The following is a 72,089-nucleotide window of genomic DNA, read 5'->3' as shown; positions in this document are numbered from 1 at the left end:
TCTTTTCTCAGATTGTAAGCTGTTAGCATTAGGCTGAAGCTTTGGTCTTCTTACTGGATGGTTTAGTTGTGCTTGAAGTTGCAGTAACCTTTGAAGGTGATAGAATCTGATCCAACCAAAAAAGCCTGTTTCCTCTTCAAAAATATTATTCTTTAAATTCTGTTCACTTTGGTTTTAAAAAAAATTAGAAAAGACTTATTCAGAATTTATTTGGTGTAAAGTGAGCTTTGTAATAACTCTGAATTTTTACAGGGTGTCTGAATAAATTCTATGACAACCGATTTCTGGTCTGAAAGTCTGTCCTTACCTCAGCTGTGTAGCAGGTAAACTGAGAACTTAGTCTTTAGTAGCTTCTGGATACGATGGATATGGGGACCTGTTAGTGTGGTGCTTTTAAATCTATACTTCTAGACCCAAGGATCTCCAGCTCTGTAGTCAGGCCATGGGGACAGCTGAGCACTGAACATATTAATGTGACTGATGGTCACCGCACCAGTGGCATCAGCTCTGATGAATGTCAGGGAGTTACTTTCCTGCCAAGTCTTAACTGAGGACTCAGTTTTCATTTGTGAGTGCAGGGCTCTGGGGCTTCTCAAGGATGTTATGTGCTTTCATTTTCATTTGTCCAGGATGGGAAATCAGCACTGCTTGGAAATGGATGGCATATTTAACATCCCACCCACAATTACACTGGTGCCAATATGTGGGAGTCAGCTTAAATATATCCTCCTACTAACTACTGATAGACTGGTGCTAAATGTTTATTTTGGCTTAAAGGGACACTGTTGAGATGTAATCACAGTGTGATTTTGTTTCAAATTTTCCATTCAGTGCATAGTTTTCCAGCTGACTGGCTTGGCTGTGTGTTTCAACAGATATATGTATATACGTGGTTATCCAGTGGTCTATATAAAAAATAACAACATTGCCTTTACACATTATCAATATGCATTTATAAATGAATGACTGGCTTAAATGGTTCCTTGCAGATGTTATCAAAGTGATCTGAGTTAGAAAAAATCAGAAGATAAGTAAAAATGGCATGTGCTGCTACTTATTCATGGGTTTTGCTTGCTTTTTAGGCTACTTGCTGGCTTCAGTGCACTCTGCTTTTGGCTTTTATACAGTTGTGGAGTGGTGCTGTACTCTAACATCTAAGAGATGTGAATATAGTGGAGTGGCTTCTCTTTTAATGATTACAAAACCATAATGTATTTTTCTAATAAAGGAAAAAATATGTTTCAATTGGATGTGTTGCTTTTTGATGTTCTGTAATGGGCCTCTACATTACAACTCCACCTTCTGGCCTTGTAATCGGATGTTAGGCCTGGTTGTACCCTTCTTGCCTTTTGGAAGAAGAAATGTCTTATGAACACTAGCAGTAAGGGCAGAAGAGAAGTTAACTTCTCTAATATTGGGAAGTTGTATTTCTTGTGAGTTTGTGTGTTCATCTTTGATTTGAGTATGGCAGTGACCTGAACTGACCTGTCAATACATTATTTGCAATTTTGCATCACGGTGTGCAGATTGGAATTTGTAAATCACTTAGAACTAAAGGCTTTGACTTTAAAACTTCATTTAGAATCTCAGTTTCTTAGCACCCATCTCTTCAATATTGAGAACTGAAAAAAAATCTTGAGACATCAAGGTTTTTGACCAGAGCACAAGCAAATTGATGGAGTTATATTTGAAGACAACAAAATCTCTTATTACTGGTATACAAGGGGGATAGTCACTATAAACAGTTCAAGATTATGTTCATTGTGATATTTAGCACAGTGGGACCCTGGCTTAGTCAAGACTCAAAGCAGCATTAGAATGAATTTTGCCCCAGAAAAGGTAAACCCGCATAAGTAAACTACACCTTTAAATTTGGAATATGGAGCTAAGACAACAACAGTACCTTGGGACTGGGAAGATGGTGCTTAAGTAACATCTGAGTTCAAAACCCCAGTTTTACTTTTAAGTATTGGTTATAACTTTGGTCATCTTGCAGTATTTCTATCTGGTTTTTGGTAGGAAAAAAACCTGAGCATATGGGAGGAAAAGATGAATTGAAAAGCAGAAGACTGTCTTGTCTTTTCTTTCACAAAGAATGTATCTGTTCTCACTTTTAAGTCAACCAGCAATAGTGATGCTTTCCCAATTATACTCTTAATACAAGTGGTGCTATGGCTACAACATGGCTGTTCTATAATTGTGAGGTGATGATTGTGTGATGCCAACTGGGATGCAGAAAGAAGGTTAAGCAATGCTGGATTGGAGGGGAGTGGTGCACTGATGCAATCTTCTTATTACCTTGTAGCTGATGAAGTGAGTTATCCTCCTTTCAGAGACCTTCATGGAAAAAAGGCTACTGTTGATTTTCCAGGTCATAAAGATACCAAGAGTTGGGTTTGAGATGGGTTGTTAGCTTGCTTTTTAGTATACCCCTATTTCTAGTACTAAGGAAGAGAAACAACTGTGCTTCAGGATTAGTTTTAGTTTTTAGATGTATTAGATGTATTTCCAGCTTCTGTAGAATCTTGTATGTGGCCAAAAATACTTTTATGACACATTTTCAGTAAAATTTGCTACTTTGGTTTCCTGCAAAATATTCCTTGTTTCTGTAATAAGCACCATCTGAAAGGACTACAGGCACAGCTATATCAGAATATTGGAAATTACCTGCATGTTTAGCAAACCTGATAGGAAAGGAGGGGATTTACTGAATAGCTTTTTGGGATTTAGCACTTAACTTTTTTCTTCAAAAGTCCTTGGAGAGGAGAGATACGGACAGTCCTCTACAAGAGACCACAAGAGAATTCTGAGGTGCTTATCTTTGAAGGATGTGCTGATTTAAAAACTTGTATTCATTAATGTCCCAGTCGTCTTGGTATTCAATCCTAAAAGAGCTCATGTGTTCAATACTTTCCTGCCACTTTAAAAGATGGTACAGATCAGCTGAGCCATCCTGGGTTTGAAGTAGACTTGTGTAAACTTATGAAACTTGATGGCTCTAAACCAACCTTATAGTCAGATTAGAATTTAGAAACAATTAAGAATTGATAGAATACATGGACTTTCAAGATCTATAAACTCGAGCATCTCTGACTTTATGGGCTCAAGCCAGGCACAGATGCAATTACTGAAATGGGTCCAACAGTTCATTACTTGGGTATGAAATATGGGCACAAAGTATAGGGGATCACGGATTATAAAATTTACATTTGACACTACTGTACGTCCAAGTCTAAATTTTGGAATTTGGCTCAAAAAATACCCCAACTCTTGCAATAGTACATAAATACTTGGAGAAGTGAGCTGGTGATAGAGCTGTAGTACTATAAGCTAAAATCCTGAGAATGGGATTGCTGCCATTGCCTTCAGTGGAGCCAGAAAGCATTTCCTCATCCTTTGATAATTAGGGTTGGCCATGAAGTCAGTCCTCCATCTGTATTAAACCTTGGGGCCTATATGAAAGCCAACCTTGTATATGTGGCTTTTCGTACTCCAGAGTGGCTCTAAGTTGTATCCCAGGTGTATAGTGAGGGGCTCAGCTGCTGGAAGAATTGGTCAGGGTTCTTTCAACCCTTGTATATATTAGCAGGCAGGAAGGAAAGAGGAAGGAAGGGAGTAATAACCAAACGCATTTAGGGATGGTTAAACTGTAAGTGGGCCACAGCAGAGACTGACCTATCTGGAAGTATTTCAGACCTTCAAGGACTGGACTGGATTGTTACAGAAAGTTGTGTTTTGGAGTCTCATGAGTATGATGACACCTTTGATGTTAGCCCTTAAAATCAGCAAAGTGTGCTGATAGTGCCTGAGTGGTCTACGTTCCTGCAAGAAGCTGGTGGTGTTGCAAGAACTGCTTAAACTTAGGTTGTCTGTGATTTTAAGTTAGTATTGTAAACCCCAGACCTCGCTTCCTCCAACTTTCTTTTAGGCTGTGTCCGTGTCAGTGACTCCTGCAGCTGGCTGAAAGCAGGATTTGCACAGGGCTGAGCTCCACTGTAATGCTTGTTGTCACTTTCTGAAAACCCCAGAATTGTGAGTTTTTCCAACAAAGTAACTAGAGACATAAAAATCGACGAAGGAAATGGTTAATAGACTTCAGGGCAGTTGGAGGGCTTTGGCTTGTGCTGCCAAATATTAACAGCTGTAATTTGACCTCTTAGCCAATTAATTTTGGCCAGTGTAAAATTCCATACACTAAATCTGTTTACGATACGTCACTATTCTAGGCATCTGATACTGTGCCAAGACCTTAATATGTCTCCAAACAGAGGTCAAGTCATGGCCTTAAAATGAAGACTTGAAATATAAGCTGTGTGTGGGTGGGTAGCCTGATGTCCCAAAGGAGCTTATGAGTTCCTTTTCTATTGCTGTATGATCTGAAACTCTGGTTGCTGCTCTCTGTATTACCTTCTTGTATTTCTTAATCAAAATAATCCATTTTGCAGCTCAGAAATGACCTCTCTTTTTCACAGTTTGGCTATAGTTTTGTGCTAGCAGTAATCTGTTGTCTTTGTTGTACATCTGTTGAAAAACTCATCCTGTTAGATTTCTTCTACAAGTCTAAGTTATATCAGTCTTGTACTTTGGGCTGAAACAGTTGTACCCTGGTCATTCTATCTGTGTTATCCAGTCATTTAGCACTTCATTTTCCTACCTTTGCCTTTTGGGCCAAATTTCTCTTTGTTAAAGCCTGTGAATGCCAATGAAGTAGAAAGGTTTTGATTTTAAAAAACCTCAACCAAATAACAACAAAACCAAACCAAAAAACCCCAACAGCAAACAAAACTGTTCTTGCAGTTTGCAGAGTGAATAGTACTGATTGCTGCATGGCATCATATTAAGAATACCAGGTTGCATTGGGTTCAAATGATCCTGGTTACTTCTGCAGGTGTATTGACTGGATTAAAGCCTGATTTAGTTTCTTTAGTTGATACAAAGCTGTATGTGACTGGTGTTTGATTATGAATCAGATGAACTGGTATGTATGAGTCCATGCTGTGTGCAGCATAGCTCAGCAGCATATAACCAGTGCCACATAAGTGTTGATCCTATGCTAAGAGGTTCAGGGCAGGCAGAGTCTGAATTGCATTAATTCCTGATAGAAGTTGTCAGACCTGTGAGTAGAGGGCTGGACCACTGCTTTGCTCTCAGGAACTGGTTGGCATGCGTTTTATGTCATAATGAAAGACCAGTTTTCTGGGACACATCATACTTCTCATGTACTTGTTTTATTAAAATCTACTGTTGGCAAGTTCTGAGCAGTTTTTGTGCAGGATTGAAATGTTGTGCATGGTAAGCTAAAGGTGCCTCAAAGTAATTAGAACATGAAGTCAGTATCTTCTGTTCCACAGGCATTGGATGTACTAACAATCATGTGCTCCAGACTTTCAGAAGCTTCTGTAGAAACAAACAGACTCTAACACAATGGTAGGAGCTGGTTATCCAAAATTTTTGAATCTTTAGATAGCTAGATAAAAATGTTTTCATTTTTACTGCTATTTAGATTGTCTTCTCAAGCACTTCAGTATTTTGAAATGCTGAAAAAAATTACAATCTAGTTGGAGTCCCTCACTGTAGAATGCAGATTAGGATTAGCTCAAGTGTAGGAATGGCAGATGACTGATAATTACCTGCCAAGGATTAGTGTGCCCCAGTTAAATGGCAAAGTACTACATCCATCGGGAACTGACCTATATCTGCCTGCACAGCACCTGGTACAGCTGTAGCTTTAACAGCAACTGCTACCATTACTTGTCTATTACACTTTTCCTTTATCTGTTGGCCATTAGAGAGGATAACACTGTTTGAAAGATGAACTTTGAAGCCTTATAATGAAGAATGTCAGTAATAAAGTATCTTAACTTAGTACGAGCAAGTTCAAGAAATTTTGAGGCCAAATCCTTGATTTGCTTAAACTTGGTTTATATTGAATTCAGTGCAGATAAGGTGGTTTACCAGCAATGTCGTCCTTGACTGAAATGATTTTCTGAGGGGGAGGTTAAGGGATGGTGGTGAGGGGTGTGAGGGGTAAAGAGACTAAAATTAAAAAAGCACAAGAACAAATTGCCTAGTCATTTCTATTCTATATTTACTTAGCCATTAAAACAAATGAGATTGTCTTTGTCTGTGATATATAGTTCCCAGCTGATGCAAAGGGTATGAAAATAGTTAATGGCTTAAAGAAGAGAAACAATAGGGTTTTATTTTATCTAAGGAGATTGTCTTTGTAAGGCTGTTCCCTGGGTACCGACAGGTGGTGTTGAATTCTGCATGCCTTGTATACTTGAAAGAATACGATTTTTAGAAGGAAATAAATTACAAAACCCTGTGCAGCAAAGGTTGCTTCTTGAAATGGAAAAAGTAAAATTTCCTAGCCCCCTAATGGAGCTACATAATGTGAGTGGGGCAGCAGAACTGAAGCTGGACAAACTGGATCATATATCCTGTGGGAAGTTACACTTGCATTAAATCTTGTTGTTTCAGGGGTTATTTTCTAGCCTTCCCTGGTGGAGAGCATCAGTGAAGTTCAGACTGGAGCGTGCAGCCTGCAATCTGGTACATCTGGGCAGGTTTGTAAGGTGTGTTCCATATCAGCCCATTTGTTGAAGAGAAAACTCTGCCTTGCCAAAGCCTTACTTTGCTCATGATGGCAGGGGACACAAAAACTTGTCTCATCAGGCAAGGTTCTCCCACCTTCATAACTTGCTCCATTGTGGAGTGACTGCAACACACAAGCAAAAACTTAATTGAAATTTTACAAGTTTTGGGCTATCCCACTATTTCAGATATTATCTAACCAAATCTTTTCTATGATGGTTGTGGGGAAGGAGGGGGGAGACACAACATAGAGGATGCTTGCTTCTCCAGTTGGAGCACTTGAGGTTTCTTCAGTCCTAGGAAAAGAAACTGAGTTTTTGTAAGGCACCAGGCTGGAAAGAGCACTATATTAGTTTTCCATTTTTTAATGTAACAGTTCTTTCAAACAGACCACCAGATGGTAGTGTTTCCTTTGTAATTAGAACTGTAAGTTCACAGAAGCAGCTAGTTTTGTTTGGCATAGGTCACTCAAGGACTGCTCAATATGTAGCAGAGTTAGAGTGTTGTAAATAAGGAACAATAGTAGTTAACTAAGTAAAAAGGAAGAGGGAAGCTCATCCGTAACTTCAGCTAAGTAAGACACTAAAGGACTTGGTGGAGCAGAGGCCCATGTCCTGTGTATTACAGATAAGCTGCTTGCCTGGACTCACAGAAATATCTGGTGATTGAAGCAATAAGCCACGAAACAACCTGAGAATGTTCCATGTTTTGCAATAGCAAAAGTTACTGTTCAACTGCAGTGCTTTTCAGAAATAGTCAGAAATGGCATGGGTTTGTTGTTTGAATGGGATGTGCAGTATCTCTTATTGCACAGTTTTGTTGGCAAGAGGATAGGGCACAGAGATGATGTATTTAGGAGGTCAAAATTAGCCTGTGGTGTCTGGTCTTGGCATGTTTTCTTCACTAGATTGTGCCAGGGTTGTGCCCTGTGTTGAGGTGGGGACAAGATTACTGATAGCCATTATCAGGTTCTTAGAGTGGACTAAAATATTATTCAAGAATACTGTGTTTTATTTCAGCCGCACATGGCTTTCATTGACTGTTACAAGTAATATATTTGGGTCAGTTTGTCTGCATGCTTTGAACGAGCTCATTTTATTCAGTCTCAGAACTGGAAAAAGAAATTGTACCATACAAGGTGACATTTCACAGAAGTGTGAGAAAGTGATTTTAAAGGCAGTCCTAACATAGCTACATACCAGGAGCCAGGAGTTTTTGATTCATTTATGGACAGTAAGCAATAGAGAAACACTGCAGAAGGTCACAACAGATACTTCTTTGTTTTTTAAAAGAATTCCCTCAAATCTGTATGTGGTTCCTTTGTCCTTGCTTTGTTGGAATAATATCACATACAGTTCCGGTTTTGGGAAGCTCATGAATGCCAGGGATTTTTAAGAGGCAATATCTGACAATTAGTAGCTGATACTTCTAATTGCTGTTTCTAAAGAGTTACAGTGGAAGTCTGAGTCTGATGATCATCCACTCAGAACAAGGAAGTGGCTGTCACGCCAACCTGTCTGAACATCTGGATATAAAAAAATTCAGAATTATCTTAAAATGAACTGCTCAACCAGTGAGATTCTAATTAAAAAGAGTGTTTGCAGAATTACATTTAGTGGGCAAGGGGAAGGACTTGATATGCAGGAAAAAGAAAATAAAATAATGGTTTCAGATGATTTACACCAAATGAAAGAAACTAATGATTTTAGTGGAAATTTCTAAAATATCATTACATTTATAGAGCAATATCACTCTATGCAGCATAGGTTGTCAGAGAACCTTGGCTTTACTTCCCCAAGGGAAAGCACACAGTATATCCCTGTTTCTGTTGGGCTCCAAGATCCTCCCTTGCCCCTCCAAACAGCTCTTCCTCTGGCCAGAATTCCCTCACACCCCTTTAAACCAGCTAAATTGTGTCATCTTCTGTCTTGATTCCTAAAAACCCTTCCTTTTGCCTGAGGGGCAGATGCATTTCCGCTGAAAATGTTTTCTGCACCAGCAAGGATATAGACTATATAATTTCAAGCTCAGGAGCTTCAATGTGCAGGTTTTCTTCTGTGCAGCACTATGTAGGTGAATACAGAATAAAATCTGTATTACAACATCAAAATAATTAGTTTTAAATGTAATGTACACTTGTGAAACAGTATCCCACAGCCTTTGCAGTGTACTGGTAATTACAGAACACAAAACTTGCTGCTCAGTTTGCTTTAAAATCTATATGTCAGATGTTTAATATCACTTTAAACTGATGTCTGTTACATGTATGAGGATTGAAAAGGGTATGTTTGGATACTTTACATGATCAACAGCAGCGTGTGCTCACAAGATTACATGGCAGTCTAAGAGGTGTATAACTAGACTTGGGACTTGTGTGTGGGTCTTGGGACTGAATCCTTACAACATTTCCAAACTGTGGGAAGATTCAAAAGGAAAACAGTAGCAGCAGTGCAGCAAAGTGAGGCTGAGAGGTGAGCATGTATACGCAGCAGTGAAAATGTGTAGGGTAGCTGGAACTTGCTGCAGTTCTTGTAGGTCCTTATCACATTTCATCTATTCTGGGTATGATTGCAACACTTTATGCATCATTTTTAAACCCCTGAAATCAAGCTGATTTGCATGGGTAGAAAAGACTTGCAGAACAGAGCTGATCCTACTACCAAAGGAGAAAAGATTATCGTAAGCATATCTGCTTTTAATAATGCTTTTAGAAATGCATTTTAGTTGTATTTAAGGAGTCTGTTTTCAAGCTGTAAATGGCTTCTGTTGAATTTTGCTGAGATAACTTAAGGCCTTTTTTTTTTGTTGCAACATGCCTCATCTTGAAGTAATCCTTTTGATTTTCTTACATTGTGCATTTGTCATTCCTCACAGGTTTAAGATTTTGTCAGTATCTATCGTGTAGTGTTTAATCAATCATATGTTGGTTGCATGAAATAGAATATTTAAACTGAGTATTCAAATGCCGCATTACTGCCACAGTGCTGCTTCTGACACTTTGGTGTTACTCATTTTTTAACTCAAATATCAATAGCTAGGAAAATAGGAGGCATCCTATCATCTCCAATTTTGTAACTTTAACATAATGGCCTTGATTTCGTTATTCTCTTTTTAATACTATGCACATCTTTGACCTGTTATCCTGTCTCCCCCTTGAGTGGTGGCCATGCACACTGACCAACACCCCAACAAACTTTTTTCATGTGAATTCTGAGGAAGGAGTATTGTGATGCTGTCTTCCTTCTGTCTGACTTTCCTAAAGGCGATACTTAGGTATCAAGTTTACACTTGAAGGCACACAACTCCTCAGGTGAACACAAGAATAATAATTTATGTTAATATTTGGCTTATATTGCTCAAAACAATGACCTTAAAATCAGGACGCAATGAGCAGTGTCATTGGCCAGGTTACAATGACTCTTGTAGATAATTTTAAATTGGAATTCCTTAGCAGTGATAAAATTTCCTATTAAGTGCTGTAAGATGGTTTAATAATAATCGGTGGAGAAGGAAGGATAGTATGCTCTAGTAGTAGTAATAGCAGTCAAATATACATAGCTCTGGCAAGGGCAGACCTGCATCCCCATTGGAATAGGAAGGCCCATTGCAGTTGCTCTACCTCCATCTCTGCTTTGTGCTGTCTTCTCGCAGGGAGGTAGCAAATGAGTTGCTCTCTCTTATCCCAGGACTTTATGCATAGTGAAAAACTCAGTTACTGTGCAACCTGATTAATCAGGGCTGCATTTGTGCATGTGGAGAGTCAGGCAGGTATGTGAACATACTGTTTTTCTGCCACGCACTTCTATTTATTTTTTTCTATAATCGCACTTGCAATTCTAACACAATGGCAAGCAATTGCTTAGGTTTGCAGAGGAAGCGCAGAAAATGGAGGTTTAGCTGTCAGTATTGACAGAAAAAGTTTTAGTTTAATTTCTCACATAGACTGAGCTCAAATGAGCAAATCATGGCCATTATCCTTCATGACCCAAATGACACAAATCCTCTGCAGGAGTGAGCTGCAAGGACCCCAGGAGGAGCTGTGGTCAGCTCAGCTGGCAGAATTCATTTATGCCCATCTCTGTCACAAAAAAAGTAAATGGCATTTGAATTTCATTCTGTCGTAACCTCTTGAGATTGATCAGTCAGAATTAAAACAAAATGGGAGCTGGTTTCCAGTCTTTCTCACTGCCTCCCAACCTGCTGCTTGTCAAGATGATTCTCCTTTTTCTAATTTCTTTCCTTCAGTACAAGATGTCCATCACAGGCCTAACCCTCAGCAGCAGTGATTTTGATCAGCTAACCCTCCTTCTTTTTCAAATAATTTCCAGTCACTGTACACATTTGATTGGCGCTTTCCCCCTGCAACCTAAGGCTCATTTTGGAGTAATGGGAACACAAACCATTAATAAAAGATTAAAGAAAAAAGCAAAACACCAGGATTTAAAATTCCAAACATATCTCTGTAGACTGTCTTTATAAAAGGCAGTTTCTTTGGCAGGCGTTGAAATGCAATTCTTCCTACACATTAAATAATAAAATCAGACATGTGAACTTTCAGATTGCTGTGCTGAGCAAAATGGATGTAGTTCTTTTAAGTCCATAAAAGTAAGAAAAATCAGATTTTAAGAACCAAGATCACACTTGAACACAGTTGGGAAACTACAGCATGTTACCAAAACCTCATTAAGCTGTCATAGGCTCTTTTGTGCATTTCCTTTCCCAGACTTTGAGATTGCCAAGATATTTGTGTGTAAATACTCTTTAGCCCTACTCCCCCTTTTCCCTCTGTGGTACTGTTTGTGACAACATGGCAGTTGCTATGGGGACTGTGATGTGTGATGTCATATCCAGTAGTGTGACCTTGGCGAGTCTGGTGAAGTACAGAGATCAACAGAATAACCAAGGCAGCAAGAACAGAAAAATATGTAGGAAAAATCAGAATTTTAATAAGATGAGAATAAAACACTGGTGCATGGGGTTGGATTTGTTCTTTAAGGTTTACCAGAATGCACATCATGGCCATCTAAAGCTTTTCTTTTATGGCCTGGACCTCACTGGTTCTGGTTTTGGAATATATGCTGTGTGATATGTAGCTAAGGAGAGACCTTTCCTCTACCAAGACAAGCAGTATGAGGTAAGCTTAGAATGAAAAGTGTAACTCTACCCCAGCTTCCAGAAAAGGGAGCATTAAATCAGACACTATAACTGCTTAGCACTTCTCTAATGCTTAACATATGGAAATGTTATTGAATCTTCACAACACCCCAATACAAAAAATTAGCAAGTGCTGGTATCCTCAGTTAAAAATCGATGAATGTGTGATAATCCAAACACTGAGTGAACTTAATAAAGTGATCCATCAAATCAAGGGCAGAAATAGGATAAATATCTGAAATTTCCCATCTTTAGAGTCCCACATTTTTTTCATTGGATCAGATTTGCTTTTAATTTAAAACACAATTTTCAAACTTTACTCGTTCAGTGAAAAGGCAGTCTCCCTCATACCAATGTTATACTTTCCTAGAGACAGGTAAGCCTAGAGTTAGCACAGCATATTTGTTAAATATGTGGAAGATTATCCATAGAACTTGTGCAAATGCTTTTGTAGTGAAAGTCTGAGCTAATGGGGCCAAAATGGGCTCACCTTTGTATCTGTGGATGTCTGCACATTGAGCATCATGTGTGCAAAGCATCCTCTTTTCCTTTTTTTCCCCAGAACCTTAAGTCTTTCCCCCTTCTCCTGCATGCCATGTGTGCACTAACTCCTAATTTATATCACTTCAAGTCAAAGGCCCTGATCCTCCTCTCACTTGTCTCACTCAAAACATGCTTTTATGGTCAGGGTTATAATGGGAATACTGAGAAACTCAGATATTTAACTATAGCAGCATAGTGTGTGACACAGTAATAAAGATATGCTTTATTGCCAAACTGTCTTGTGTGGACATTAGAGGAATGATGCTTTTTAGTTTCCCTGTTGTAAATATACATACTTTGGCAAGGAAAAGGTGTTTGCCAGGTCAAAGTCATTGCTCTGGAAAAGAATGCAATAATGAAATAATATAAATAGTGAAGGGCCCAGCACCTCCAGTAAGAGTTACCAACTTTGAAGACCAAACTGCTGAATTATTATTTATGTTCATGTATCAAACATAGTATATCTGCACGCCATTAATTCAGTGTCAACGGTATTGATTCTCTGTGCATGCAGCTCCCTTTGAGATCATTAGAAGGTCTGTTTGTGAAAGGACTACAGGCACTCATGTCACTAAAATGTATGAAGTTCATATTTGTAGGGAGTTCTTGTCAAGCTCCACATGTGAAATAAAGACTCTTAAGTGTTCAAAAAAGTATCTCCAGTCTTAGTGTAAAAAAGCTGCAATTTGTTTCAGTCTGGATCAGAAGAATGAGGCTTTCATTTAGTAATGGGTTTGAATTTAGGGGAAATAAGTCTGATTTTACTCTAAACATCTTTTGTACATAGGACTCTTCTCTATTAGAGCTGAATTGCTATTTCTGAGTGTGTTTGTTTCTCTTCCACAGTGCTAAGATAATGGTTTCTCTGTTTTGAAGATCTTTTAAAAAATGTATTGTTTTGTTAAATTTATGCCCCCACTCTCCTGACCTAGACTGGGTAAACTGAAAGTTGAGCTTAATGATGGGAAGAATTTCTTTATTTTTCATCTATTATTTCTTGCCAAAAGGTCCTTTGCTATCTACTTTCTCACTTCTGTTCCTCCCAGGCGCAAAACAGAGGCTTATTTGCTATAGTGACACTTCTGAAAATCTGCATGGCAGCATCACTGTTGCCTATGGAATAGTCATCATGTTCAATTTTGTTGATCCTGTATTTGTTTGCTGGAAAGCAAATCCATCTATTTATCTTCAAAGTCTGTTTTCCCAGGTTTCTGTTGCTTAAAGAGCTATATCCAGCTAGAGCAGAGACCTTGACTGCAAGAGCTTATGATATTAATGTTTTGCTCTGCAGTTCTAATGATCAGTGTGATGTTTTGAAAGTGTTCTGTCGTGTCAGCCCTGTTGTTTTTGCAGTCTGTGTTGATTTGGATGTCAGCTATGTTTCCAATAAACTTCTGAACCCTGAGTACTTTCTAGTGGGGAAGAAGAGATGCTTTGTTTACCATGTTATGAAAATTAAAGACCAAGGACTTTCAAAAATAGGAGCCTACAGTTAAAATCCTCAGTCTATGTTTAGGTTTCTAAGGCAGTGGCCTAACTTTTGAAAAGGACTGAGCATCCCTGTTTGGGATCAGTGCTTTCTGGGCATGTTTTTAGATATTCCACATGAGGGGCTTTAGTGTTTAATATAAAATTTACTTGTAGGTATTTGGTGCTTTATGGGATTTTGATTGAGTGGAGTGATACAGAAATAGTCCAAAATGGCAACACACACACAGTATAGTGATGGCACCCTACAGCTCAATCACAATACAAATGTAACTCCCTTGGCTGGTCTCCACATGCTCACCGTCATTATGCTTGGTGTTCCTGGTCTCTGGGAAGGAATATGTGGGTTGGAGTCAGCTCAAGCCTGTTGGATTTTTCAGAGGTCACTTTGGTTGTTCAATTTTATACCCTGAACCGAGCCACATAATACACTTCCCTTTGCTGGCCTGGCTGGTTCCAGAAGATAATATTCTCTATCAGTTATTTTAAGGAAGTTCATGTACCAGTTTACCCACCAAACTGATAGTCTTTGTTTAAAACAGACTTCATCCTCAATTCTCTTTGTGTTGAAAGTTCAACTCCACCATAGCTGTGATGACTTTCTATCTCCTCTTCTGAGCATCACAAACACATCATCCTTCCATAGTAGGGCTTCATTGATTGGTCACAGTACCCCGGTGGGACATCTCCAGTGTGGACTGTGGTAGCTGCTGCTGGTTCTTAGTGTGCAGTCGGTATTTCAAAAACTGTAAATGCTGGTTGCAAACTCATTTTGATTGTATTTCTGTACGTGCTCATGATCTTTGGAGAGCCTAGAAGATCAGGAACAAAACTTCCTGGGCTAAAACTGGGGTTTTATTCTGAAGAGAACTCTTGCATATTTTTTTGCAATGCAGTTTCTCTGCTGTACTTTCAGGCAAGAACAAAAGAAATAAAAAAACCCACCCCAATGTTGAAATTAATTCCCTGCATGGTACTGAGCTTCATATGTGGAGACAATTTTGGCATATGAAATTTTAAGTAAAATGTCTCCTTGTTTTCAAGCAGAAACAAAGCTAAGTCTTTAAAAATAAGCTGTTGTAACAAATGATTTTGCTTTCAAGCCAACAATGCAAGGGTAGAAGGAAAGAAGCTTATGATGCTTCTGACTGAAGATTGTATTTTGTTTTATATATGGAAAATAAGGCACTGGCTAATTCAACTTCTAAGACAGAGAGGAGCCCAAATATATTATATTCAAGGCCTTCAAATCCTTGAAGGAGAACCAGACATGAGTGAAAGCTCAAGTATGTGTTAATTTCCAGACTGCAGAAGAACGAGATTTGTCAAGGGCTGCTTGGCTATCTCCAGCTTCTGAGAAGGTAGCTATGTACAGAGGAAAGCACTCCTTCATTCTCCTTTGAATGTCTTCTGGAGCTATTGACTAAGCCCTAGTCCCCAAGCTTTTAGCTAACTGCCTCACTACAGTTCACCATCCGAGAAGATGTATAGCAGAGAAACCCTTGTTCTGGAAATACAGTCCCTTAGACCTTCTGTTGTTCCTGCACTACTCTGGGGCTGCTTCTGAGGAGCACCAGAGGTTGCAGTGCAGCATGGGCAAATCTGCAGAGCATTCCCTGGGATCTAGATCCCATGATGCACTGGTACAGAAATATCTGAGAAGAAAAGTGTAAAATAAAGTTATGTAGGACATCGTGAGCATCTTCTGGATGTTTCTGTGTCCTTTGTCTTTCTGCTAGCAGCTGCAACCCAGCTTGTACTTTGCTATTTTTAGTGTAGAGGTCAGTCTTAGAAATGTGTCCTCAAGTGCTCTTTGGCAAGCCCACGCAGTTAGATTTGCCAACAGTTAAGCTGGATTTCCTAGAAGTTAGGGAGAGTCTAAACAAGTCACCCCAAAGTCAGTACCTGAGATGGGAAAGCAACTGTGGAGCCTGGATTGTTCCATCTCTTGCCATAACCAGTAGGCGATGCTCCTATTACTAATATAAGCAAGAGGTTCAAGAATAAGCAGCAAATATTCTCATATTCTCAAGAAATTCTTAAAAATATACCAATTTAATGCTTTTTTTTTTCTTTTAACTATTGGATATGCATCTACCATGTTGAGCATTAATCTTGAGCTCAGGATATGCCTTTTGGGTATTCCTGTTAATGAAATACCTTGCTGTAGAGATGCCATAATAGCCTAGCAATCTACATTCTCTCTGGCCCAAGTACTTAAAGTTATAACTTCTTCTTGACTATGTTGGTTGGAAACATGCCGGTTTTAGAAGCTAGACATTTTTGATTGGATTTGATGGGAAATATAAATTGGGTTTGGAAAAGGGCTAACTCTTCAAGCCCTCGATTCTCCCTATTAAGATTTTCCTTGCAACTTGGCCTCTTTTAAGCTCCCATCTCGTGCATACTCTTTTCTAATCTGATACCTCAGTGTACATATCTAAACATGATCAGTGACAGTTTTAGCTGCGGGGTGAGACTTTCTGTGACAAGGGCAGTGAGCTCTGATTTGAGACCATTCATTGCAAGTGACTTCAGCTGTCTCTTCAAGTGACATCCAGCTACTTGAGGAATGGGGGATGACGAAAGTTCTTTGGACAGAAAACTTTCACTGACAAGAAGGTGACAGGTCCTTGCACAGCTGGTCTCTGATATGCCTTGGAAGAGGCCTACATAGTTACTAATTTAAGTTTAGCGGTGGCTGCAAGCATGGAGCAGACAAGTTCTTGTAGATTTGTAACTCATCTGCAGGAGTGACAGGAGTTGGAGCTACACTTACGGTGCCTGCGTTGTATAACATTTCCAATAGCCCATGTTTATTTAAAGAGCTAAGTAAACTGAACTGCGAACTATTCTCATTAGTGCTTCTTAACATGTAGCTGAACATGGTCTATTCTGTTAATTTGTTCATATATTTAAGGTGGATACCTGCTTTTTTTTAATGGTCTGTCAAGTTACAGTAATGGGATCCTCATTCTTAGGGCTGTCTATGCCTTCCTTTTTTTTCCCGTCCTAATTTTCCCCAGTGTCTCCTATCAGCTTTTCAGCTGTAGTGGAGCTATCAAGAATGAAAACTCTGGTGTGTGGGAAGTGGGTGGTTGTTTTTTAAAGAGACCTCTTGCCTAGCTGAAAACAAATGCATGCAACTCCTAAACCACCATGCTGTGTACCCACCATTGCTCCTGTTGCCAGTTACACTGAAGGGAAATCGGAAGGTCCTTCCAAACAAGGAGGAGAGTGTGACAGCTTGAACACACACACATGAACCCTTTCCAGAGCATGATGGGTAAGTGATGGTCACTACGCAGACAGCTGTGGTGCTTTCCAATGTGTTTGTTGTCATCTTGTTAAGAACATGGTTGTTCTGATGCCAGCTCTGCCACCATCCACATTTCGGCCATTGTCAAATTGTTATACTATGGCAAGCAGAAATATCTGGTTACTTACATATCCATGTGTATGGAGTAAAGTTTTAAATGTTGACAGTGTCCAACGTAGCCCATTCTGACCTGAGAAGGAATTGTTCACCCTTTAAATATCAGGTAGCTCTTGGAATAATCTGTGATGAAAACCTACAAAATTTGAGGCCCAGCTATAACCCAAAGGAATAAGGTAAGTTACTGATGATGTTTGAATAATTCTGCGATGGCAGATCTTGTTTCAGAGGCTCATCCTTTCCCACTATCACCCATACCTCCTGTTCCCACTGCCTGCTCTGCCTTTCCTGCTCAGCTTTTTGTGTGGTTGGGTTCTACACCTCCAACAGTCATTTTATTTTATTATTGAAAAGTATAACTTTGCATACTTGATTTGGAGCATGGCCATAGAAATGGTCAAATTAGCATGACTGAGGGGATGGACACTTCCAGAGTGTGGTGGTGAAGGGGGAATGGCAGTGAAGGAGAGAGTGCTGAAGGCATCAGATGTGCTGCTGACAGAAGAGTGGTGCTGAAGCACTTCTGAATGGACTATTGAAAGGAAGATAGGAGAAGTAACACTAATTGTTATGAAGGAAGTAACTGAGACCACAGCAACACAAACACTGGGTGGTCCTGAGCTGAGCTCCAGAAAAGTGTGGCCATTTACACTGCTCCAGAACTTGTCCTCTTCTGTTTATGGAGTGTTTGTCACCTTATCACTACAGCTTCAGCTCTCCTGTAAGGTCTTTACTCTTTGTACCTGAAACATGACCTGGTTTACGCTTCAGATCACAGAAATACTATCTGTTTCTCAGTGGTTGTGCTCCAGTCCACATCTGGTGTAAGTCAGCAGAGCTCAACTGCTGCACGGGAGTTGCACCATTAGCAGCCTCTGCGGCTTCAGCCCTCAGTAAATAAACACCAGTGTATTACTGCACAGATTTGACCTCATTTGTTTTGTTTTTTTCCATCTCCTTGACACGTAATTGAGCAAATTGTCACTGAAGCAGGGGAGTAGGAGAGGAGATAATTAAATATTACATGAGGATGATAAGGTGTGAGTAAAATTATTTCGATGGTTTGCCGTGTCTGTCTGTCTTAGTATTTTCATTGCTAGTTGGGAAATATGAGCTTGGTGTAATGCCAAATAAACAGTTTGCTGTAGATATTTAAAAGGACCAAGTGCACCTCTTACAGATACTTTGTTGACAGTTAAAAAATGATGTATCTATTATTCATGGTGAGCAGCCTGACAGGAGGAATGTTGCCTTAACTTTCGCATGGTAAACGAGGAATGTGGAAAGCAGTGTAGCTTGTAAAGGCAACTGGGTTTGTTTAAAGGAATCCTGTCTCTTCAGTTAGCCTGATTTGTAATAGGATGGAGTTTAAACTTGGTAGACGGAGTATTACAATGGCAAAACTTTGGATTTCACCAGGACTACAACTGGCTTTGTGTGTCCATATTTATGACTAAAGTCATAAACGAGGTACAGAAACCTGATGCAGACAAGGGTTTTATTATTTTTTCCCAGAAGTTACTATCTGTAAAGGAATGAATGATGCTTGACTTTCTGACAACAAACTTCTGATTTTTAATGGCTCATCTGCATGAACTGATAAGGCACTTGATGTTGTGAAGCCCTTTCCTGAAGGGCTGGCTTAACAGAATGTTGTGAGATGTGTAGGAACAAAAAACCAGTGTTTGCAGGTGTCTGGAGCTCCTCTCTTACTGAAGCTGTTTTCTCATATTTCATTCAATTTATATGCATGCATAAAATAACAGTATACTGTGGGATGTCTGCTTTATACAATGATTACATATTGCTTACTGTTGAAATATGATACATGTTTTGTGCACCAGAGGAAACTTGTTTCCTTTTACTGAAGGTTATCTGTAATGTGAAAGATGTAGCAGAGAGCACATTATAACTTACCTAGAAAGCTGACCAAAATGAAGGGCTTAGTCCTTCAGTCATTAAGATCAGTATAATTTTGGTTTTCCAGATGCTCTTTTGCTTTTAAGTGAACAAAGTGGCTTTTTTCTGCTTTTGTATTGCCCTGCCTTTCTAGGACTTTGGTGTAATGTGTGTGATGTAGAAGTGCATGTCAGTGAAAACTGTTCAGCCTTGTGGTGTGGAGGAGTAAGATGTGGGAGACAACCCAGAAAGTATTGTTAACTTGGAAGAGGTGCTGCATCCACTGTCAGGGAATTAGGTACTGCAGGTAGGTTTGATCTGAGCAAAGCTTGAGGTGCACTCAGTCCCAGGACTCTTGGGACTCTTGTGCAGGGAGCCAGATAGCAATTCTGCTTAGAGTGGGTGCTCATCACAGAGATGCTGAGCCTCAGGGTTCAGTCTGTCCTTTGACTTAATGCTGAATAAGCATATCTAAAAAATAAACCAAAAGCAATTAGTCCAACTAATGATTCTGTTTTGCTGACTTCTCTCAGTGCTTGCTCTCAAGCACAGTTTTAAATCTTTGTGTAGTGTGTTGCAGAGGGGCACTGGGATGTGCTGGTGATGGTGTGCTGTGTTCCTCCTCCAAAATAAGCAGCTGAGCTGTCAATAATATGTGAGCACCAGCATACCCTGTACTGCACTTTGTGTCCCTCACATACCCAGGTGTGTTCTATACTCACAGCATTCCTGAGTGGGGGATAAAGGCAGGTACAGAGCAAAAGGGAAATATTCCTATAAAATGCTCATCTTATTTGTTATGACTTTGCACAGGATGGACTCTCAGAGGCCACAGGCAGGTTGGGTGCTGCAGTTATGTTACCATGGATCTGAATCCCTTAGGGTCCAAGGACACACTGAAGGGGTGAGATCATCAGCAAATGAGCTATTTGATTAGTTTAGGCCTTCTGATGATTTGATGATTCACCTGTGAAGACTGTCCCAAGACCTCTCTGTGGTTGTCTTGTGTGAGCAGAGATTGCTTCATGACTGCGTGTACCAAGAAGGGAATGAGGAGAACAGGGCTGTAATATTGACCAGATCTGCATCACTCCGCAGAGTTCTGTGGCTCTGAAAGGTAGAGCAAATTGCACAGGGCAAGGGACATAATGTAGGCTGTAGATTGAGCCCATCTAGCAGGAGTCTTGGGAAAGAATTGTGTTGTCTTGCTGACCTGGGTATTGCATCTGACAATGGCTGAAAGTCACAAGTTGAGCCAACAGTATTTCATCACTGCGTGATTTTTGTGGTGTGGAGGCAGAAGTGCCTAAGGCTTCAGATTTATCTGTGGATGGTGTCTCAAAACGTAAGCGTAGATTTATCTGTATAGGGAAATTAATTTTGTTCAAGGGAGAATTTGAAAGAGAATGCAGAAATTATTCTGGAATAAGGCAGGTAAAGTTGTTAGTTAAATCAGCTCCATCCCCTGTGATAAATAGATCAAGAAGCTGGACAATTTATTGAATAAGTTGTCCAGAGATGTCTAAATTATTTGCAGTGCCGTTTTCACCTGAGTCTGAGGAATGTGAGGCCAAATTTCAGCTGACTATATTGCATTCCTTTCTAGAGCCAGAAATAGAATCTCAGCTGTTATAAATTGATTAATGATGGTATTGTTATTTAGACCAGACCCTTAGGCTTGTATGCTTAAGTTTTAGCATAAATGACCAAATTGAGCCATTCTTTAGAAGGCAGAGCTTTCAAAGCCATTTGTCTAGTTCAAAAGCAGAAAATATAATGACTTTCATTGTTTTGGTGCTTCTTATTGTCTCTGTTGCCATCCAAAATGGCTTACTATTTTTTTTTCCCTCCTGAACCTGTGCGGCATTATATTAGCATGGCACATGAAGATCCTGAGGTGAAAATAAATCCACAAAGATAAATATCAAACTTTGAGATGCTGTTCCATGTAACTGAATGTTTATCTGAACTTCACACACAGCATCCAGTTAGATAATTTGCCCACAAGGCAAGTTAGTTTCATTTTTCACAATGTTCTGCTACTTGAGATTGTTTATTCACTGCAGCAGAGCTATGGACTACCCTGATTCGTTAAGCAAGCACTGTGAGGACAGATACTGCAGTACTATCTTCCATGGAAAACTTTGGAGTGAGGAGCAATGAACTACTGCCTAGTGCATCATGTTCCAGGATGGGCTAGAAAAGCTGGTAGGGATGCAGCTGCAGAGGTAAGAGGAGAGTCCTCCCTCATGGAAATGTCTTTTCCCTCTGATCCCTTCTGCTTGTCCTGTAATAACTTTATTCTAGTGTTCTGGAACCCTTGATATATGTCTTTTAAAAATTAAGAAAAAAAGATCCAAAACCTTGTGAATGTATCTGTAGTTAGCTTCCTGGATATATGTTTAATTAGCAAAATAGAGTTATGAAGTATTTATCCCACCAACAAGCACAAAAATCCTTATTCCAGGCTTCTTTACTGAAATTTTATAATTAGTGTATTAGACATTTCTTTACCCTTAAGAATCATTCTTGCATGGCTATGTTTGACAAGGGCAGCAGATCTGTGCTGCATTAATTGTGATACATCTTGAAAGGCATTGTCATGGGGGTGCTGTTCCTTTCCATCTTGTGTATATGAAGTTAAACTGCCTACTGAAAATTTAGCAAACTTAAACTGCAGCCAACGAAAACATCTGCTTTGGACATGACTTACTTTATTTTCTAGCAGGAGGGCTCCATATATCAGTGCCTTGCCTTGTCTAATTTCATTAATGTGATCTTGTGTCCATCCTGTGGCAGTTTAATAGCCATTATTTGTGGCCTCCATCAAATAAAGTGTTGACCATAAATCCAGCTTCACGTAAATGAAGATATAAATGTCAATCTGCATTACTGTATAATATTTATTATTTTAATTAAATGAAACTGATTGTGACATTAGATCACAAGTTCCTTGTTAATGGCAATGAATAGCAAAAAATTTGCTTATTTTAGAATAGAAAAAAGCTGCTTATTTTATTATAAATGTTATAAATTTTCCTAATGTTACTGTCTTAAACTATCAAAGCTAGGAATCTGTGCATGGAACACAATGTTTGTGCTTCTTTTTGAGGCATAAACTAGGTAGTGATGCCAAACATGACATGTACTGCAGAAATATCAAGAATCAAATGTATTCAGAAGGTGCTTTTGTTAGTCACTTAGTAATACAAGTGTTTACATCTGAGCCAATTTCTTCTACTTTAGATAGAAGGAATTATCCAATCTGAAGTCAGATATACAAGGTTCATGCTGGCAGTACTTAAAATTCCTTCAATATGAGGATTGTACAGTCTGTGGCTTAAATGATTTAATTTTTAAAGTATTGTAAAAAACTATAGTAAATCTATAATTTTAAAATGCTGAAGTACAGTCCTGAGTAATTTGGTCCAAAAGATAGAAATCCATTACAAACTAGAGACTGCTCTTATTTAGTCTCCTTTGATTGCTGTGGTTATTTTGCTTTTAATTTACAAAAAGAATAGTGCAAGTTATTTGCAGTGGCTATAGGAAAAGATAATGGATAAAATTCCATGGTCTTGGTGCTGGAAAAAATTACTTAATCTGGCAAAGCTCTCATGTCAGTGAGAAATGTAAGAATGAATGTTTGATATCTGGTATGCTTCTTCACTTGTCAGAGAGTCAGATTTTATCAAAACTGAATTTACAGCATCTTATTTAGAGCAAGAACAGTCTTTGTACATCAGAGAGGTCATCAGCTTCTTACCTAATTGTCTGTATTCAGAAAAGCATCTGGATGATGGAGATGTTAAATTGTTTTTAGGAAGCAAAAGAATTGAGTTATAGTTTATCATTTTATATCAGAGAATATTGATCCTCGTCCCCTTGCTGTGGCAAAGCACCAATTAACTCAGTTTGAAGTGTGGAAACTTAAGGAAGTGAGGATTAAGAGGAGATTTCATCTTTCTGCATATAGACTTGAGTTGTATCTGTTTTTCACAATGATTTATTGAGAATGAACGGAAATATTCACACTGGCTTAAAAGGAAGTTGATTCAAATCTTCAGGAGTCTGTTTTCAAAGAAGTTTCAAATGTTTTTTGCAGATCTCTCATATCTTTCACAATGAGTCTAAAATGTTTCTAAGCAGGAGAACACTAAATACATTTCAGGTCACTTTTAACTAAAAAAATGCTTATAGTTTATTTATAACAAAGGTGGTCAACGAGGCTCCTGCCTGTATCAAATCCTATTGCTCAGCTCTAATCTAATTCCACTTAAAGAGGAGAAAATACTTCTGTGGAGTTTATTCTTTTGGTACTACCATACGTATTCATAATATTCTGAGTAATTACTAGATACTATCTTTTCAAGCTAAATGCCTAGTATTGTATGGCATGACATAGAAGAAGGAGATGTAGCAAAAGCAAATAAAAGCAAAAGCAAGCAAAAACAAGTATTTGCAAAAGCAAATACTGATTTTTCTGTGATTCTGTGTAACTGTGTAGACACATAACTGTAACACTTATGTATTCCTCCTGAGTTCACTGTAATGTATTTTTTCCCAGTTTCATATTTGTATATAAAACAATCTATGCTGGTATAGATTTGCAGTATTCCCTTTAAACCTTTCTGCTGGCTAAACCAGGTCTTGGACTTGTGTTCACTTTTTGCTACAAAACACTTCTTCTCTGTTGCGCTGAGGCAGTGGAAACCTTTCTTTTCACTCGTGGAATGAAATGAGAATGAGCAATGTCATGATAACCACTGACAGAGTGCTCCACTTGCTGCTTCCTTCAAACCTTGTCTTACACTCCCTCTAGCTCAGAAGCCTGTTAGAGATTTGTACCTACACATGCTGTGAGAGAAACAGTCATCTCCAAATGCTGGTCCTGACAACAGACTTTCATGTTCAGCATCTGCTGTGATGCCTCATCTGAATATTGCAGCACTGTACCAGAGTCCTTTGCTCCAAAAGACTTGGCTGGCTGTCAGATGAAGGTCACTTTTAATGTGCTAGGATATCAGCACTTTGTAACATGGCTCGTTGGCACTGTTCAAACCCTGTAACAGAAAGTGAATTCAGTTCTAGTCATCTTTTTGATATTCAGTCATACTTGTAAGACAAGATCTTTTGGCATTTTGTACAAAACTGGATTCTCAACTGTTCTCAGAAGCTGTCTTTGATTACATTTGTGTTCTTTCCTTATTATGTCAAGACCACTGGGATATCCTGAAACCATCCTAGCCATCCTGAGTTTCAAGTCTGTTTCAGTGTCAGATTAGGTTGTATAATTCTGCAATACCAAAATGGTTTTGGAGGATTCTGTAAATGCTTAGCTTTCTGCTCTACAATGTCAAAAGAGTTTATTCAATCAGTAGAATAACTGGAGACTGTTCCTTACTGGTCTTCAGTTATTCTGATTTCTTGATTCTTTGTTCTAACATGATTTTAATTTCCTTCTGTGCTTGTTCTTCCCTTGGGAAATTAATCTGAGTTCTGACATGTGTTCTCTATCTTTGAATCTGTGAGGGAAAGAATTGATGTTGATCTTAGTAGTGGCTATACCTCCTGCCAATAAACTATACTTGTTGCTGCTTTAAGGCATTGTCTCTTCTATTGGTTCTTGCTTGTGTACCTGAAAATAAACTAACACATTCTCCAAACAAGTGACTTTTTGTTTGTTTTTCTTGTTATTTCTTCAGTCTTCTGAGTGTTCTGCTTTTCTGCTGTGGCCTGACCCATCCAGCTCCTTCCAAATGCTGATTGACCCTCTCATTCCATGTGCATCTTTCCTTTCCTGTGCAAAGGAGTCTGGTCTTGTAGGCTCATTTTCTGAAGTGTCCCTGATTTGTTCTGTTACTTTGGGCAAGTCACTTAATCTCACTGTGGTGCAGTTTATCCACTATAAAATAAGTCTAATAATCCTTACCCGCTTTGCTGAGCCCTGAATCTTGTTTGCCTTCTTTACATGTGCAGTCCTAAGGGTATTATAAAGCTTCAATTATTAATGTTTGGAAAGTGCTTTGAGATCTTGGGATGGAAATCCCTGTATAATCATATTTAGCACTTAGCATTTCACAGCACAGTGCAGACGCTACGTAATCCTCAGAATACTCCTGTGAGACAGAATTACCTGTCAATACAATTATTATCCTCACTTTACTGGGTAGTGAGGCAGAAGGATTAGGACCTAATCCTGCTTCTCTTCAAATAAATGGGAGCTCTTCTCTTGACTTCAGCAGGAGCTGGAAGTAGTCTTCTGTGACACATCAAGTTTTGAGCTCAGCCTGAGATGCCAGCCTACACTCAACCTCATGGACCTTCCTTCCTTGCTTTTGTAGAGTTTGGTGTTTCGTGGTCATATTATATATAGACTATCTTGCATGATCCATTTTTAGTTTTCTTCTTTATTATTCTATTTTGGTTACCTTTTATGTATATTTTTTGATATCTTTTCAAGTCCCAGCATATTTACTTCCTGATGCTGCACGTAACCCTGGGAGATATCATCCATGAATTTTTCCACATCACTTGTGCAATCCTCTTTCTTCACTGATTTATCCACTCCAATTCTTTTGCCTCATTTTAATGACTTTATTTTTCTGCTGGATATGTTATTGCAGAGTTAACTGCTGTCTAGTGGAACACTGCTTCTATATAATTGACCTTATCAAATTCCTACTTAAGAGGCATTTTAGACCAGTTTTCTTGTTTTGAATATTGTACATAGTACTCTATCATGGTTACAATAATTTCATGGCTGTGATTATGCTAACCTGCCCTTTATATCTTCCAGTTATTTTAGTCTGTTCCAATATTAGACAAAGACAGACCTGCCTCACAACTTGGATTCACAGTCTTCCCTTTGAAATGCTAACCAAAGCAGTGCTATAAAAAGACTGCAAGAATGAGTGTTTAAGATCTGAATAAAAATTAATTGAAGAAATCTCTTATGTGAAGGAGAGTTTGGATGGGAGAACATGGTAAGTTAATTCTTCACAGAAATAAGCTGAATTCGAAAACTTGTCACAGCAGAAAAATCAGTCTTGCCAAGTTGTTGCATGATGCAAATATGTAAATGAAGAAATTCCTCCTTAATATCAGATACTGACCATACTGTCACCAAAATGAGCAGATTCTGTTTTAAAGTAAGGAAACAAAATAATTTCTCTTCTCGTACATTGGTGGTGCTACAAGTTAGTCTGCTTTGTTCAGGGGACCATTTTGGAGCACCCTGCTGTTGAATGTACCTAAAGATGCTGCAATCCATACTGATCTGCTTCCTCTGAAGAATCCACAATTTTGAGTAAAGTGACTCCCAATGAACCTGATACCGGTGTCTGTGGAACAGGATTCAAGAACGGGGCTTGGCCACAGCTGCTGTTGGTCATTTGTCTTTGTTGAGCTGAGATGCTTCGGAAGACCTTCCATACCACCTCTAGAAGGCTGGGAAAGGCATTCGGACATAAGGCAGGTTATATATACTTCCTTGGGTGCTCAGGAGCCAGTCCTACTTCTGAAAAAAGCAGTATTAAGCTAATTAAAAGCTAGGATTAGTAGCATCATATTTCTAGCCACTTATTTATTTTTTTTTCCTTAAAGCAGCTATTATTGAGCATTAAAGGTAAATCAGTTCTACAAAGGTAAATAGTTTTGTAGTAATGCGGCCATGACCTATAAAGTGGCAATCTGACATTAATTTTTCGGGATCATATATTCACATATGCTGTCACTGTAGAGCAAGTAACATGACTGGAAGTAGGCCTATACATTTTGAGAATGCATTTACAGTTTAACATGCTGTTGCAAATATAAGGAGGCTCCCTCTCCCTCCCTCTAATTTTTTTTTCACCAGCTTGACAGTTTTTCAAACATATTCACTGTCAGCCCTAACAACCTGTCAACAACTGCCATTATGTGAAAATTGCAAAGACTTGCTTGAGCACTGTGAAAACTGACAGACATGCCACAAGGATAAGTTCCTCAGAAACAGAGGGCTAAAACTTTTGAAAGGTGCTTCAGCCCTTCCAAGGCAAAATGAACAGTCAGATATCAGGGGGAAAAACCATACACTTGTCACATCTAATATCTATTTCTTTTCCTCTCAAATTGAGGTGTATGTGAAAGAATAAAACGTAGATTAGGACAAACTGAGCAAGTTACTAGAGTTAATACAATTTGCCTCACTGTCAAGTACATATGTAAGAAAGGCAGAATTTATCCGCTGTGTAAATCCAGTGTCTGTGTGGCTGGTACAAATCCTGGGGAACGTGGCTAAAATTCACCCTTGTAGAAAATCTATAAATGAATATTCCTTTTTTCTGTGTGTCTTTCTGTAATTGGGATTATTTTCTTTATAATGTTCACTAGAATATCATGCTATGAAGTGATCCTGCTGTGTGCTGAGCACCTTGTATGGCTCTTCTCTTACTCTGTATGCATGTGTTAAACAGATGCAGCTCTGCTGAAACCCATGAATTTACTAGCTTCTGAAACTTGTGTAATACAGAGTATCTGTGTTTCCCACTGAAATAAAATGGTCCTATCAGCTTTGTTGGGGAAGAAAAAATGAGGATGATCCTTAGTTGATTAGGACAGCATTGAAGTATGTCCATTCTGTACACCGCATTGTGTATGACAACACATAGCCAGTGAAATCTTCAGGAGTTCTGCTCTCAGGTGGCATATGAACTCTTTAGTAAAGCTGGTTAATGGCATTGGCAGTTGTTCAGGATAGCCAAACAACGGGGAAATTCCTCAAACTATCAATTATTGATTTATTTTCGATTTTGCTCATAAGTCGTGAGCAGTGAACAACCATGGAAAGAGCTGATTCTCAGTGTAAGCACTCCTCCTCTGATGGGTGTAACTGATGGGCACTCAAATCTTATCACTGTTACCTCTCCTCATTTGAAGCCCCTTAGACTTTAGTAGAAGGGCTGTAAACTGAACTTAATTAGCAAATTGATGGACAGTTAGCTTTGAAATGTGCCCCATGGTGCTGAACTGCTGGAAGAGCTCTAAATCCTAAACAATCTTCATTTTGTTATTTGTCATCAGTCCCATGGGAACATATTTGTACTGTGATTTATACACTGATTCTAATGGGATTTCTGAACATGAACCTTGGTGCACTAAGAAAAGATTTGAATATGTCTACTGTTCTTTGAATTTAAAGAAAAAACACACAACAAAAAAATCCCAACCAAGTAACGGTGAAGATTCTTTTGTTGAATGTATATGAAATAGGGTGTGTATGACTGAAGGAAATCAGAAGGCATCAGTCTTTTATATTGCATACGACATTGCAGCTAATTACAGTCTTATGGAAAAGTAAGTAGGAATACTTTTTTGCTTTACCACATAAAAATGCTGTAAAATAATGAATTATAGAAATGTTTACCATCTAGTTTACTAGCTATGGGTGTCATGCATTTGAAGTCTAGCTCCAAAGTGATCACTCTCAGCCAAAAAAGTTGTTCAGCACTTTGCTGATTTGTGCAACAGCAACTATCAGTGACAGTGAGACAAGTTCTTGTGGTTTGGTGTTGAATTTTCAGCTCCTTTGTAGACATCATCAGTGACCAAGGGCAATTAATTCAACTCTTTGGTCTGTATTTCACAGCTGTGGGATAGCACTGTATTGTTCCTTTGCTATTTGGGAAATGTGAGAATAAAGTTGGAGTTGAAGGTGCTGAGATCATCCACTGATGAAGCAATAGAAATGCCTAGGTAACTAGATAAGATGGTGGCTTTGGTTGCCTATCAGAATGGGGGGACTATGACAAAAAAAAAACCCAAACAAACAACAAACCCCAAGCAAATACAACAGCAAGAACTTTTGTTAGGAACTGCTTCATAATTCCCTAGTAAGTAATGGCCAAGGTGTGCTTTGGGGTTTGGGCATGGCTTCTGTGTTTATATGTCTTGTCTTTCAGCTCATGGTGGTGCATTTACAAGGCCCCTCTCTTTGGTGGAAATGATTAACTCAGGAGGCTGTGCACGGGGTGGGTGTAGAGCTGAGTGTGAACTCATGTTGGTGTGGATTATGTTCCTTAGAAGGCTGATAGCATTCCCTTGGAAATGTCTCATTTTCTTTAAATATTCTGTGACTCAAAGAAAACTTTAAAATATGCTTACTAATAGTTATCCAATAGTAGTGCATTTTGCCTAATGTCAAACTGAGTAAGAAGAGCAATCTCTCCTGTATTTTTTAAAGAGCTCTTCACTACAGGATACTTAATTCTCCATTAACCTTAAGCTCAGAGTTCTGTCATATGGTGTATTGAAGTCCTCTAAAACAATGATGCCCACAGGGGAAGACACTATAAATGGCCTAAAATAACACAAGTCTGAAAGACAAAGAAGCTTTATAGTTCTGTTTTAACATCTTCTTTTATTTCTTTGTTCTTTTTCATTTAGATTTGTAAAACTAAGAGTAATATTTGTAGCATACCCTTTTCAGATAGGTTTTCTTTGGGTTAAAAAATATTTCAGCACTTTACAGTAAGTGGTATTTAAGGTAATGCTTTTTCTCCTTTTGTAACCCAGCAATTTCATTTTCTATTTAAACACTTTCCCACTGTTTCTTGCAATTGTTTTTCCTTGTTGGTTGTTATTTGGTTTTATACTTCTGAGCTACACCGGGAAAGTGTATATACTTTGATTTAATGATTATCTGCTGGTCTAATCTTGGGTCACAGATGAGCTTAAAGCTTCAGTGACATTTGTCTAGTTGAGTGTAAGTTGTGGCAGCTTGTTGCAAGATTGTGGTGAGATCTGAAAAAACACTTGAGATGGTCATCTAATCCTCTGGTTGCATGTCTTACCTTTGTGTCTTCCCTCTGTTTCATTGTTGTTCTTAAGATGGAGATTGCTCAGGTAATACAGTTAGCTGAAATAGGATCTGGTTTTTATTAAACGGGAGACTGCTTGTGTATTTTGAGTGTCTTTCAGTACGTGTGGGAATATGTAAGGTTATAAATCACAGAAAGAAAACACCGTAGCACTTCAATAAAACATCCTGCTCTAGAGTGTCTGGGACAGAGAACATGAATGTTTCACTGCTTTCATGGAACATAATAAGTCACTCAGAAGACAAAGTGCTTGTAATTTCTTGTTCTAATGCCCAGCATTCTTGGGCAGGATTCCCATCCAGGCCTACTATCTAAAGCCAAAGGACCTGACATTTCAGGTTAATCTCCCTTCTCTGCAAAGTACTCAGATTGAAATTCAGGTATCGTTATTTATCAGGAAAATTCTTGGTCTTGCTGTTCAGCTTCACACTGTAAATATGTAAATATTATTGTAAATATGTAAAGGAGCTTCCTTGACCATAATCAACTCAAAGTACTTTCTTTCTAACCTACACTTCTTTCTGACCAATTTTGGTGGCCTTGTATCCATGTTGACTTGTTCAATCCACAAAAAAATGATCCCATAAAACTCTTTAAAATTCTGGTAAATTAACTTCAGGGTACCTAGACCTGCATAGGACCAGAGAAGGGCAAATATGCATTTCCTACAAGAACTTTAGTTTGCTGAGAACAGGTTTCAGTTGTCCATCTCCACACATCTGTGAGGAAATATTGGATTCCAAGGATTCCAGAGACATTTGATGATTGCAAGAAGGAAAGCTCATGTTTTTTTCATCCACCACCATTCCGGCTCATCTTTGTTAAACCCTGCAGTGACTGGAGTTCAGGCACCGAGTGTTACTTGTCTGCCTCAGCCAGTCACTTTTGACATCAAGTGTACTTGATCTGGGGCTGGTAGTTTACTTCAAACATTGTTCGTGTGAATGGGTCTGGCAGCTGGGAGACTGCAAAAAAAAAAAAGTGCATGAACAGTGATTCTTGTTTTCTGTCTTCAAAACAGATCTATTGTACTGTTTCTGCTGGCTGTTTTGAAGAGCCTTGACTTTGAAGCTGGAGAGAAATCATTATCTAAGTCGCATTCATTTAAAGTTGAGGCCAGTGGTCTCATAAGTGATCACTCACATTAGCCTTATGAACCTTCTCCATGGATGGGTGAGAAGAATATTGCTTTGTTGTAAGGTGATTTAAATAAAAAATAATAAAAAAATCTCTGCACTGTGAATGCACACAGTATATTACATATATTATATACATTATGCATCCCAACTGCTATAATTTGATTATAGATCACAGTTGTTTCTTTTCTCTCTTGACCCTCCTCTAGTTTGTGACATGCTGTGCTATCATTCCCTCATTCTCCTGATATTTTCACAATTGAAAATACTATAGTTTTATTTTTCTCATTGTCAGGTATTTGGTCTTTTTTTTCATTTTTTTTTTCTTCTTAGTGTTTAAGCTCAGAAATTGAACTGTCTTGATGGGGTTTTATTTATTTTTTTTTAAGAAATGACAACTCATGTTTATTTGATTTTTAAACTTATGTGTCAGGTTTTTCTCTAACATTCAGATCTCACCGAAAGCTTTTTCTTAAGGGTCTAAAAATGCCTTTCAGAAAAGGTAAATGTGGTTGTCTCTCTTTAACCCAGGGAGAACTGTGACACTGAGATGAGTATTTTGCTTAGGGAGAGGAAGCAGATCAGAGGAAGCACGAGCACAGCAGGGGCAAGTGTAATATCATTCAGTCTTATATGGGGACCATTACTGGAGAAGTTTCTGTGCTAAAATTACATTGAGACTCGGCCTTTTATTACAGCTTGAAAACTCTTCCCTTCTGGGGTTTAATTGGAGCAAGTCAGTACTAGAGGTCAAAGGGATGCTAGATTTGGGTGGATAGTCATGGAAGAGGGTAAGATCAGTGCAGCAGTAGAAAGGCGTGATGTGGAAAGGATGTGCTCGTGTTAATTCAGTGCAGTTTCACACAAGCAGCACAAATAGACTCGTAAGAGTCTTTAGAAGGGAGAAGTGGGTATGATAAGTGGTGTAAGGCAATGACGATTTGTGATACTACAACTTTGTGTTATACTCTATCAGTAATTTCTTCATGCTATATTTGGATGATTTTCCAGTCAGAGCAAAAGGGGTTGAATGGTAACTGACCCTCTTTTCTGGATTGCTAATTTGGAAAAGTAACAAAAGAATTGGGCTGCGGTGTGTGAATGATCCCAGGTAAAGGTCAGAAATTACTGCCCCATTCTCTCTTCCTTTTAGCTAGAGACACTTGAGCTTTTTAGAAACAGTTAGCTAGTAACTCTCCTAGTGTGTAAATAAACTGATAAATTTTAGAAATCAAAAAAAGGCAGATGAAACAATCTAGCAAATCAAAAGGAGTGTGACCAGCAGGTCAAAGGAGGTGATCCTACCCCTCTACTCTGCTCTTGTGAGACCTCACTTGGAGCATTGTGTGCAGTTCTGGTGTCCTCAACAAAAAAAGGACATGGAACTGTTAGAACAAGTCCAGAGGAGGCCACGAGGATGATCAGGGGACTGGAGCACCTCCTGTATGAAGACAGGTTGAGAGAGTTGTGTCTGTTCAGCCTGGAGAAGAGAAGGCTGTGTGGAGACCTCATAGCAGCCTTCCAGTATCTGAAGGGGGCCTATAAGGATGCTGGAGAGGGACTCTTCATTAGGGACTGTATTGATAAGACAAGGGGTAATGGGTTCAAACTGAAATATGAGAAGTTTAGATTGGATCTAAGGAAGAAATTCTTTCCTGTGAGGGTGGTGAGGCACTGGAATGGGCTGCCCAGGAAAATAGTGGATGCTCCATCCCTGTCAGTGTTCAAGGCCAGGTTGGACAAAGCCTTGGGTGACATGGTTTAGTGTGAGGTGTCCCTGCCCATGGCAGGGAGGTTGGAACTGGATGATCTTAAGGTCCTTTCCAACCCTAACTATTCTATAATTCTATGATTCTGAGAAATCAAATGGGTTATTGGAAGATATAGTAGTTTTGGTAACACTGCTGGCCCAGCAGCATCCTGCAGTGCCTGTAGCCGTCTTCTTTTGGATGCCATGTGCAGCATGATGCAGGCAAACCACTGCAAGAAGGAACAAAACAGAAACCAGTCACTGCAGGTCAGAACATATAAGGATTATGGTCCCAGCACCTCTTCCCATGGCCATGCCTTCCTTCCATGGTGATGGCTTACGGCCTGTCTTGTCTGTATCAAGCAGAGCCTCTGATGCTTTGCAGCAGCTGTCATTCAGATCTAAGGGGTAGGATTCAGCCTGCCTTGCCTGAAGACTGCATGTGGAGTAGTGTGCATGCATATGTCTTGAAGTGCTGTACTGCTCTGCCAGTCTGTTCAATGTAAGCAGTTTTCAGGTAAAATCAGTGGGGATAGTGGTTCAGGTGAGAGAATAAGGACTATCCTTGCTCAGTTTTGTTGATTGCCTATCATACCTCTCATCTGGGAGGAAAAATCTGCATGGGATTCTGGTTTTGGTTTGTTTCTTTTGATGGGTTATTATACTGTGTGGAAGCTTAGTTCTCTCTTAAACAAGCAAAAATAGCATCATAAAGCTACACTGTCCCCTGAAGGATTTTGTATTCTCTGTCAGTCAGATACAAACCATTGGAATCAAAAGCCAGAAGTTTTGGAGATGCTGAGATAGTGAAGACTTTCTGAAGGAAAAGTAGAAGATTTTGGTGAAAGAAGAGGATGAGATTTTGGTTCAGAAAAAAATTACAGGATATTGATGGAACATCTCAGAAGTTGAGCAAAGGTGGTGTGCAACACAGTTATTGCTGCTGTATGCAAAGACGATTGCTGATCTTGTGGAGCAATTGCCCTGGTTTCAGTAGCTCCCAGTGATGAGTCTCCAAAGAAATAGTCTGGGGTTTATGCTGTTGTACTAACAGTTTTTGACTCACTACATGAAGTCCATTAAATTATGCATGAGATGTGCATTTTGCCCAGTTTGAACTGTCCACGCTAATGGAAGTGCTAATGTTAGATGAATGGTTATCTTCTAACTAACATGATTCTTAGCTGGCAAGCAATACCTTAGCAGTGTGAAAATGCAGGAAACTTAATACATAGCCATGTAATGGAAGAGGCTGGGACTGTGTACACAGAAGGGGAATTTGCAGTGTGCAAATAACTACAGGCCACTCTTAGACAAGTAAACGAATAATATGAACAGCCACACCCTGACTTGGTTAATTAATGGATGCAGAACTATGAGTGTAATGCAGGTAGAGGTAAGCTTTGTCTGGCTCAGAGTGTGATATGGTGCCAAAAAATGAAATCTCAGAATCTCCTGTCTTGAGCTCAAGTAGAAGACAGGGTCTAACCATGCCTAGGAGACCTAAGTACTCAAAGACACTTACCTATATGCCATATAAAAGAGGACTTTTTCATGCTTTGAGGGATTCTGCAGGCTCAGCCCATATGGCGAATGGCAGCCTTTCCTTTATGAACAGCAACAACAAAGTTCTGCTGCTCAGAAGCATATTGAGCAGTAAGGCCATAGGAGGAAGCCCCATATGCTGTTAAACAGCTGCCTGGACCCCTGTTACAGGAGAGTGATGAGATTAGGAGAAGTTTTGTGTGTTTCTCTGTGCCATTTCAGAGCTTCCACAGACAGCATGAAATCTGCTGTGTGGATTGACAGGCTCCCTGTTTCTCTCTGCACAGTTATGGATGCTTTGGGTCTGTGTTTATCTTGGCTTTTTTTCCCTGCACACATGACCTGTGAGGTCTGTGCATAGGACCAGCTGAGGTTCTTCTGCAGGGCCAATAGAAAACTGAAAAAGCACATCTGGGAACTCTCAAATTCTTGCAAAAGCTTGTGTGCCCCCCTCCCCTTCTGTTGCTGCACGGATTTCATGTGGAAGAAAGAGAATAAGAAGAGCAAGTGTGTGGCTTAAAACTGTTTTCTGACCCCTCTGTGCTGTCCTCTTCCCAGCAGCTCTGGGTGAATATGACAGGGCAGAGACAAGGATCCTTGTAGGCATCTGCTGTGTCCTGGAGGCTGCACTCACCCTTAGTGTGAATAAACTGATGGATTGAGAAACTGGGGTTTCCCCTTAGTTTTATGGCTGTTCCCAAAGACAGGTCTTGATTCCACATAAGCCCGGGGACATTAGCTCCAGCTGAAGTGACTGGGAGTGTTGTTATTTGCACTGATAGAGACAGGATTGTTGTTCTAGTCACTCCATGTATGACTAGGGCTGGTTGTGTAAAACACAATTGCTAATACCATACTGTAAAAGCTATAGTTTATTCACCAATGACATTATAAACTTAGATTTTTAAAAATTGTTCTGTCATTGTGTGGAGAATTCTGGTATATCTTTCTATGTATGAAATTTCATCTTGGACCACTCAAGTTTACCAGTAAAGGGAAGCTGAAATTCTCAGATGTAGCAGGACTCCAGATGATAAATCTTTAAGAATCATCCTGGACAACATACTCACCCCCCAACAGGTATGGGAATTACTATGGGAGTCCTTTGTGTATGTGTTTGCTTGATAAGTAACACCAATATTGACTTCTGTGTTTTGTTCTTAGAAAAGTCTTAATTTGATTATTTTAATAAACAGAATACCCACAAATAATGTCATGCACAATTAATTGTTCTCAGATCCTGACATTAATAGAAGCCTACATCAGCCAGTGATAAAAGCCCTCTCCTTCCAGAGTACTTCTCCAGTTGGCCCAGTTTCCAAACGGATTATTTTTCTCTTTGCTTCGTATTGGGCTTTTGTCTGTGAAATACTTCCCAAGGGTTTGTTGTTACTCCCCCCCTCTCCTCCCCCCCCCCTTTTTTTTTTCTCTGTGTTATCTCTACTTTGAATGGGAGAGAAGAAATTCTAAGAAATGTGGTAGCTTTGATTACTTGATTTTCAGAGATTTCCAGCTCCCAGTGTTCCTTGAATTTCCTATAGAGGAGACTGTTAATCTATATTATAGTGGCCTTCAGGCATACCTTCATGTCTTGGGAAGGCTGGGAGAGAATAGGTCAGACATAGAAGACAGATTTTTAAAAACAAACTTGCCAAGAATATTGTCTGAGTGGTTTGTAGTTGGATTTCTGAAAGGTCTGCTATGTGGTTGAGAAGGGACAGATATTAGTGCTTGCTTAGGTTTTCATGTTCACTGATATTCTATAGCTCTGAGAGAACACTGTTCTGATGTACAGAACAATTGTTGGAGCAATCCCAGGCACAGCTACAGGTTGGGCAGAGAAGAGATTCAGAGCAGCCCTGTGGATAAGGACTTGGGGGTGTTGGTCAATGAGAAAATGAACATGAGCCGGCTTCAGTGTGCACTCACAGCCCAGAAAGCTACCATATCCTGGGCTGCATCAAAAGGAGCATGACCAGCAGGTCCAAGGAGGTGATCCTGCCCCTCTACTCTGCTATCGTGAGACCTCACTTGGAGTATTGTGTACAGTTCTGGTGTCCTCAACATAAAAAAGACATGGAACTATTGGAACAAGCCCAGAGGAGGCCACGAGGATGATCAGGGGACTGGAACACCTCCTGTATGAAGACAGGCTGAGAAAGTTGTGTCTGTTCAGCCTGGAGAAGAGAAGGCTGCGTGGAGACCTCATAGCAGCCTCCCAGTATCTGAAGGGGGCCTACAGGGATGCTGGTGAGGGACTATTCATTAGGGACTGTATTGATAAGACAAGGGGTTAGGGTTCAAACTTAAACAGAGGAAGTTTAGACTGCATCTAAGGAAGAAATTCCTTACTATGAGGGTGGTGAGGCACTGGAATGGGTTACCCAGGGAAGTTATGAATGCTCCATCCATGTCAGTGTGCAGGGCCAGGTTGGATGAAGCCTTGGGTGACATGGTTTAGTGTGAGGGGTCCCTGCCCATGGCAGGGGGGTTGGAACTTAAGGTCCTTTCCAACCCTAACTATTCTATAACTCTATGATTCTATGTACGAGTTCAGGATTGTAGCCCTTGCTATTCTTTTGTGGAACTTTTTATCCTGATTCCTCAAATGAGTTTGAAAAAAAAGTGCTTATAGCTTAAATATATACTATGCTATATTAATTAAAGCCAGCCTTTATATAACGGTATAGCTGTCAGCTTTTAATGTCATTGCATAGCTAATCAACACCTCAAAAGGCCATTTCTAAAATAACATTCATATTGTAGGGTTAAAAGTGGCTGAGCAAAACAAAATAGTTTCTATTTTCTCAGTGTCTTTGGACTGTAAAAAGCAGGACTCCAAAGGGAGATTACAAAGGTCATAGAAACAGTTAAACCATAGTTTAAGACAGCAGTCGTGCTCTCCTTATTCTGTTTTTATAACCTTGTATTTGCACTTATTTTTTCAGCTGCTTTGCTTTAGAATCCCTGAGATAAATAATAAGAGGTGTAGTAATATCCGTGCTGTTAAAACAGTATCAGCAAATAACCTGTGCAAGCCCAATTCTTTCCTTGTAGAGAATTCAGAGGATAGCGAGTTTATACAGCTCTGTCACTCATAACAACAGTTTATACTTGTATGTACCTAGAAATGTAGAATCTATATCTGAGGTGAGATCCTGTTTTGGCCTGAAAACCAGTCATTTTTTCCCCCTCCTTTGGGAATTCTGCATTTTAAGTAAAGAAAGCAGATACAAAGTACTCTAATGACCAGCAACTGAATAAGTGAAAAAAAAGATAAATACAAGGATGCTGTTTAAATGGATTTTTTTGAACTGCTTGCCTTATTGACAGCCTGTCATAGTGTAAATGGGGAAAGCAGAGAACTGTTGTTAGCAAGAGCAAACCTAAATAAATTGCTGCCTTGCTGTGGGTCAGTACTACCTGTTTGTGCTTGCAGCAGATTCTTGAAAAGGTGGAGAAAGGAAATAAAATCCTGTTTAATTTGGCTAAACTTTGGGACAAATCAGTTCATGGATTGTGGAGTTCATTGTAGCCATTTATATGGAAGAGATTGTTTTACAGCTATAGGAGAGTGTAGGGGATGCTCTGTCAACACCTGTGAGAACAAGGTAATTGCTACAAGGAACTTAAGTTTCGGTTAAGGCCTTACAGGACAAACAATATATGCACATGTATGTATGAATGGAACGAAAAGGTTAGAAGTAATGGATAAAGAAGTGGCCAGGAAGGAAGGAAGGTGTTGTATTTCCTCAGCAAAAGCATGCAGTGATCATGAAGAAATATGTTCTGGTTTTATTGGCTTCCTGCATGCTTCAGAGAAGAACTGATATTTCACATGGAGTTTGAGTGAGATTTTGAGAGTCTACAGATAAGTTCAGGAGTGGCTTTCCATGCAGAATAGCACCTGCTCTGTGCAGGGAATTTGAGAGGGTAGAGCTGGCATTATTTGGCACTTGATATACAAGAGCTTTATGAGAAGTAGCAATCAAAGAAATTTTGCAAGTATTGTAATAAACAGTCGTGTGTCTACTGCCAGCATCACTAATATGTGTGGAAAACAGAAAGAGCAATTCTGCAGTCAGTGTTCTGTAGTTCTGGTGATCAAGGAATGCCAAAAATTAGCAGTGAAAAATCCTATTAGTTCATCTCCCCCTATAAAGTGATGCTGCTTGCAAAAAGAAGTATGGAGCAGAAGAGATTTAAAATAGTGATGGAGAGCCCAGAACTGGGAGGGTGAGACTTCAACAGAGGGGGATTATCAGGGATGAGAGCAATGGTTTAGTACTTCCCACCTCTAAAACATTGCATAGATATTAACCAATTAATCTGCACAAATGAGCCATGAAAATGATCAGTGGCTTTGTTGAAGTCCAAACACAGTGAAATCATGTTTCTGATTTAGCACTTACTGTTCCCAGTCTTATGGCTTAGACAGGAGAGAGTTTGAGACGTCAAAGAGCTGCTGACTTGAGGTGGGTAGCCAAGACCACCATTATGTTGTCCAGGGGTGTAGGCATAAGCTTTGTACAATATCCCTAGTGATGTCTTTTAAAGTTCTTTTACTTGTGATTGAACTTTTCAAAAGTAGGTTTTGGTTTTAGTATTCTAAAACATAAGTAATTTGCCACCATACTTTAAAATTTGTTCCAGAAATTGGCTTTCTTCCCATTCTTTCCTTTTAAGTAAAGCAATAGTAAATGAGAAATCTTTTAACTCTAAAATGATTGTTCCTTTCTACATGGATGTAGCTGGATTTTGTTGCACCTCTACTGATTGACCTACAAGACTGGAAATATAAATAGCATGTTCTTGACCCTTTTCCAAATGTCTTCTATGCAATCCAGAAACATTCTGGGTTCTCCCAGCATTTTTTAAATAATTTTTTGGTTGTTATGCCATGGTTTATGCAGCAAATAACAGGTGTGTTTTTTTCAATTCTGGGATTTGCTCCTGGAGAAAAATAATTAACACTGGCAGGAGTTTGATTGCATTAATTCACAAAGAGAAACACCCAAATGATAAATCCATAGTGGGAGAACTGCCCATATGTTACAGATTGGCTTAACATGGATGAGGCATTAAATAAACTAAGTCTGAAAAATAAAAACCTTATCAGCTTTATTAGCGTTGAACTCTGTGGCTTCCACTGGGGCTGACACACTTAATTAAAGATGCTCTGGTCTAATTAGGTTGCACATCAAAAATACAAATACAAGTTGGGTTTTTTTTAGAGACCTGCCTGAGTTCCAATTCCCAATGTTGTGAATATTTATTTTATTCAGTTAGTCTCCACCTAGACTGAGTGCTGTTAAGTTAGCTAACACATAGATACAGGGGTTGTAGTATTTGGATTTTCTGCACCGAAGGAGGCTGGCTCAGATCCTGAATGTCTATATATCTGAGGAAGACAAGTGTGGGCTAAGGAGAAAGACGACTTTACTTTGAATTTTAAATCATTATCTGATTTTATTTGACTGGCTTAATTCTATTGGTGACTAGCTCATGAAGAAATCCATTGCCTTCATTTGTTTTACTACCTATGGGATTGATTCCCCTGTGGGTCCAGCCCAACCTCTACTGAGGTCAATGGGAAGACTGCCATTGATTTCATAGGAGATGGTTCAGAATCAATGGGGATGCTGCATGTCAAAACGGAGGAGTTTTCTTTCTTTCTACCATCTTCTGTGCTTTAAGAATGTAATTCTTCTCCTTCTATCAAACAGGACAGATCTATCATACCCTGTGGGTGTGTTCCCAGGGTATTTTTTCTTTGTGGGCAAGGTTAAGCATGTAAGATACTGGTTCAAATTGTCTAGTTCACGTATAGGCTTTTTTTAAAGATTGGTACTGGAGCTTTGTAAACTTTTCAGCCTTTTACTGACATTTTTTGTGCTAATTTTTGAAGATTTTATTTATTTATTTATTTATTTAAATAAACTTTTAATTTTCCTCAATGCAAATTATAGACACTTCTGACATTCTGACATCAGTGGTTTTGCGTCCTTTTATGTTCAGGACATCAGGTCTGAACTTAACATTCCATCTACCAGCAGTAATTTTCTGATGGCGGCATTTGGGCAATTCCAAATTGCTCTGAACAAAATGCTTCTAATTCTAATGCCTGTCTAATCAGATAATTATAGTTCAGCCAAACACCTGTTGGCTGGGGACAGGTATTAAGACCATTTCTAAGCCTTTTCATTAATGGAGAATGGAAGCCCATACATAGCTATTTAGAATCCATCATTGATTTCTGGTGCTGTTTTGGTAGTTCTAAATCTTAAGTGACACCTTGAGCTCCCTCAGTAAGAGTAGAGGGTTAAGATCAGCAGCATGAAGCCTGTGGCTCTCACTGATTTTGTGAAACCTGAACCTATGTGTTGGAAAAAGTATACCTAGAAAGAAATGGTTGGCCACAGGTTTAAGTCTGGCCTCATTTACAACTGTGAACACAATAATAATTCCCAAATATTATCCCTGTCACATCCTATTGTGGATTTATTTTGCTTTTGCACATTTAGTGTTAACTTTAATTTTTCTTAGTGACTAGAAAGCACACAGCCTATCTGCCTCTTGCAGTTTGCTCTAGCAGGGCTAGTAACTGGATTAGGATTTTTGAGTCATTTAAAGCTATTTCTTGGAGAAAGGAGACAGACAATTCTGATTTATTAAGAGTGACTTAGTGTTAAATGGAGTGCAGCTCCAGGCTGCCTTGAGCTATTCTGGCTTTGTTTCCTGCTTTGCTCATTGGATATGTATACTTGTGTGTGTACATCCATACAAATTCAAATCTCACCCTAGCGCTGAAGAAAGCAACACATTCTCCTTGCTCTACCAGTGATCTACTATAAGTAGACATGGTGTCTCAGTGGCTGAATTACTCTTTCCAATAATTTCTGCTGAACAAATCTGCAGTAAAGATACAGATCCACAACTTGTCCATATTCTGTGCCTCATCATTGAGCACAATTCCAGAATCCATGTTCCCCATTATCTGCTTGACTAAGGTCCTAAATACAATTGAAATAGGTTCTTGAAGGCAGCAATGAGCAGAGGAGAGGTGCTTTTCCCTAAGGACCATTCCTCTTGAGATACAGGTTATCTATGGCTGGGTCTGGCCCACATAGAGCTAAGAACAAGGGCTGTCTGGGTGGGTAGGTGGTGGGACCTGCCAATGTGTTCGAGGTTGCTGCTTCCAAAACCCTCTTTCCTTGTAGACCAGGTTATGGGTTTTATTTTTCTCACACTGGATGGCACTGAATGTTGTGCCTCTGTAATCTGTGATGTGATTTTCTGCTTTTCTCAGTGCACTGCTGTCTTCAGGTGCTTGAGAGAGAAAAGGTTTGATGCATAAATTGTGAGCCATGACAGAAAATGTGGCCTTGTATGTTTTACTATTAGTATCAGCCATCTCAGAATGGAGTGGCAGCTTTATCAGTGAATATCCAGCAATTTTTTTCAGATGAAGTTAGACATTTAGGAAGAGATGCACCTCTTTCTACTTTCTGAACATAGATTTTGTTATGACACCTTACGGAGCCCATTTTAAACTCCGCTTCAGGGCAAAAATATTTATGGCACACTTTAAATAAAACATATTATGTGTTTTGTACAAACATATGTATCATTGTCCCCCTAGCAGGAGCTGATATAATTTCTGACACCAAGTGCTATGCCTCATGCAAAATTCATGACATGTCATTGCATAAGAATGAATGTGTTCCTTTAAAATACAGCCTTTCCAGCCATGATAACCACTTAGTTTTCAGTTTCAGGAACCAAAATCCTTCCTTGCTGTGACTGTTTGAGAGAAACACTGTGTCAGTGACTGGCAGCCTCAGCCTTAGGTGGTAGGTTGGCCGTGGGTTTCTCCTGCAAATGGTCTTTATGGGTGAGTCAGTGGTATTTGCAGTACTAATACAGCATAAATCATTCCTTAGAGTAGCAGCAGGGCTGGTCAGTGAATACTTCTCTGGTTCATGGATATATAAGCATCCCTTTGTACAAAGCTTTAATTATTGAAACTTTTCAGTATTAAAAAAATCCTTATTTATAAAGAGGAAAAAAGGCAGTTCTGTCAACAACATACATGTGATGGAAAATTATAGTCATAACATGCTGCTGCATGGGTGTTACAGGCATAGATTAAATCTGCCGTGTGCATAACACTGTGCAAGCATAATGTAAAGTGGTTTCAACCCCATGGAAGAACAAAATGAACAGATAAAGGAGCACAAAGATTTTGGGGGGGAGGGAGGAAGTGGAACACCACTTATTTGAAGAAAAAACCAACAGCAAACTAAAACCAAGCCCCAAAACATGAGCAGTGGATGGAGAAGAGCTGAGCAATGCCAGGCTTTGCTTTGGGGTCAAAGCTGAAAAGCACTGACCTGAGCTCCTCTGCTTGCTTCCCAGGAGCAGCAGCCTTAGCTGGGAGGCTGTGCTGTTTCTTCTTATCTCATGTCTTATGGAGCCAGGGAGCAGGAAGTTCATCTCTGGTCTCCATCAGCTCCTTATCAGCTTCACCTCTTTGCTGGGGAAGAGGTGGTAAAAAAGTCTCCCCTAGAGACAATGTAGAGGGCACAGATTACTTTTTGAACAGCTGAGGTGATTAAAGCATAACTTTAAAAAGGAAATAGCTAGTTAAAAATTTTAAGATTGGAAAGTCGAGAATAAAAGGGTTTAAAATAAAGGTACTGTTTTGGAATCATCCTTCACTGGCGGTGCTGTTCACAAGGTTCTTGAAGAGACTTGGCACACAGCTTTCTCCTGTTGGAAAAGTGGTTTCTGTGGCTGAGGTAAAGTCTGGCTGGCGCTGCAATACATATGTGATGTTTTCTAAGACTGTTTTGTAAGACATCAGAAAGCCTGGTACTGCGACAGCTACTGCCCCTTAAAACCATGCTGGGATGTTGATGAAACACGGCAAAGCCTATTGTGATCTATTGGTTATAAGGGCTGGAGAGTGTTGTCTCTTATATTAGCACCAACATCATCTTCTTCTGCAGAAAATCACTGCTGTGACACACCTGGCTCCATCCCTCTGCCATTAAACCGATTAATACAACAAGTGTTGTTTTATAATAAATACGTGTCACTTCCATGATTTTAACTGGTCTTGTGATTTGTTTCCTATTTTATGTTGTTTAGACAGACTGATTTAGACAGTTAAAAATCCACTTAACTGTGATACATTGTGGCTGCCTGACAGACAATAACATTGATATATATGACTAGATGAATCTCTAATTAGATTTTGGCAGCACTGTCACAGTCAGGGAAAGTTTCCCCAAGTACTCCATTGAAATGATATTTTATTCAACCTCATGGAACAAAGGCCACTTTTAATTAAGCAGGTCCCCTCAAAAGGATGTTAAACTTGATGTCATTTTTTTTAGCAGTCTTTGCCCTTGCAGTATCTGGCTTCTCAAATATACTCTTTGGTATCCTGACTCAAAGTATAAATTAAAAAAGTACACAAAGCAGGTAAAAATAGATTAAAAGATAGCTGAACCTTGCCCTGAATGGTATATGTAAGATTAGTTGTAAACATAGAAACAACAGTAATTGAATAAATTATTATTGTTATTTATAGCCTAGGAAAAATGTAGTTTAGAACCAGAGAAAGAGTATATGATTGCATAAAAATATTATCAATGTTCTGTGAATCTCAGCTTTTATGAACACTTCAAAGTAACTGTAGAACAGAAGATACTTAAGCAAATGGAAAAGCTATTTCCAGTAGCATCTCTCTAAATACTTGAGGTTAGTTTTAGAGCTGGAGAGAGGCCTTTCAGAGGTCTCTGGATACTAGCACCATATAAATGTGAACTAAGAAGTATGTAGAGCTATGCTGCAGTTAATGGAGATGTACATCATCTTACTTTCTCCAAACCCGCAGTGAACTAGGTGTTAAGACATGCATGGCAACTGCACATGGAAGATAGCAAAGAGGCAATTGCATTTTCTTTTCTGGATCTGGACTATTCTTCAGGTTTCATGAAGACTGCAGAGAGCAGATGTGAGCACAAGATTTGGAGTGCTAACCTGGGAATATCTAACCAGCCCACTGGCATGCAAGTGAAATAAAGGCTTTCCCTGGGGGTGTTTGCAGCTTAGAGAAAAAAAAAAAACCCAACAATAAATGTGCTATTTCTGTAGCCTAGCACTTAGTGAGTAAAGATCCATTTATTAAGAAATGCTACTAGCTGTAGTTGTGTGTATGGATGGCTGTACATCAAGAAAAAAAGGAATTGAGAGTGGTACGGTAGGAAAGGCCAGAATGTCTGGAACATGTTGAAATTCATTTTCCAATCCCATTGATTTCAATGAGAACAGAGCATTTTTTTTAATTTTTTTTTTATCCTATAGAGATGAATCCTCTCATTAGCAAAACAAGGGCTCTTGGACAGTCATTGATGTCTGCAGAAATTTTGCCATTAATTGCAAGAAGTGCAGAATTCGACCTAGTCTGCTTGGATCATCTATACATATCATTAAGGAGGTTATTCTGTGGATTTGCCTATATGAAGAAGTCATTGTGGTAGTTTCAGGTGTGAAGGCAGGATGTGTCACACTGATGTCCTGTGTGGGCATGTGTGCTGCCCTTTAAAGCAGGAGTTAAGCTACAACTTATTTTCATGCAAAAATAATACACGTGAAAATGCAAGTGTGAACTTGCTGTTACCATTCCATCTATATTAGTTCCAACAGTGAATGGCAACTGCAAGACTTGAGAAGACTTGCTCCTCTCCTATGCCAGCATGCAATTTTGTACAAAACTCTCCATATATTTTTGAGTAACCGGTGTGTAGCAAACTGAAAAGCATATTAATGTCTTCACAGAAACAAGTTTTGTGGCAAGATGGTGCAATCAACTAACTCAAATACTGAACATCCCAGATTGAAAACAAATATTGGTAACTACCTTGTTTTGCATTTTTGTTTTCATTTTCTGTTGGTTTTCCTGCTACCACATACTAGTTTTTTCCTAGTTGCATATATATATGGATAAGTGCATTTATTTATTTATTATGTCGTTCCTGATTTCTCATTTTTGTAAATGCCTTCTAGCTTTGTACTAGTAAGATTTACCCACTAGATGTGGTGAGATTTCCTCAGCAACTTTGAATGGAGAAAGTAAGTTTACTTACCTCTGCTCTACCTTGTGATTTGTCATGAAGACTTGGTTAAGATCAGCTTATAATACGCAAGCAAATACAAGCTTTCCATGCATGATCTGTAAGGGAGTACGCTTGGCATCTGTTAGATTAGGGCTGTCATGGTAAGCCTTGTCAGGAAAAAAGTACACCCTCCAGTGCAGTTTTAGGTGACCATTTCTGGGATGTTTAGCTAAAATTCTAGTTATCCTTGCTGTCTCCTCCTTGAGCTCTAAATTTATTTGCTTAGGCATTTATGTCCTGGTTTAGGGCAGGAGCTTATTTTTCCTCAATAACCCCTATTTGCCTTAACTAGTAGATCTGATATCACCTCTGCTGATGAAAAAGATAGGAGGCTGTTAGCACTGGCACTATTTATATTGTGCTAATGGGTTTTAGCCCTCTTACTGAGCAGTGCTGATGGTTTAAAGTAATGACTAGGCAATAAATTTTTACTGGGACAGGTGTACAAATAGTACCAAAAAGAGAAACACGGCTCAGGGTCAGTCTATGGAAAGAATGGTGTCCCAGATTTCAGTGCAAGATGAAACTGTTTCATATGCTAGTAAGACCTGACGACACATGGTTTTAGCCATCAAGACTTATTTGCTATCATTAACAAGTTCCACATGTATCTAATACTCAGAACTGTCTGAGTCATAGTCATCTCAACTTCTGTTTGCAAAACTATTTGTCTGAGGAGAGGAGTGTTCCTACCAGCCATTGACTTCAGTGGGAACCAAAGTTATGCACAGATAAATCCTGGTCTTGCACTGATTGTTGAAACCCTTTGCCATTTCCAAAATCTCCATGAGAGTTCCTGGATTTCCTATGATGACTATACCAGGTGTGGGTAACAGGATAATGAATGAATCCTGACTTTAGTATAGAACAGCATAGTTAACTTGTGCTAGTTAACCGTAGTGTCCTAATGTCATGCTGAGTATTGAGTTATTTGATAGCAATGTTTGTTGCCGTCAGTGGAGATGTTTTTCTAAATATTTTTTTTCACTAGAAAACTATGAAACAAGCACAGAAGTTTTATTTTCCATTGTTTTCAGCTCCACAGTTTAGTTTTCTTACTACAAGAAAAAAAATTGCATTTTTAACATTTAGCAAATTGCATTTTTAACATTTAAAAAATGCCCATGCTTAACGAGCTCTGATATTCACACTGTGGCATCTACATTCTAACAAATCATGCACAGATATTTTTCAATAAATAAATAAAGCATATAAAGCAGAAGGTGAAGAGTGGGCTAAGTTTAAATCAAATGTAAAAAGTCATGTTAAAATCATGATTTTAAAGTATGAGCAAAAGGGTAGATCCTTTTGACTGAAGTTGTTCATCACCATTTCAAATCAGCAAACTTCAGTGAAACCTGGATAATACCATGCCAGGATTTACTAAGTTCACACTGCATGAATGTGGAAGCATCCAGCAGCATTTGTTTGTTCAACAGACAGACATTTTGAGTTCTGCAGTCAAATGGGAGCTATTATAACCTTGCTAACAATAGCTTTCAATATGATACAATCAAAACATTGTATGCTTTTGCTGAGGATAGTGGTGTTAATGTAAAGCTTGTATGTTTAAATGGTAGTCTTAAATACTGGTACTGCACATATTTTTCCCTAAGGACGCTATGCTTACAAGATAATATACACAGTACTTCAGAACGTATGAAAATGCTCATCAACTGTCAAATGCAGAATTCACCTACCCATATTCTAGTGTAGATTTATGCCATCTGATTTGCAGAAGTAATTAAAAATTCCCAAGCTGGCAGTCAAGTAATTTTATTCTGTGCTTAGTTATCAGAGTTTCAGAGACAGTCCACCAATGGAAAAGATGTCAGTTTGGCAAAATGTGTAGTTTACCTCCTGGAAGCTGAAGTGCTTGTATGTCTTTCCAGATATCTTTTTTGTTTGCTCTGTTATCATTGTACAATAGTAAGGATGACATGACTGGTATTTGATTTGGTTATAGTGTTTTCTTTCTTCTGGTTAAACTGTAGAGATAAGTGACTTCAGTCCAAGGTCTTGGATTTTAAATGAAGAGCTAGCTGTTTCTTCATTCGTCACTTTACACCTAAATGACAAGCCACAAGCATGAAAAAAGACGGTAACTCAAGGGTCTTTATCAGCAAATAGGGACATACTTCAAATTGTAGCATTGCTACGAGTACTTGGCTGTTATTGAATACTTTCTAGTCAATAATTCAAAACTCTTTACAAATGCTTCTATTTTAAGCTTCTTAGCATTCTTGAACAAAACAGTTCCTTCCTTAGCACAGAACTGTTACTTTTCCATCTTGTAAGTGGGTATACAGAAGAACAGAACATGAAAATAGCTGAATAGCTTTATCAGTTCTAGAAGGTCTCCCTGTAGCAGGCAGCTGGTACATAGTGCCAGGATGTCTGCATTTGCATGTGAAACCTGTGCAAAGACCCTGAGTTCTCAGCTCCATTTTGTTGTGTACTTCTAAGCAAGGATGAGGGTGGAAGCATTGGTGATGAGCAAAAGGCCTGTTCTAAGAGACTTGCAGTGGAAAGACACAGCCAACGAATCAAGACATGCTTGAAATTATCTTACTGTCCTTAATTCTCCTTATATTTCAGGAGAAAATTATCTTTAGGGAAAGTTAGAAGGAAGATAAAGAACAGGAAGGACAGATCTACTTTTGTCCATAGAAAACTCTCTTGGGATGGGTATAGGGGTGAAAACAAGAAGAAAAAGCCCCTGTCCTTATGGTTGGCACATGTTGCTGCTGTGGTGGTCTGTGGATGTTTTCCACATGTGTACGTGAGGGCAGCAAGGATCCTAGAGCTTGTTTTTCTTCTGTGTGCAACACAGCACGTTGGCCTAGATTTTATTGCTGTGACCTGAACTCATCTTTGTACCATAGGGGAAATACTTGCAGTGCTTTACAGATCTTGGAGACAGTCTCATTTTCTCAGTACAGAGCTAATATATCAAGCTAATTTACTGCCGTGGTGTGTTGCAAAGCCTATATAATATTGAGTAAACATCGTTGGCTTATACATTAACTGTAACTAAAACCCTGTGCAAACTTTATTCTGGCTTCAGGATTTTCCTTGAAGGAGTGACTAAGAAAAGAAGGGTAGAGATTTCCCCCTCCTCCTTTTTGCAGTGAAGAAACTTTACTCTTAAACTTGACAGTTCTGTTAATTCTAGGTCAAGTGGCAGGCATGGTTAGGAGCTTTCTGTGTGGATCACTCAATTGACTCCTTTCCTTTGTCAGGATCCCTTAGTGGCGTTTAATGAGGTTTCTTTTTCCTATATGGTGTGCAAATATAACTGAAGAAAATATGAATCCAGATGTCTGCTTTGGGAACCTAGTGGAGCTGCTATACGTTTATGTGACTGAGGATTATAAAGTTTTGAATGATCTCCTGAAAAAGGAAAACATATTTAGTTCTTAGAATTTAATTAGAAAACAAAGCTCTCAGGGAAGGAATATCCTTTAAAAGGGAAAGCATCAAGATATTATTTTAAATAAAATAGTAAATATATAGTAAATATGTAGTAAAAAAGAATACTAGTATTTGTCAGTATTATAGGTTAAACCCACTGAGATTTGATTAAAAAAATGGTCATTTGCCATGATTCTCAGTGGTTTTGTTGTGTAGGTGTACAGACTGATGCTGTGGATCTAAAGTAATTAACTCACTATCAGACAAAAAAGGCAGATGAACAACGCAGGAATTAGTCATCCTGATTCTCAGAGCTCTGACTATGCAAGAGTGGTTTCTGAATGCAAGCTGCAAAAATTATATGCTTAACCATTGGTTTAATAGTGCACAACTGCCAAACTCATCAAGTAGTGAGTGAACTAAAGGGGTCCACTGGAGGTATTGATTGGTACCATAAAAGTCTTACTATGCTCAGTCCTGAACAAAGCATGTCTTTGTATTCTTTGAGGGTTGTTCAGATACTTTGTGACAGCTGAAGCAAGAGGGCACTGATGAGAAAAAACAGCAATAGCATGACTTTGTGTAGGGAGCTTGTACATGCAGCCTATCAGAAGAGGTGGTAGACATACCATTGCTCTGGAAATGTAAGAGTAGACTGGTTGCTCTTGTAGCAAGTGTCCTTGAGGGAACCTGTCCTAGAAAAGATGTGGGCAAAAGCATTTTTCTGGGTGCAATTCCGATACTTCTTTCCCTGGTGTGTACAGTTCTGTTCTTTACAGTAACATGTGTTCTAGTTTTACCAGGACTTTCCCAGCTCCTCACGTGATACTGTCCCAGTGTCCTGGGAGCATGAAATAACATTAATCAAAAAATGTAAGGGCTTTATTTGTATTCAGGGCATATTGCTCTGCTGAGTAAAATTCATTCTGGCTTAACTGTGAATAAACTTTCCAGTGGATGAGTGTTAATCTTATTGAATTGGTAGGAATGAAAAGCAAAACAGCATCAGAGCTGTTGTTTTGCTCAAAGTGAATATTCATGTTACCTGTTCTGTGGTTTACAATAAACTCGCTGCATTACTGGAAGAAATTGTCCCCTATGAGAAAGAGCCAAATGTCACTGCTATGATAGACCCTGTCAATAGGGACAGCAGTGTTCATTCTTGGAAAAGTAATTCCAAGTGTCTTCTGCAAGTGTCTGGCAAGCCCAAAATGTGTCACTAAAAAGCATTCCATCCTTTGGTTTCTAAAATTGAATTACTTTTAATTACTTTAGATTTCTACTACATGGGGACAAAATTTCAGTGTAAGAAATACCTACAAGGTTTCCTTCTCAACTCACATTCTTTTATGTCTTCTTCATAGGAGTTTACTACTGCTGAGGCCTGATTTGAAGGTGTCACAGTCTGTGCAATATGGGCTGTGATGCTTTTTGAGTTTGCTGTAAACAAAAGGCCATTTCTCACTGTTTTTCTTGCACTGGTGGGGAGAGAGGGAAGCAGCCTCTGGATTGTTTTCTGTTTGTTCTTCAAAGAAAGCCAACGGTGGTTTTGTTTTTTATCAAGTACAGTCAAGGGAAGATTCTTTCATAGAGGATGGGTAAATGGGTTACATGGAATCCCATTTTTACTTCTGAGATAGGAGTTAGACTTTAGTTTTGATATTTTTTATATACTGCTTAATTTTCCGATTGAGTTTGAAGGTCAGAATTAAGCAATAGATCAAGAATCTTTTCTGTTCCTGCCTAAACCAGTTAAAAATGGACACAGTAGGCCTCATCTAAATCCCACTGAGGACAATGGAAAGGCTGTCATTTACCTTGGTGCTTGGATCAGACTGGTGTTACAGACTGTTTTCATGTATATAAGCAGACTCCTAGAAGAAAAATATCTGTTAGTTTCAGATTTTGTTGCAAACTTCAAATTCGTACCATTCTTTTAAGACCTTGCTTTTAGAAACCCTTATTGTGGTGTAAGAAGAGTATAAATAAAGTCTGGATCATACCAACAACATTTATAAAGAGTACAGTACGCACCAGCAAGGGAAGCCAGACAAAGCAGCTCATCCCATGTGGCTATGAGTCTGCTACATTTTGTTCACTGAGATTGCTGAATTTCAGTGATATGCTTTCCTAGGCTTGAAAATCTAAAATCTCCTATGTTTTTCTAACATTTTTAGTAAGTTCGTGATTGACTCAATTATTATCATCTTCTTGCAGTAGAGAATACTCATGTTCAACCGTTCACCCAAATGTCTCATGTTCTCTTTCCCTGTACATGATTTTAGTCATTCAGCTACCAGTCTTCTCTTATGATCAGCTAGCAACCTTTTTCAATGCCAATTGGATTTTTCAGGTAAAGCCACTAATTTCGATTGTACAATAGAAACCAGCTTTCAATGATATTTCAATTAACCTTGCTATTAAATAAATTGCTTTTTTGCCAATACTCAGTGGTTGGTTGACATTCATAGAACACATGATTGCTTTAATACAATCTGTATTGAAAGAGCAACCTGTATTTGTTGTCTTTGAGCTAACTTCTTGTAGTTTGGGTAGTTGTCAATACAGCTGACATATAGCAGACTGTAAGTAAATGCACAAAGTATTTTGAATTAAAAGCTTTCAAATATTATCTGCTATATTATCATAGAATCATAGAATGGTTTGGGTTGGAAAGGACCATGAGGTCATCTAGTTCCAACCTCCCTGCCATGGACAGGGATGCTCCACCCTAGACCATATCTCTCAAGGCTCTGTCCAGCCTGGCCTTGAGCGCTGGGATGGCCTTGAATGCTGGCCTTGAACGCTCCAGGAATGGAGCATTCATTTCTTCTTTGGGCAACCTGTACCAATGTTTCACCACCTTCACAGGGAAAAACTTCGTCCTTATATCTAATCTAAACTTCACCTCTCTAAGTTTAAACCCTCTATCCCTTGTCCTGTCACTAGAGTCCCTAATGAAGAGCCCCATTATATTCCATTTGGGGATGTATTATGTGTATTGTATGTCCTTTCTTTTGTAAATTATGTAAGTTATATACTCAACCCATTGCTGAAATAATACATGTGTCTAAAGGTGCAGAAAAGCACGTGATAAGACTTCTTTGGCTCTAATCCTTTATTGCTAATGGAGGTCTCAATAGGCAGACTTGGTAAGCTTCCTGTTCCACTCTGTCATTCCAGTGTGGTGTGCAGTGCCAGGCTTGGTGCCTATTTGTGTGCTCTCAATGCTTTGCACAAGGAGGCAATAGACTCTGTTGGAATCTTGCCAAAGGTTTTACAGTTCAGGTGGTGCTGCTCCCCAATACCCACTTTGTTAAGATTCACTGAATTATCTTTACAGGGAACCATGATGCTATAGTTGCCTGGAAGGAGAGAATTTGAAGTTCATGTTGTTCATGACTGCCTGAAGCCCAGGCAGCTGTGCAGCAAGCTGGTGTCACATAGCCCTTTTAGGAAGCACTGACTGTCTGAGGTTGGGATGTTTGTACAACAGGGTTCCTGCTGCAATGCATTGGTTAGTGCTAATGAGCTTCAGAGGAATGATGAAAGTGTAAGAAATCCCACGTATTCTCCTTGATGTAATTACACTGTGATAGGAAGTCAGTGCCACCAGTGCAAATCCAGGAACACGATTAGGTGAATGAACAGATGAGCAAAGCATTTTGGGACAGATCCTGAGACATTTTCCTGGTAGAAAAAAGACTTTGAGGGATATGGATGCTAGGTTTTCTGCCAGAGTATGGCTTTTGTAAGCACAATGTAAATTCTCATGATGTCTTACAATGAAAGATACTCAGAACATACTGAGTATGCGATTGCAGACTTGAGACCATGACTTCACTGTGCTTATCCTCCATGGCATGAATTAGTTGGAGTTTTTTCATAGGTATGTGTTTTGCAAAATTGAATAATTAGGGTTAAACTGCTGAGCATGCCCATATTCTGCTCTTTCGATGGCTTTTCCTACAGTCATTTTGAGCACCCATATTTACTTTTGAAGAAAAGTAATGACACAGGAGATGACGTTAGACTTACCACATGTGTGCCTGTATTTGTAAGCAACTTGCAACAAGGTTCAGTCTATGGATGACCCTACAAAGATTGCATATATGGGAATGGAAAAATACATTATGGACGTCATGCACATTTTGCCTATGAAGTTGTTCATACAAGAATATGATAGTTTGGCTCCAGACATTGTTCAAGGGATTTCTAGTTGACATCTGGCTAAGAGGGGTTTATCAGTTGTGTTCAAAGCAGTCCAACCTTCTTTTAAAATGTCATTGTTTGTTTTCAGAAAGAAAGTCTAACCCTCTGCCTCCAATTTGCTTTTTCATTCCTGAAGACCCCAAATGTTAAAAACATCCCAGTCAGGAAAATTGGGCTTTTCTGCTTTTTACATCTTTAATTGAAATGTGAGCCCAACGACCTTGCCAGGGCTCGGGAACTTGAATTAACTGAGAAATAAAGACCAATCTGAAATTACAGCAGATGATAGAACAGAGCACTAAATAAGAAAATAATAAAATAATAAAAAGAGAGACAGCCAAGTTGTCAGCAGCATAACAGTATTTTAGATAATCCCCTCTGTGCCATTTTCTTAACAGCAACCAGTTGTGTTTATCCTAAGATTAGTGCAGAGACTTTTGATTTTACAGTGCATGTTCCCCATTTACTTTCAAAAAAATATTTATATGCTTTTATATATATCGTGTAGTATTCCACGTGAGGCAAATAATACATTGCTTTAGGGTTTATTGGCAATGCATTTAATGTTTGGGATGGGATCTGTAGTAAGAGAAAGCAAAATGATTTGGTCCTGTAGCCTCTTTAAATGAGGATTAGAGCCAAATATTTGGGTCCCAGGAAATTGGCCAAGCCTGGATAGTCACAATGTCAACTTGCACGTACAGTACATAGTTTAATATTTTTATCACGAGTAATCTTCTGTTTTTTTTTTTTAATGAAGCTGTTTGCCATTTCAGCTCTGCTCACAAGACAAGAAATCAGCTGAATCAGTTAAAAATAAGAATCTTCCTTTGGCTTAATGTGACAGTAGAGTTTTGCCCAAATAAGAGTACATATCTACTGTGCTAGAATGAGGCAGATGGGGAACTGTAAGAATACTGCTTTCATGATGCTGCTCGGTCCTGTTCCAAAAAGGAGGAGAGGATTTGCCAGCAACTGCAAACAGAGGCTTCGGTTTCTGCTTGCTTTTAAGAGTTTCCCTCATTTTAACAAATGTTTGAATAAAAATGTTAGAAATGAGCTGTCAAACAGGATTATTATTTTTACATCTGATTTAGCCTTGTTTAAACAGGAAAGTTTCATTAAACCAGTGGAAATCCTGAAACAAGAGTGGCTTTATCTGCACCCCTTTACTAGATCAAATCCTTGATCAATTGGAAACTGGTGTAAGTCAAAATGAAGCAGGAGTGTTCACACTGAGATTGGCCCTGGTTTAATTAAATTGATCTTCAGATCAATATAAATTGAGCTGATGCAATTTGCCCTGTTATTTAAATGAGGCCTGCAGGAGTAGTCTTGGAAAGAGGGACTGTACACAGTATGAGTAAGAGTATCTGAATCAGGACCATTATTATTATTTACGGGAATCTATTTTTCAATGAATTATTTTTTTTTCAAATTAGGGGGTAGCAGCCATAATAGGCCACTGGTGTTGGCTCCATTGATAATTATACCATTTTTCTCCTTTTCATAATTGTCCCAGTATGAACTGTGCTATTTTAGCAGAAAGTGTTAATTATTTTATCAACAATTGGCAGACCCTGCTTCAATTTACTGGTTTCCCTTTAACCAAAACAAAGATTACAGGCCCTATTCCACAGCTCAGCTGCTGAATCTTTACTAGGAAACTTGGGAACCCCTTTCTCATGAAACACTGTGTAAAGCTTTAAGCACTCTTTGAAGCTGAGTTGTATTAAATGATAGACAAAAAAAGCCCTCTGAAGAATTGGTGCTTAATTACAACTTAATTAGCATAATTATGCATGCTAATAGCATCTCAAATGAATAGCAGTTGTCAGGAGGTTGGGACCATCTGTAAGAGTGTCGGATTAATACATCATTTTTTATTTCTAACAACGCTGTAACTCTTTCCCTGAAAGTGATTTTCATTAATCAAGTTCATTTTTATTATATAGAAAATTTGGCATTTTTCATTATGGGCCATTATCTGTTTCCCCATGCAGTCCTAATACAATACTAATGAGACCCCATGTGGCTACTCCACACTGACAATGGTAGTACAGGTGTATTATTATAATTGTTACAAACAGCACATTGTACCTCAGGACTAGTAGAGTTCTAATCTCAAGATATCAGGGTTTCCACTTGGCACTTTCCCTTGGGTCCAGTACAATTTCCAGAGCTTTATGAAAAACATACATGTTTGTGGTTATGAGGAAGCAGATTTAAAGAGATAGAAGTGTGTTTGTTTTAAAGCTGGAAAACTTGGAAGTTCAGCAAGCTGCTTTGGAGGTTTTTTTTCTTTTCCTGGCTCTACTAAGCTTTGAGCTTCAAAGGAATTGCTTGCTCCAAAGAGCTGCTGAGGACAACAGGGATGATGCAGTGGATACTCTAAAAGCATCAGTAGTTACTGAAGAATTTGTGTATGTGAGATCAAATTCCAGAAGTATTATTCACTATAAAATATAGGAGTAAAAAAAAGTGGCAGTGGAAAACTGGTCCTGGATATCTGAATGTCTGTGGAAGAAATGTATGTAGCCAAGCAATCAAGTTCTAGTGGTACACAGCATGTTACATGCGTGTAGAAAGTGGCTTGTGAAAGTTTAGAACACCTTTTGCATCTATTCAGTTGGCCAGCCTTTGCTGCCAGGCATGCTGCTGGAAATCCAGAGCAGGATGATTTAAATCTATGGACTTAGTTCAGATTTACAGTGCAGCAGCTTAGTGCATAGCTGACCTTAACGCTTGTGTTTTAGCTTTAACTAATTGGTTAATGTTTGCTTTGCAGCACCAAAAAGCTCTGTGTAAGCTCTAAGGATTATTTTTATTTAGTGGCATGTTGGTATATTCATGCCTAATGTTTGTATTTAATTTTTTTCTCTGTGCACTGTGGGGTTTGGGTTTTGTTTCGGGTTTTTTTGGATGAGATTTTCCCAAGGGATTTTTTTTTTTCCTCCTACATTCCCTAAATAACCTTCTGAAAACTAAAGACCTTCAGTAAATTCTGATTTCCTTTGGTGGCCTGACTACAGAATGAATGGAGCAGTTTTGAAAATGCATTTTTAAGGAGAGGGAGTGAAAGGGGTAGGAGAGGAGGACAATCAACAAAGCTGTTATGCCTGTATTTATCAGGCTGCCAGTGGGAGCTGCACAGTTCAGACTGCACTTCTCATCAACCCTAAACAAAAGAACATTGAAAATAGCTCAACTGACACAGTCCTCATCATAACTCAGGACTCGGTGGCAGGCACCAGTAAATCCTGCTCCCTTGTTGTTGTTCATGAATATATTTGTGCATATAAACCCCTCTTCAACATCTACCAGGGTTAGGCATCTCCATGGAACTACCCCATCAACTCTTCCCCCACTGTTCCATCAATCTCGGCTTGAGACAAATGCCCTGTGACTTAGGAACAGGTGGAGGTTGAGAAAATAAGGCCTGGCCAGGATTGGATGAAGGTTGCATGTAAATTAGGAGCATTAATATGTAAAACAAAAGCTCAGCACAGACTATTTGTCCTGGTGTGCAGCTACTCAAAGCATGATACAGACCCTGAGAAGAATATCAGCGGCACCCCAAGATTAAACCTCTCTCCCGATGTCTCGTGTGCTTGAGCATCATTTTACACTGTCAATCCAATTTAAACAAGCGAGATGGTATTTAAAGAGGAACTAGAAATTGCTAGAGCAGTACCACAGTCTCTGCCTCCCACTGGTCTGCTCCACAATCTCCAGTTGAGAGTCCTGGCCAGGGAAAGCACTCTGTGGTTCACAATATATAATCCTACCATTTGCAAGGCACCAGCACAGCCTCTGTCTGCTAACTCTTATTATCTGGGGTATCTGGTTATTAAGTTATAAGGTAACTGCTAGTTTGTACTGTAAAAATTGAGAGATGTTAATGCATATGTGAGCTGAACAGCCAGACACTGGTGGTGTCCACAGTGAGGTTTAATCAACTTTAAGCAAGTTAAGTTCTGATTCTGCTCAGAATCTCCCCCCTCTAACACGTAGGGAAGCATGGGGATCTGACAGTTCACTCTATCCTGGGCATGTGTGCTCAGTCCTGGACATCTTTTGTTCAGGGATTTTAGAGTAAGCTTAATTGTATTGCCTTGGATAATGTTTTCTGATGTCATTAAACATCTACTGGAGACCTAAGAATAGAACTTCAAAGTAATGTCACCTGTAACATTTGCATTCAGATTTTCTAAAGAGAAACACTGACGTTTGCTAGAGCCCTTGGATTCTGTAAGTTACATTTAACTCTCAATTCCCTGAGTAAGGCAAAAGGTGAAGCTCCTTAAAAAAAACCCAAGGAAACCTTCCCCAAAATACTGAAATGTAAAGATATGACTAAAAATCAACAAACACATTTCCTCACTTCTTTTGTGTTGTTTTTCCTCAGTGTTGGATTTAATAATGGATTTCTGTGGGAGGAGAGGTTGCACGTTAAGTTTTTAAGTAAAATTATTCCAGTCTCACCATTCTCTGCTCAAAGCCTTCAGCACCAGTTTGTCCTCTGCAGATTTAAATCCTGTGCATCTGTGGATCCTTTTGCAGGTCACTAGCAGGTGTTCAGCACCTGACCATGCAATAGAACCAGGAAATAGCTATTGCAACTCAACCTGTAGTACAGTTTGTCAAGTGAAACGGCACATCCATGGCTTTTCAAATGCAGTTGTTATGTTGCTGCAAAAATTACGATAGATAGTATGTGGGAAACACAATGTTATGGGTAGTATACACTACGAGGGCCACAGATGTGCTGCAGAGGTGGTGAAGCCTATCCGTGACTGATGCATGCTCTTGGGCAATTTGTGTGATGCCTCGAGATGCCTGATCTGGCTAAGAGGGTCTCGGTGAAGCAAAAGAGCATGCCAACAAACTGATCTGTATCTTAGGGATGTATGATTTGTCTTGACTATCAGTTGGAGTGTTATTGTTTTTCCATCTTTATTTTTATTTTGCTTTATCTTTCAGTCTTATAAAAGATCCTGACACTAAAAGATAATCCTAGGACAGTTTGTGTTTTCCCTTTTTCTCTGGTTCTCTCTAACCTTTTGCTCTTCTGCAAAATGCAGAGGGATTAATTTTCACTGATAACACAAAATTTCATGCTGAGGGAAAAGCAAGCCAAAGAATGATGCTACTGCAATCTTAGATGGCAAATCACCACTTTGTTTAGGCCTGGTGCAAGGGCGCAGCTTCTCCATTGTCGTCTCTTCATTTGGTTTAACTGGCTTCTATAAATGAAAACTGGGGTATGCAATAACTACAGCAGAGAACGGGTGCAGTGACCCAACTGCAATAAAGTACTGGTGCATGGGAGCTAGTTATTAGTTTACATGAAAAGAATCACAGGGTGGAGGTTATAAGTGGAAGCAAAATATGTGCTGCAGATGGCTGTCTGTTGACATTGCTATGGACAGATTATGTTTTCCAGAGATAAAGGAGTAATCATAAACTAGATGTCCTGCCAGGAGAGTATATATACTTGAATAATAGTCTTGGACTATGGGGTTAGTCTCCAAGTTCATATAAAGTATGTATTTACAAGAAATATGCAGATTCTCAGATTCAGTATTTAGTTCATCAGAAAAAGAGCTCCAGGCCATGAAGCTTGGGCCTGAATCCAAAGTTAGCAATTTGTAAACTAGTGTTTCCCTTTTGAGCTGGAGTTTTATTGTTGACAATGACTTGTAAAGAAACAACAGAGCCTCAAAGACCATTCTGTTATGTAGGCTCCTGGGCTGTTGAGGGCACTTCTGTACCAGGTTGGAGTTATGTGCCAACACGCCTGGTGCATCTGAGTGCCAGGATGGTAGGACCAGGAGAACATATTGAGCAGTATGTGTGTGAGCGTGCTCTTCCATGCTGGCTAGTTGTGGGCCCAAGAGGATGAGTTCTCAGGAGAAGAATATCAGTAACACCCTTTCTTGGTTTTGCTCCATTCTTTATGAGTATGTATGCTGATGTCGTATGGTTTTGACTTGAAGAGTCTCTAAAATGTGGCTTTCAAACTAAAACCTGCTGCTCAATGCCCTCTATTTGTCTGGCAATAGTGGTGGGATTTTGCCTGTGTTTCCCTAATATCTTGTTGAAGGTTAGAAATGTTGCAGGAGTTTTTTTGAGTGCATTGGAAAAGGCTCTCCACAGCTGTGGAAAAGCACACTTGTTGGGCATTAGTAAAAGACCTGTTAGTGTTGTGGTTAACAGCATTCTTATTAATGCATAAAACTTCCATTGTTTCTTAATTTACTTGAAAGGGTTGTTTAGATCCTTAATTGCCCTATAACAGTATAGTGATAGTAAGTTAGATTTCAATCAACATACTCATGAATTGCCAGTATTTTAGCAATAAATTGCTAGCTAATAAACTTGTAGCTTCCTTTGTAAATGCCAGCTAAAGGCCTAAACATTCCTTGCAGAGTTAATTGCACATTTAGTGCTCATGTAATTTTGAATTAATTGCATGCCAAATGGATTTATGTTGTATGTACTTAATAAACCTTGGTAAGTGTCCTTTTAACAATCAGTTGGTATTTAGGATCCTATTTGTGTAAGAAGAATGACTGATGACACTGGGTCATGATGTTTCTACTGCATGCTTACATGCTGACTGTAGTGTGTGGTGGTTTGTATAGGGCTCAGGACAGAATTAAATGAGTGCAGAAGTGAATCCAGTGGAGGCTTGTGAAGATCTATTGTATTTCAGCTTGACCCCATAGTCAGGACATGGAGTCTGTATAGGCTTCTGGAATCCAGAGCCCATTGGAGTGAGAGATTGGTTGCTGCTGGCTTGGTTTAGGTTTCCTTGACATTTTAAAAAGACTTAGATCTATCAATGCTAGTAGTATCCACCTACAGTATAAACACAGGAAACCCAATGGTTATTTAGGTAAATAGAAACTTTCCATGTAAAAATTGTTCCCAGGATTTATGTGTTTTAGGGTCTTTCGATTTTAAAACATTAAGCATAAAGAAGTTCACTCAAAACCTTGTATACATGTTGCCTTGAAATTCTAGCAGCTTTATGTTGGTTTTGGCACATCAGCAGCAGTGTGTAATGCGTTTGACCTTATGGCTTTACACATACATGTGTTGAAGCTATTTTACCAGTAACGGTAACCCATTCTTGAAAGATTTTTGCAACCTTTAACCCATAGATGGTAACCTATACACTGCAGGCTTTAAAAAAATTAATTATTGACCTTTATTTATTTTCTCTCTCATCTGCAGAGCACACATCGTTTAGTGCAATTTGACTACGTAGAGAGTGCTCAGTAATGATATTTCAGGGAGACGCTGTCAGTCTGTAGTGATGCTCAAGTGTTCATGTGGCAGGAATTCCACTTCAGAATAACACACTGAATAGCGGGCTTTTGCCCTCTATACGCAGAGATAAAGGCTGAGCAACTTGGGAATACAGAGACGGGTCAGGGTGAAGAGAAAAGGGCAATGATAAAATGAAAAAGCAGTTCCTTAGGGCCTAAAGTGGAGTTCTACATAAAACAGAATTGTATAAGTTCTTCCACTGCTGTGAAAATGTCTGATTTCCCTTGTTGTCAAGAGGTCGGGAAGGCAGGTTTACAAGCACCAGATAACTGATGCAGCAGTATTACTAAAGATGTTCCTTTTCTTTTTTTTGTCCCAGTGAATCCATTCAGCTAAATTGTTACACTGGCAGACCTGAGGTATTGAAATAACCAAGGCATCTGGAAAAGTGTCATCTCTTACTTTGCTGGGTATTGGAATAACTTAAATATAATTTTACTAACATTATACTGGAAAAGCAATTGCGGTGTTTTGAAGTGGATGCACATTAGGCCAAGAGATACCATTGACTGTGTGATGAAGCAGCAGCACACCATGTCGTAGTTGTCAGTGCAGGATAACAGGCCACATCAGTAGTGAAGCATTCTGAGTAAAGCAAAGGTGGCTACAAACTGCTGAAATCAATGATCATTTGTTAGTGCCAGTTGCAGAGCAAAGCCAGGATATCAGGTGTGGAATTTTGGGTTGAAAACTTCTCTGTTTGCGTGTGAAACTCCAGCAGACATGAATGGAAGAAGAGACCACATCTTAATCATCTCACAGCATATTTTTTTTATGAAATGGGAAATTGGGCTTTGAGTACTGTCAGATACAGTCTCTATTGTACTATTGTCTCTATTTGAGCTCCAAGCTCAAACTCACAACCAGGATTGATTTTGCTTGCGCTGTACAACATGGAGAAGCAGATGTATCACATGTATTAATGAGCAGTTCTGCCCATCGGGGAAGCAATATTGCCAAGCCCAAATGTTCAAAGGACAGAAGATTGAATGACAACAGTAATAATAAATGCAGAGTTGTGTTTTACTCTCACATTTCTAAGCACCTTCCTTAATAATTTTTCCTCTCTGTGTCTCGATACCCAAGTGAGTTGGAAGTTAAGATTCTCTGGAGTAGAGCAGTTATCTTTAATTAAATGCCAACTTTTTTTTTTGAGACGTGTGACAGTTGCAAAATTGACATGTTCTTGTTTTAGTATATTTTAGGCATTTTCCTAGAGGCTTGTTTTAAATTCCACTGAAGTAAAGTTCATCAGTTAATCTCTAGGACCTTTTCCTACTCTGCTTACTGGGGAGGGCAGGAAGACTTATCTATCTGCTTATCTCTGTAAAAAGCCCCATGGAACCCATCAGGCTGTCCTTACAGCTGTTATTTTCCTCTGGATGTTACCCCCAGAGGTGATCATTAACCAGAGAGTCTTCCTTGTCAGAAACCCTTTTCTTGCTGTAACTTCCAAGGAGACAGGATGGTGCTCCTGTAGCTGGTGGGCTGTGATGACTGTGTGCTGTACAATAAGCATTTTAAGCCTAGACCTGTAGAGGTGTGTATCTCCAACTCTTCTCTGCTGCTCTTGTCAGCCTGTTTTAGCTTTGCGGTATGCTCTGGTCCAGTCATCCAGGTTTGGGATGCAGTAAGGTCCTTCCTAAAAGAATTTTGTATGTTTTTTTTCCAAAATTTGTTTGTTTTTTTTTTTTGTTTCCAAAGAGAAAAATTTATCTTATACTTTCAGATGCAAGGAAAAAAGTTGAAAAACTCTACCTAGAGATTTATTTGGATTTTGGTTGGAATTAGATGCTCTTAAGGTCCTTTCCAACCCTAACTATTCTATGATTCTATGATTTATTTTTAAATAATAATAAAATGGTACTTGTATAAATGCCAAAGTTTGATTTTTACTTTTTTTCAAGGTAAAACTGCCTTTGTGAGGTGCCTTTAATTAGTATAAAAGCCAAAGTGAACAAAAAAGTCATCCCCAAGCCCTGTGCAGTATAGAAGGGCTAAATATTTTCCATTTTCTCCAAGTAAATTATTTTCTCTTTCTTTGTTTCATTGAAAAGTGAATCTCCCCAGAACTGATGCAGTGACAAAGGCCAAAGAATGAAGCAGTGCAGAGGGAAATTCAGGGAGGAATAAAGAATGTGCAACAGTCAAGGGGAGGAGATTAACAAAACTGTTGCTGGATATCAAAGGGCCTTGTATGAGTTGTGCTGGGGTTATGAATAGAGATTTAAAGAGTCCCTGTCAAAGCATAGAATCATAGAATCATAGAATAGTTAGGGTTGGAAAGGACCTTAAGATCATCCAGTTCCAACCTCCCTGCCATGGCAGCGACACCTCACACTAAACCATGACACCCAAGGCTTCATCCAACCTGGCCTTGAACGCTGACAGGGATGGAGTATTCATAACCTCACTGGGCAACCCATTCCAGTGCCTCACCACCCTCACAGTAAAGAATTTCTTCTTTATATCCAATATAAACTTCCCCTGTTTAAGTTTTAACCCGTTCCCCCTTGTCCTGTCACTACAGTCCCTAATGAATAGTCCCTCCCCAGCATCCCTATAGGCCCTCTTCAGATACTAGAAGGCTGCTATGAGGTCTCCATGCAGCCTTCTCTTCTCCAGGCTGAACAGACCCAACTTTCTCAGCCTGTCTTCATATGGGAGGTGCTCCAGTCCCCTGATCATCCCTGTGGCCTCCTCTGGACTTGTTCCAACAGTTCCATGTCCTTTTTATGTTGAGGACACCAGAACTGCACACAGTAAATAAAGAGCAATGTTGCATACCACAATATGGCCACCAGAGGAAATCATAAATTGTATTAATTTATTTATGCTCGCTTATGTAAAGTTGGGAACATTAAGGCCAAATCATAACATGTAGAAGTGTTTGGTTGAACATGCAAATACATAGATTAGATGGATTGTCACCTGAAAAAAGGTATGTACTCACCTCTGCACAGAAAGGTTTGCATGCACTGAACTCATGAAGCACTGGCTTATTTCACCTCCTTCCTCTGAGCTCCAGAGAAGACAGAAGTTTCAAAATGTCCAGTTTAACTTCATTACTGCTGTTTTCATCAGTGGGTCTCCTGGTAACTATACTCAGCATTTTTTGCTTTGTTACCTGGTCAGTGTCTAAAGGACTCACTCTTTGGCTGGGCACATCTGTGACAAGTGGTTTCTTCTCAGGAAGTCAAATTCTGCAGCCTGTGGAGGGCCATCACTTGGATGGAGCTGTGCGTTGTGTCTCCTTTGTAAATACTATAGATGTTTGCTATAAGAGGAGGAAAGAGACAAATCCCTTTCCAGCAGCACTTCTTTAGGCAGGATCCTGTGTTACAGCAGTGTACACGACCATGCAGTGTCCCAGGAGATCTAGGCTGCCTTGTCACCTTCCTCATCAACTCAGAGGGAATTGGAGGAATGCAGGTGGTCTCAGCCACTTGCCAAGCAGAGAGAAGCAGCTTCATGTGCTACACTGGAATCTGGGGGACTGCATGTTTTACTATTTCAAGGCCTAATCACTGCACCCTGTGTATGAGCCATTTGTTTCCTCCTAGAAACCCACAAAAAACCCCCTCAGAGCAACAGTCCCATAGAGATTGGATTTAGCATGCAATTTTCCTTTGCTAAATGGCCTAGAACTGCAATGGATGTCACTTCACAAAAGTGTAGTTAAAATTAACAATGCAAGATGATGCCCAAGAATTGCCAACGTTAGGCAGGGACCCAGCTGCAACTTCTGTGCTACTCAAAGGATTTCTGTGTGTAAGTAAGGTTACTCACATCATTAAGCATTTGGAGGAACATTCTCTGTACTTATACATCATCAGCCTTTATAATCTTATAGCCCTCACTCCTGGAGCTCTGCTTTGTGTTCAGGTGGCAGGCTCAGTAATTTATCCAGTGCTGGCTCTTCACAACCCATTTGTGTGATGTTCCGACTTTTCTATGCTTAGTAAAAGTAATTGCATGTAGCAAATGGCAAAAAGGTGAAAACAAATGAACTGCTTGTACCTTGGATGCTTTCAGTCTTGTAGCCAGAGCCAGGCTCACAGGAGATGAAGACTCTGGTGGCATGAGATCTCCAGATGTTCTTAGAGTCAAGCCTATTGCACTAAGGTGAAACCTCTTGGTAGGTCAGACAGGATCAGAATATTCCTTTCTGTGTCATTCTGGAGGATTTTAGAAAAGCTTTTTGCTTTATTATTTGTAACACACTATGTGTCTGTGCTTATTTTGAGTGTACATCTGGCCAAACAGAATTGCTCTGTGTCTTAATTAGAGGATGGAAATACCCAGGAGCTCCATCTTCCATGGAAATTTCTCTTGTAGAGCAAAGGTAGATTATAACTTCATGTACCTATTTTCTTGTCATTGCAAACTGCATAGCTTTTGTGAAACAAATATTGCTGTTTGAAGAATGTTTGGGCAAAACCAGGACTTCAAATAATTTACATTTATTCCTACTTATAAAGTTTAGTGCTATAGAATAAAGCTGGATTTTTTCAGTCAAATAATTATAGCCATTGACATGGAACTTTGAATTTTCAGAATATTGATTTTTTCTTTATTCGTTTTATCACCTATATATGCACTTTTATAATTTTTCTTTTTTATTGTTTTTCTCTTTATCGTAGTATCCTGAAGGCTCATTTTTTTCACTCTTTTTTTATGAAGTTTTTGGGGCCTGTTTCACAAAACTTGACAGATAACATGGGTGTCAAGGTTAAGTGCTTCAAGCTCTCACTGGACACTTGAGTATCCATTCAGGAGCTCACATTTGAGACCCAGGGAAGGGTAGGCAGCAAACGCCTTTATTTCCAGTGCTCTCAGGATGACTTGATTAAAAATTTTCCTTTTGAGCCTGTAATATTCCAAAGTTTGCTTTGTGAGAAAGTTCTGTGTGGCCTAAGAAAGAACTCAAGAGGAAAAATAAACCCCGAACCTCTTGAAATGGTCATTTAAATTTACACAAAGCTGGGGGAAATAAAGACTATAAAAAGAACAAAGTGGGAAAAAATATTTTTGGTAATCCAGAAGCTAAAAATATTTGGGGAAAAAAAATTCTGTGTAGAAAAATGTGAAAAGAGAAAATATTAGTTCTCGTTATGGAGTGTAGAAATCACTCGAGAGCACTTGGCATTGTGTGGAATGTTTTGGTTTTGTTGTTAGTTTTTTTTGTCCAGTTGCTTCTCCCTGCTGCACAGTGTGCAGCCCATATCGTTACACATACTTCCTAGCTTCCCAGCTTCTTGAGCAAAGCATGTGTATGGCCAAGCCAGTATTCCTAATTCCTGGCAAAACCCCAAAAAGTTACCACACCGGTAAACTTTGAATATATCCCCCCTCATATTCTCCCTTACTCTGTCATTGGCCAAAGCATGGTTTGGTCTTGTAACTCATCTTTTAGGAGTCCCCTTTTCCTCTTAGAGCAGAAGGCGAATGTGGGCTGTGGAATCAAGCCTGAACTCCATCTTCAGCATCTGGAAGAGTTTAGCAGCAGATACTGTCCTGAGGTATGCTCAATGCCCACAGGAAGAGAGTGTTTCCCCTGTGGTCCTGGCCCTTCATAACTGACATCTCTGTGTCACAGGTCTGACAAAACCTCTAGAGACAAACACCCTCACTGTTGGATCCAGAAAGTCAGGGTAAATATACTTGGCATTCTGAGTTCTTGTCTCACGGAGTTGTCAATAATGTCCACTTGCTCTTGAGCCTGTCAAATCCACTGACAAATTAGGGTGAAGACATCTCCCCTTCGTTTTTAAAAGCCAGCAGTGTCTCTTTATTTACTGTTTCCTCAACTCCCTTGGCATCATAATGTAACACAGCCTTGTTGGAGTCAAGCCTAGTCAGGGTATGTTTGTTTTTAGGAAAAGCTGTTGAGATGTAGGAATATATCCTATTGCTAGAACAGAAAGACTGGGTTTTATTCTCAGCCCTCATGTCAGTGTGTTTCTACCAGGTAATTTCTCATGCCTCAGTTTCCCACCCTAGACAGTGCAGGTAATATAATCTGCCCATTTGGGCAGTCAGACTGAGCCCAACATAACATGCTGCCAGAGGTACCTTTTGTTCTCAAGCATTGCTTTTCTCTCTCTGAAAGCAGCCAATGGGATCTGAGCTCACCTGATAATGATGCTTTATAAGGAGGGGGAAGTATCATTATTGTTACTGGCTCGTTTAGCTAGCTTAACTTGCTAACATACAGTCATAATTATGCAAGATTCCACGGTAATGAATGGGATTAATTATAAGAACAGGATAAAACATAATTGATTAATATAATTAATAGCAGTTTATTTGTGTTGTATGTGGCAAGGCCAGCATGGATGGGGGGAGGTAAATAGTGGAAGTCTTGAAGAGGAATACGAGATTTAAGGCCAATACCTTGAAACAAAGTCCACATGGTGCCACTGGATTTCATTCCTAGGTAGTACTGGAGGCATAGCAGATGACAGTTTGCTATAATGTCTTCAAGCAGACATTAGGTATTACAGTACTGTGCTACAGAAGTTTCTGCTGCTTTCTGGTGGAAAATGTTCTTTCCTGGTTTGCTGAGAAAGGGAAAACTTAATTCACATTCACTACAGACAGCTTCTTCCTCTGCTTTTGACATTTAACCCTATGCTAAGGGGCCCAGAGCCTGCTAAATCTACAGCAGCCTCTGTTAGCACTAACATATCGTATCAAAATTCTTGACTTCTGGCAACCAGGGATTAAAGTGAAACAAAAGTTGGAGAGAATGAGTTTCTTGCCATCTCTTCCCTTCCATTATATTCAAGCCACACTTCCTGCATCCGCTATAAATATTTAAAGTAACAGTAGCCAACATTTAAAGATTGGGAAGGAAGCAGAAACCTAACCGTGTCTGTGTCTTCCTTTGCAGCGCACGGCAGCTCCGTGCAGTGTATTCAGCCAGAGGTCGTGTGCATTCTTAATGAGGTCATCTATCCTCTGCCTACATGGGAAGCAATATGAAACTTGAGGGAGAGTTTTAATTGCTAACCATGGGTTTATCACCTTGGATGACTTGGAGAAAGCTTTATAATAACATACGGCCAGGCTTGCCAGGCTGTCGTGGCTATGTAAGAGATTGTAATTAGTAAAAAGGCTGGGAAATGTATCTCCGTTTCTATAGCTTGTATCCAACAAATCCGAATACAGTTTCTCAGTCTGGTATTTGCTTATATCTCTCTTTTGGGTGCCTGTTACTTCTGGAGTGACAGCTTTAAAAACAAACATACTAGGAAGACAAGGAATTAAAATCTAAGGATAAATTCATAACAAATGCAAGTGTTTATAAACATGGAGTTCTCAGCTGGTATTCCCAAACTGATTTGTGAATTTTCCCTCATTTTGGAACCAGATGACTCTTTTCCTTTTTCAGTACCACGTTAACTACTTTCTGAGAAGTTATTTTGGGCACAAGGATTTTGCTGAGGAATTTAAGTACATGAACTCTCCTTTAATTTCTCAACAGCCACTTTAGATGCAAGAGGACTTTTAATTGTGGTACTGGTTTAGAGTAATCTAACAACCTGTATTTGGTACACACTGAAGATGTTCTCACACAGACAAACGTGACAGCCTTGTTAAACTGTTATCTCTTTTTGTCTCTACTTGATGTTTTGGGATTTATTCATTTGAACACTTTTTAGTAGAAAGAGGAAATCCTGCAGTACTGCTTTATTTCTCTTTACTGATCAAGGGAAGAATGTACAATGGAGAGGAGCATGCGTGTATTGCAAAAGATTTGTTCTCATGCAGTGAGAGGTAGTAGAAAGAGTACTACTGGTTTTAGAAGTTTTGTGCCCCCCTGCCTCTGCTTATTCATCTACTTAGAATTGAAAGCATTTTGTTTGAGTTCTGGCTTCATGGCATGTGAGACATGAAACTGGACTGATCATCCCAAGAGAATGACACCAGCCCAGACTAACTTTCAGGATTCATAATCCAGGTCCTTGTAGGAAAGACATCTCATTATTCATTGACACGGCATACTTAATAGGTGGTTTATTACTACTTACAAGTAGGCCCAAGGTTTTCCTTGTGCATTAGAAGGGCTCACATTTGGACAATGTACAATGTTAAGGTCTTAAAGACTGATGAACACGAAGTCTTGCTCTTGGAAGACTGTATTGACTTGTGTGGTGAACAAGCTAGTTGTTATGATTTTATTCTGCATAAAGAGGCATCTGTAGTAACTCAGTGCAGCCTGAGAGAGGCTCCTTAGGACTTTTGAAGATGACATTTGATTTGCAGCTAGAATACAGAGTTCCACCTTGACAACACACAAGGGTTTTTTTCTTAAAGCTCTCTTTGGGAAAAGATCATATCATAAATGATTTGAAACATTTCCTGGGGCATTTAGTAGCATGCTTAAGAACCTGATTTAACCCCCTGAGAGGTCAATAAGAATTTCTCCTCTGACTTCAGGGTACTTAAACAAGTATTTATTTTCTGTTCATTAAAAAACAAATTTTCCTGATTATTGTTTGTATTATTCTTCATTCTTTTATTTCTGGCATTGAACTGCTTTTTGATATTAGTCTTTTAATCTCCATGGTAAAAAAGAAAAAGAAAAAAAGAAGAAATTGCTGATAAGAGGAGAATGGACAGCGGATACATCAGTAATCTGTGATTACTCTAGTATATTTGGACATTGAAACTGAGAAGTTGCTGCCAATTGCAGCCAGACCATGGGGACCAGTGAATTCTGTCAATGAATGTTGTTCGATTGCTTTTTTTACTAGCGGCTGTCGCTATCTTTTTGGCCCTACTAACACCCAGGTCAATAACTGAAAGGCTCTGCGGGTACAGAGATTTCCTCTGCTTCCGAAGTTGGTAGCAGAGGTTATATGTTATAAATCATGTGCCATTACATGACAAATCCTAATCATAATCTAAAGGAGATGTACAGCTGCTGTGCTTTCCTCAGCTGCCCTACCTGGATTAATTCTAGTGTATTTCTAATCAATCCACTTCAAAAAGAAAAGCTCTGAAGTAATTCCTTTTAGAAAAACATTTGACCCTTAGCCCTCAATTGTCTTTTTATAGGTGAATGTAAATCAGGTTTACAGAGAAACCCTCAGATTGACCAAGCTGCAGAATCTATCTCAGATTTTAGAGGTTTCATCGTATCATGCCATTCAGATCTGGAGGTTTGGTTAGGCCACATGTAAGGGCAGGTACATTAGATTCAGGTCAGGATTAGGAACTTCCTTAATGTTCAGAAATATTTCTGCACCCTCACACACACATAAACACAATTCCCCACAACAATTTGCTTGTGCTGTGCAGTTCTGTGGACAAAGCTGATTGAATTAAAACTGAGTCATTTCATACTGTCTGATACTGGGAGTTAATGAACTGTTGCCTGCAATGTGTAGTACTGTGTGTAATCAGTCACTACTGGTAGAAACAACTGATTTCAGGGAGGCCATGGCAATTACGAAATGCTCTTAACGGCAGGAGTGTACTAAAATAAAAGGACATGATTTTTTTCTTGAGCAAAACTGAGCAACGCAGCAGTGCAGTGGCTGGGGTTGTTTTGGGGAGGAAATGATGGCTTTTTCTCTGACAGCAGAATCAGAAAATATTTAATATTTGTCTCCCAAAAAACTCAGTAGTTGTTCCTTTGCAAGTAAAGTTTGGAGGCAGTACTGCTTGTTTTCAGTTTTGAAGCACTTTACGCTTTGGTATGTGGAAGTATTACCCTGGTACTGGGTATTGGTGTGAGGGATGCGATGTGTTAATTTCCGTTCCTTTGTGAATCAATCGATAAACAAACTGTAATGTCATTATAAATCTTAGACAAATTGCCAGCTAAGAAAATGTGGCCATTTTTATGCAGTTCCTGCTTTCAGAAGTTTGAGTAAATGGTAGCACTGAAATATGCTAAGGTGAAATCAGCACTGTGATCAGTCAGACTGACCATTTCATGCTTTCAACATGCGAAAATGAATATCAGTATAGGATCTATCTGTGATAGGTGGCAAGGCAGTGCAAGGTACCTGAGCTCTCTGCTTCTGTTTGATGCAGATTTATCACACTAACAGGCTAAATCTCACTAAGCTACAGAGAGCTTTTAAGACAATTACACTGCAGTGTCCCCCTTTCTGCAAGAGTCACAGTCATAATCTCACTAAGCAGCAATGGAAGAGCAAGCTGGATAATTAATCTGCAGTCTTTGCCTTTCATTCATAATGACTTAAAATGTAATGCATCTCTTAGGTGGCTCATCTTCCTCATGTAAATCCTTGATATATATGTTTTTTGATCTTTACATTTTTCTTATGGTTACAGATAGCTACACCTATGCTATAGGCCTGGAGGAAGCTGAATGCCTGATAGTGTGTACTCAGTATTTCCAGACCTGGGATCATAACTGATTTATAAAATTATGGGTGAGGTGCTCAACAGCTTCTTGATGTACTGAAGTGTGCATAGCCCAGAGAGAAGTGATATTTGGGAGCTTGTAGCTCAATGGGAAAAGCTTGAGCAAAAACCTCTCTGTTTCCCTACTCCTCACCAACTAGAGCAAATTAATGTGTGTTCCATCCCAGTCTGGAGATGTTGGCATCTGCAGTTTTAACCACAGTGTTCTGTCAGTGGAGATGTGGGGAAAAGTTATGTTACGATGTTAGATTATCATGGTTAACCTAGTACTGTGTCTTTGCAATTGGCGTACATATTGCAAAGCTTCTCCCTTCCCAAGTGCCTGGACTGTAAAATGATGCAATATCCTGCCAGTTAATAGGAATGTCAGCTGGGAAAGGAAGTATTGCCCAAATAAAATATGGAAATGTCCACACAAGGCAACATGCTTCTGTTTCAGTCAACTCTATCAGAAGAATTAATTTGTGTATTAAATTGTACTAGGTTAACAGGAGATAACAAGCTAAAACTACTTATCTGCAGGTGGATCTCTGTCAACCTGCTGATCAGTGACTGGGTATAGAAAGATATATAAAACCCAGTAAGTTATAATACAAAAACAAGTAAGAAGGAGGAAAGAGCTCATAGGAACTGAGACGTGCCTTGCCTGTGTTATTTGTGTAGGCAAGTTCTCCACATGACTACTGACCTTCTGTTGCAGGTCTGCTTTTGTTATATTTCTCAGAGGTTTTGGGGAAGGGTTCACATGTACCAAGTGCTAGTGGAACTACAACAGTTTTTAGTAGCTAATGGTTTGGTGCTCCCAGGTTTTAGGGTTGACTTTTTCTTATTCATTTTAACAGTAAGCTTTACTGAAGAGCTTTTCCTCTGGTAGCAATTACAGAAAGGAAGAGAGAAAAGAAAGAAAGGTATTTATATTCTTCAATTAAGTTTATTTGGTGTTTTTACAGACAGCATCAGAAGATGAAACTGGGGCAAGAAATATGTCAGGTATATTCTAACGTGTTTTTTAAAGAAAATAAAGAAAACTGAGTTATTGAAATTCCCCATTTTATTTGTTTTCTTCTTGAAATTACAGCAGGTACTGATCATTTACAATGTTGGCAACTCCAAGCATCAGTTAAT

The sequence above is a fragment of the Melopsittacus undulatus genome, chromosome Z (genome assembly GCF_012275295.1).
Source record: "Melopsittacus undulatus isolate bMelUnd1 chromosome Z, bMelUnd1.mat.Z, whole genome shotgun sequence".
NCBI classification, from domain to species: domain Eukaryota; kingdom Metazoa; phylum Chordata; class Aves; order Psittaciformes; family Psittaculidae; genus Melopsittacus; species Melopsittacus undulatus.
This window is presented reverse-complemented; position numbering follows the sequence as displayed.